At 44.2% G+C, this 72,089-nt stretch overlaps 1 protein-coding gene across 2 annotated transcripts; it reads left to right on the top strand.

Moving 5' to 3' along the window:
• The first annotated feature begins 42,717 nt into the window (after positions 1-42,717).
• Positions 42,718-66,331, top strand: LOC137363995 (solute carrier family 35 member G1-like). Of its 2 annotated transcripts, XR_010972870.1 has the most exons (4): positions 42,718-42,810; positions 48,856-49,036; positions 53,854-56,691; positions 66,002-66,331. XR_010972870.1 is itself a non-coding variant. In XM_068027490.1 (3 exons), exons 1-3 carry the CDS (start codon positions 42,750-42,752, stop codon positions 54,611-54,613), a joined length of 1,002 nt encoding a protein of 333 aa, XP_067883591.1. In that variant the 5' UTR covers positions 42,718-42,749; the 3' UTR covers positions 54,614-57,372. The 2 variants fall into 2 exon arrangements, 1 of the variants encoding a protein (XP_067883591.1); XM_068027490.1 differs by lacking the exon at positions 66,002-66,331 and having other exon boundaries at positions 53,854-57,372.
• The last annotated feature ends 5,758 nt before the right edge of the window (positions 66,332-72,089 follow it).

Genomic DNA, 72,089 nt, shown 5'->3' with positions numbered 1-72,089 from the left:
CCTCGCTCTTCCTCTTCCCCCCCGCTCTTCCTCTTCCTCCCCCGCTCTTCCTCTTCCCCCCGCTCGTCCTCTTCCCTCCTTCCCCCCCGCTCTTCCTCTTCCCCCCCGCTCTTCCTCTTCCTCTCCCGCTCTTCCTCTTCCCCCCCGCTCTTCCTCTTCCCCCCCCCGCTCTTCCTCTTCCCCCCCGCTCTTCCTCTTCCCCCCCCGCTCTCTCCTCTCCCCCCGCTCTTCCTCTTCCCCCCCTCTCTCTCAGCTCTTCCTCTTCCCCCCCGCTCTTCCTCTTCCCCCCGCTCTTCCTCTTCCCCCCGCTCTTCCTCTTCCCCCCGCTCTTCCTCTTCCCCCCCGCTCTTCCTCTTCCCCCCGCTCTTCCTCTTCCTCCCCCCCGCTCTCTCTCCTCGCTCTTCCTCTTCCCCCCCGCTCTTCCTCTTCCCCCCCGCTCTTCCTCTTCCCCCCTCGCTCTTCCTCTTCCCCCCTCGCTCTTCCTCTTCCCCCTCGCTCTTCCTCTTCCCCCCCGCTCTTCCTCTTCCCCCTCCGCTCTTCCTCTTCCCCCTCGCTCTTCCTCTTCCCCCCTCGCTCTTCCTCTTCCCCCTCGCTCTTCCTCTTCCCCCTCGCTCTTCCTCTTCCCCCCTCGCTCTTCCTCTTCCCCCTCGCTCTTCCTCTTCCCCCCTCGCTCTCCTCTTCCCCCTCGCTCTTCCTCTTCCCCCCTCGCTCTTCCTCTTCCCCCTCGCTCTTCCTCTTCCCCCTCGCTCTTCCTCTTCCCCCCTCGCTCCTTCCTCTTCCCCCCTCGCTCTTCCTCTTCCCCCTCGCTCTTCCTCTTCCCCCCTCGCTCTTCCTCTTCCCCCCTCGCTCTTCCTCTTCCCCCTCGCTCTTCCTCTTCCCCTCGCTCTTCCTCTTCCCCCCTCGCTCTTCCTCTTCCCCCCTCGCTCTTCCTCTTCCCCCCTCGCTCTTCCTCTTCCCCCCCTCGCCTCTTCCTCTTCCCCCCTCGCTCTTCCTCTCCTCCCCCCTCGCTCTTCCTCTTCCCCCCTCGCTCTTCCTCTTCCCCCTCGCTCTTCCTCTTCCCCCCTCGCTCTTCCTCTTCCCCCCTCGCTCTTCCTCTTCCCCCGCTCGCTCTTCTCTTCCCCTCGCTCTTCCTCTTCCCCCTCGCTCTTCCTCTTCCCCCTCGCTCTTCCTCTTCCCCCTCGCTCTTCCTCCTTTTCCCCCCCCGCTCTTCCTCTTCCCCCTCGCTCTTCCTCCTCCTCTTCCTCCCCCCCCGCTCTCTCGCTCTTCCTCCTCTTCTCCCCCCCCCCGCTCTCTCGCTCTTCCTCCTCTTCTCCCCCCCCCCCGCTCTCTCGCTCTTCCTCCTCTTCTCCCCCCCCCGCGCTCTCTCGCTCTTCCTCCTCTTCTCCCCCCCCCCCGCTCTCTCGCTCTTCCTCCTCTTCCCCCTCCCCCCCCCCCCGCTCTCTTGCTCTTCCTCCTCCCCCCCCCCTCTTGTGGAAGTGAGCAGAAAGGCATGGCACTATGCTAGATGGGAAATATAGCCAAGTTAGGAGTAGTCACTTTGCTGAGCTCTGATGAAATGATTTAAAGCTTGAGAAACTGCAATGAAATAGTTAAAAGTAAAGGCTGAGAGTGTGAGATCGTATAAACTTACAGGCACTGGTAATTGCAAGGACATTTCTTCATTCATGACTTGATTGTGTAACTCCTTGTGGTTTGGAACAAATGGATTCCTGTGAGAGATGCTGGCCATCCCTGTGTGAGTGATGATAAGGAATGAAAGGCCACACTATCACTGTATACTGTTGCTGCTTGGTGTTACTTCATGATGTGACTTGATAGAGATTACAGGATCCCAGGACTTATGACAATTGTGGGAAGCAAAAGCAGTCTAACTCCTCTTCCTTTGCTAATTGTCTTAATGTCTGTTTTCTTTTAATCTTGCTGATACAAAACAATATTTTATTAGTAACAAGTATGTATTGAGAATGGAGTGTATTGTAACCTCAGTAACAGATGTACTGCATGTCACCACGTGGGTGAAGTCGAATTGTACCGCACTGATTGGTTAAACAAGGAGGTGTAGCATGAATCTTAATGTATAAACAGTAGTACCTGTATCACAAACTTTACTTACTCTGGGGGGGGACCCGACAGACTCTGGTGGAGTCAGTGCCGCTGTTCTCAGAGTAAGTCCGCTGGCGACTGCGCAAATAAAGTAATTGATTTTACCTACACATCCGACTCGGTATATTTACTGAACCAGACTGAAGGCAAAAAGAACTCATGTTTTGGTTGTGAATTAGTTAACCTGTGTGTGTTCTTTGACATCGGGACAAGGGAACTTTGAAAGAGATTTGGTATTTTGAATTCGTAACCCATTACAGAAATCAATTTTCAAAGTTGTTTGGAATTGAATGAGTGTGAAAAGTGATTGTTGAGTGTGTTCATTTCGATTTAGTGTTGTGCACCCAGGAATGGGATATAAAATTGAAATTTATTTTAAGTTAAAATTTTATTTTGATTTTAAAAGCTGGTTTTGCAACTGTGAAAAGGCAATGAACAATTTTCTAAGAGATAAGCTTCAGCCTTGAAGGTCTGAAGATGTTTGGCAGAAATCCAATTTGAAGTTTACAAGTCCTGCTGTAATTTGAGTTCTAGTTTTTTTTTGGAGTTTAAATTAAAGACATGTTTTACTGACTGTTTTAAGTAGCAAATGTTAGGAATTGGATATTGGTCTAATGGAGAGAAGGATAAACAAAGGAGATATCGGAAAGAAGAAGCTGGTGTTAAATATTTTGTGTTAAGAATGTTAAATAACTTTTACTTTAGTTTTTGGTTTTATTACAGTCATTTGAAAAGGCGCCTGATGAACAAGAAAATGACGTAATTTACCTATCTTTTAAAATAAGCACATGCTATTCTGTTCTGTGTGTAGTTAATAAGTAGTATAAGTTAATAAGTCTGAATTGAATTAATACTATTAAGGTTAATTGACCTGTTTAAGTTGAAGAACTGGAAATTTCATTTGTTGCCACAATGAACTTTCAAGTTTATTATTTCATGTTTTGGAGGAGTCTTCGGTTCCGGACAGAGGACTCACTCATATAACATTGGCAGTTTTGATTTTAAATATTATTGCAGTGAAATTGGAATTTGGAATCACCTTTGTTAAAAAAATAATCATCCTTGGATTAGAAACCTCTTATAAAAGATGCAAAAAAATAAGTTTGGAAACAATTGGAGTTTAATCTAAAATGCTGTCTTTCCTGATGGAGATGGTTTCCTTTGAAGTTGATAATGTTACTAAAGATTTTGTTGTTTGAAAATCCTAAGGATAAAAAAACATTTAAAAAGGAGTTTCGTTCTTTTCCATTTTAAAAAAAGGTTACGTAAAGCGACGCAGCGGAGAATGCTTTGCTCCGCCCCCTTGGAGACAAGCAAGAAATTAACCCTGCTGCAACCATCCTTATCAATGAGACAAAGTGCTTGAGAAGGAGAGATAGTTGCAAGCACTTCTGTCTTTAACGTACAAAAAGTACAACCAAGTCTGGGCATAAGAAATTGGAATCGATAAACAAAAATAAAATTGATATGAGTGGTTATTTAAAGGGAAATTTACTGAATTTGAATTTGGAATAATCTGAGATGTCAAAAATCCAGTTTAATTTGGCAAGTTATTTAAGGAATTAAAATGTCATCGAAGGTAAAAAAAAAACATAAACAATATACACTAATGTCTGGAATCAAATGGAAATGTTTGACTTCTGTTTTAAGGAATTATTAATATTAATTGTAAAGGTTCTCCAGGGCTCAAAATGAAATAGAATTATAATTAATGGGAATTGGCAATCAGATCTGGCTGATGCAAGCGCTAATAAAGGAATTCTGGGGATAAACAAATAGTGAAATAAACAGCTAATTTCCAAGAAGCCTCGAATTTTCCAGTGAATGTCAGGAAAGTGTAGATAAGACTAGCAATTGATATAGCTCCAAGAGAAAACTGAGTTTTTAAAAGAGCTACATTTGAAAGTCTGGCCATAACCAGAGACATCAGGACCCTGCAGGGGGAGGTAAGCAAAGATCTCAGATAGATACCACCAGCCCCCCCCCCTTTTTCATCACCGCTGATATTTGATCTTTTGATAACATCACCTGAGAGTTCAGAATCTGTGGCATGACAGTGGAATACCAGTGCAAGTGTGCAGATGTGATTTGTTATTTTGAAAGCAGCGGAAGCATTTGTGGCATTTTCAACTTCAAAGGCGAGCAACCCTAAGGATACCAAAAGGATTGAAAAAAAAATAGATTAAAATGGAGTGTGGGTTTTTTCCGATCAGAGAAGGAAAAGGTTTTGTAACGTGATGCAGCTGAGACGATTTTGCTCCGCCCCTTGGAAAAAAAAAACCCCGCTGCAGCTGCTGTTTTTCCATTTAACCCACCACACAATTTTGCATTGCTGAGAGTAAAATTTATACATATTGGACATTGTTAAATTTTAAATTTCTAAATTGACAGAATTGGACAAATTAACCCATTGGGCTCAGAGGCAGAGCCACAGTGGATTCTTTGTGGGTTGTTTTTCAGCAGGTGACGGCAGGCCATGTGAGAATTGATGCCACGGCAAAAGATCCAGCAGCTTTGAGAATTTAAGACCTTAATTGCAGACATCAAATATCACAGCATCTTTATCAATGAGACAATTTTCAGCATCTGCAGTATTTTGCTTTTATTTTAGTAGACAATTTAATCTACCAGGTGTGTCAGATTTTGACAGCAAAGGCCCTCAAGGGACCTTTTGTGTCAAAATCATTGGGGGGGGGGGGGGTGTACAAGGGAAAGAGCCAACAATCAAACCAGCATTCAAAATTTATCAACGGACAAACAAGCTCCAATCACCACAATTACCCCCACATTTTAATTACTAACAAGTAAGGTTACGACCCAACAGCCACAAGTGACTGGTCTCCCTTGCCCAGCCTTGACTACAGAAAATGGACTTGCGATAATAAAAACTAATAAAATTGTATATGATAACATAAAACTTGAGTTGGTACCGGTAATATTGAATATCTCAGATATCCAGCTACCTGGCTGGTGCCCTAAGAACCGAGAGTTGTACAAGGTTACTGTAACAATTGCTGAGACAGGAATTTGGTAATGAGGGAATAATAAAGGGAAAGAGACATAAACATAGTTTAGTGAATGACGCAGCCACAGTCCTTAATACGGGAACTTCAATTGTCAATACTATAGATTTGGAAAATGTGGACCAGAATGTTAGAACATTTAGTCAGCTAGTAAAGGATATTTAAAAAGGAACAAAAAGGACAGAGTGGTGTAGCTAAAGTAGGAAAGTACTTGATGAATATGGTGACAGGAAGGGTGATGAGACTGCCAAGGTATGACGTAGGTGATGAGACTGCCAAGGTATGACGTAGCAGGTAGTGAGGAAATAGGACCCGCAAGAGAAAGAGTTAAAGATTCGTGAAGGAGCTGTGCAGACAACTGCATAAGGTGAGGCAGGAGGTTCTATAGAAACATGATAGAGGAACAGACAAAGGTGCCTGTTGTTGAAGACAAAGTAACTGGTAAAGGGAAGGGCCGATAGAAATACATGGTACCAACTAAAAAAAATATAATCAAGGGAATAATGGTAGTATTAATAGGCATTTGGACTATTATTAGATGGGTACTAACTGGGCAAGGATTGTGGGGAACGAAAACCAGAGTACAACGGGACCATATAGATAATTTCAAAAGAGTAGAGATGATAAGAATATAAATTACTCCTGGATTCCCCAGGACATGTTGGTCCCCACAGGTAGACATGTATCCCTCGTTGGGGGATACTCACAACATGGACAAGTACTAACACCTGGTGACCACCAGGACAGTGTGTTTAAATTACAGATATAACCACTAGTGGCGAATGGGAAAGAACCGGACTGCAGTGCTGTGGGGCCTGATGCTAATATCCGGAGAGGAGAACAAAGACCCGGTAATGGATGCACAACGGATTAATGAAAGGAGTATTAATATGGACTATATGGACTATGGGGCATTGCACAACATGTTGGATGGGAAGTGTGTACGGTGTTCCACAGATGACCGTGCTAACTGCGTGACCAGACAGAAAGGGGAAGGGGTAACTGAGAGCTGTGTCTTTGGAATTATTTGTGCCCCTCCCATTGGGCAACAGATCATAAGGAAAGTTGAAAGGAACATGGATGTGTGTGGGTACATCGAGCCCAGGGGAAGCGTTGTATGATATGTTAAACATGAGATTGTGCCTGCCCTGGTCAATATCTCAAATGCTGGGATATTGTACGGAACAGGCAAGAAATATGTATAGTGTATTAAGTAAGATTGGTAATGCAGCAGGCTGCTGATGCCATGGGTGCCACCAGATTTAGAGGCAGGATCAGCTTATAGAACAAAGAGTGGGATAGTTAATGACGCTGCTACCAGATTCAATACCGGTGCCTCCATAGTAAAATACAGTAATTTCTTTTGGGCCTCCTTATCTCGAGAGACAATGGATACGTGCCTGGAGGTGGTCAGTGGTTGTGAAGCAGCGCCTGGAGTGGCCTATAAAGGCCAATTCTGGAGTGACAGGCTCTTCACAGGTGCTGCAGAGAAATTTGTTTGTTGGGGCTGTTGCACAGTTGGCTCTCCCCTTGCGCCTCTGTCTTTTTCCTGCCAACTACTAAGTCTCTTCGACTCGCCACAATTTAGCCCTGTCTTTATGTACTGGCCATAATATGGGGCATACTAGCTTGCCATTCATACAGGCGCTATGTGCAGCGAAGGAGGATGAAAACCAGAGCAAAGGCAAGGGAGACAATTTGTCAATCTAGAAATATTATTTTAGTAACCAGTAACATATAATATTAGTGAACAGTGACATTTCAATAATGAGAGTGTTTGTAGTACATACAGTTCGTGAATGTTAGAACAAATTCGAGAAAATTCGAGCAAATTGATGCAAGACAGGTGCCAGTTTGGATCAATGACACCCAGTTGGAATACTTAACTAGTCACACAAATGATAAAATTACCAGGTGCCAAATCAGAAAATTTAAAGTATGGAAAGATCAGGAATGTGTAAATACAGGATCTATGAGTATTGGAGTAGAGTTGGGAATACCTGTAATTCTGAGAGATAAGTTAGTGATGCAATTATACAAAGTAGAAAATACAGGAGTGATAAGGGGAAAGATTACATAAAATACAATGATATTTTACCCTATGTTATGAAATTGGAAAGAGGTAATTGGAACAATATTGTCCATTGTCTGAGTGTAGTCTGGAAAACCAGGTGATTCATACGTCCTCATCCTAAATATAAAACGGCAGAATCAAATGTGGGTTAATGCCACTGTAGATTACACCATGGAGACTAGGAAAGCATTGTCAGAGCTAACCCATGTGGCCTATATGGGAAAGGGGAGATATCGCTTAACCACCACAGCGAAGGAGTACCAGTATGGACATAAATGGACTTGTCCGGTGGGCAACAGTACATTTTAGTTCAACCCACAAATACCAACCCGAGTAGGGAAGATGGAGTTGGTACAGATACATAAGCAAAAGACAGAAACAATAACTGTGACAGAAAGTATTAAGGAGGATTTGACCTATTCAGCATTGCCCACACGCTTGGGTAAAGAGAGACAGCAGCTAGAAGTCATTGCTGTAGTGTAATACAATTGGAACAACAGTCGAAGATGCAACAAGATGAGATTGATGAGATAAATGATTCTACCTGGCAGGAGGACTTATGGAACTGGGGGGTCAGACGTGCAGATACACCCCTGGTTTAGAATGATCTCCCATGTCCTGATAGTGGTTTTGGGTATCATGGTGTTATATGTGACCTACTTAATTTGGCAACTTTAGAAATTAATTAGGCGATGTAAGAGGATATATGAACACAGGTTGGACAGCTACCCGAAAAAGCAATCTGTATTCAAACTTACTCTATAAATGGATAGGCAATTAGTTATGCCACACAAGGGTAAATGTATAACTTATTCATATATTGTTAAAATGAATTAGTTGAAAGATCAGTATACTCTAAGAATGAAATTGCGACTGTATTATGTTCGCAACAATTGATTGATTATGTAATAGTGATGTTTAAATTGTGCTTTCTTCAATATTACACTGCTTATGCTTTGCTTTGCAATGAAAATTGTAATTGTACAAGTGTACCACCTTTATGTTGTAAGAAAGTAGTTGAAGCCCCTGCAAAACTTATGCCTTTACAGAGTTCCGCAGGCCCCTCTTATGGCACAAGCAGGCAACGTATTGAGTGCGACCCCTCTGGGTGTTGAAGGCTGTTTCTAGACAAATAGAGACCATTAAAGGCACCTAGGTGGGATCAAGGGATTGACTTTTAAAAATGTTTTGAAGAATCGAAGGGGGGGACTGAGAACAGAATTTAGATTTTAGATTTTAGAATTTTAAGAACAGAATTACATGGGAACATTTAAGATGAAACAATTAATCAGTCATGTACTGCTAACAAGCTAGCTTCAGTGCTGTAGGAGGGACAGCTTATCAGAAATGACTTCATAACTTCAGGGCTGCAGAGGCAACTTGGCCTTGCAGCTGGTACAGCGAGAGAGAGAGACATTGTACTTCAACAGCACTCTTCTTATCACCCAGACATGACAATCCTAGGGAAAGGCTAGATGAAAAACATACCGACCAGGCTAATACACGCCCCCTTGTTAGAGGGTGGCTCAGCCTACCCTTCAGATTCAGCAGTTGCTGAGTTTTTTATATTGCTTTTATATTATACTGTTTAAATGTTATTTGAGTAAATAGATCCATATAATCCTAGTGTGTGTGTGTGTATATCTATATCTATATCTATACCTATATATATATCATATAATAAGTTGATCAGTAGAGAGAAGGTTATCATAGAATGATAAAAGGGGGGAATGTGGAAGTGAGCAGAAAGGCATGGCACTATGCTAGATGGGAAATATAGCCAAGTTAGGAGTAGTCACTTTGCTGAGCTCTGATGAAATGATTTAAAGCTTGAGAAACTGCAATGAAATAGTTAAAAGTAAGGCTGAGAGTGTGAGATCGTATAAACTTACAGGCACTGGTAATTGCAAGGACATTTCTTCATTCATGACTTGATTGTGTAACTCCTTGTGGTTTGGAACAAATGGATTCTGTGAGAGATGCTGGCCATCCCTGTGTGAGTGATGATAAGGAATGAAAGGCCACACTATCACTGTATACTGTTGCTGCTTGGTGTTACTTCATGAGTGACTTGATAGAGATTACAGGATCCCAGGACTTATGACAATTGTGGGAAGCAAAAGCAGTCTAACTCCTCTTCCTTTGCTAATTGTCTTAATGTCTGTTTTCTTTTAATCTTGCTGATACAAAACAATATTTTATTAGTAACAAGTATGTATTGAGAAGGAGTGTATTGTAACCTCAGTAACAGATGTACTGCATGTCACCACGTGGGTGAAGTCGAATTGTACCGCACTGATTGTTAAACAAGGAGTGTAGCATGAATCTTAATGTATAAACAGTAGTACCTGTATCACAAACTTTACTTACTCTGGGGGGGGGACCCGACAGACTGGTGGAGTCAGTGCCGCTGTTCTCAGAGTAAGTCCGCTGGCGACTGCGCAAATAAAGTAATTGATTTTACCTACACATCGACTCGGTATATTTACTGAACCAGACTGAAGGCAAAAAGAACTCAGATTTACATTTGGTGTCAGAAGTGGATCTCACAGACGACCGCCGATCATCAGCGAAATCAGAATCAGACTAGTAGAGGACGGAGAGAGAGGAAATGGGCCCCCGACGTGAGTAGTTGATGTGTGACCACGCCGGTTTTCCCCTGTCTCATAGTCCGATAAAAGTTTGATCACTCGCTTATGGTCAGGTAAGATCGTCTGGACGAGATCAATAATCAGTCTGGCGGATTAGAAAAGATAAGGGTCAGGGGTCGAAGTAGGTACGACTGAGGTTAAGGTTAAAGTAGGTTGTATTAAGCTACGACTGAAGGGTGATTAAAGTCAGTGTCGTTTTAGAACAGCTGACACTCAGGTTCAGTCTGTTTCTTTAGAGGACGGCTGATGGGGACTGAGGTAGAATTAAAGTAGGTCGTATTGACTACGACTGAAGGTTAAAGTAGTCGCGACTGAAGGTTATGCGAGGTTGTTTTAGAACGACTGAGATTAAGGTTTTATTTTTTATTGTGAGTAACTGTTTAGATAATTTGTAAGTAATAGTTTGTAATAATAGTTGTAATTATAGTTTGTGATAATAGTTGTGAATATGGGAAACTGTTTAGATAATACAAGTGATCCATCCTGCCCATTACAAGTACTGTGTGATAAATATCCGGATAAAGGGAAAGACTTCAGACAATTATCGGCAGCCTTAAATAAGAAATTAATAGACCAATGGCCCTTGGGGGGGACAAAAGATTTGGAAGTGACTTAAAAAAAAAAACCCAAGAAAAAATCTGGAAACAAAATAACTCAGATTTACACTCTCTCTCGCTCTTCCTCCTCTCCTCCCCCCCTCTCTCTCGCTCTTCCTCCTCTCCCCCCCCTCTCTCTCGCTCTTCCTCCTCTTCCCCCCCCCCCTCTCTCTCGCTCTTCCTCCTCCCCCCTCTCTCTCGCTCTCTCCTCTCCCCCCTCTCTCTCGCTCTTCCTCCTCTCCCCCCCTCTCTCTCGCTCTTCCTCCTCCCCCCCCTCTCTCTCGCTCTTCCTCCTCCCCCCCCTCTCTCTCGCTCTTCCTCCTCCCCCCCCTCTCTCTCGCTCTTCCTCCTCCCCCCCTCTCTCTCGCTCTTCCTCCTCCCCCCCCTCTCTCTCGCTCTTCCTCCTCCCCCCCCTCTCTCTCGCTCTTCCTCCTCCCCCCCCTCTCTCTCGCTCTTCCTCCTCCCCCCCCTCTCTCTCCGCTCTTCCTCCTCCCCCCCCTCTCTCTCGCTCTTCTCCTCCCCCCCCTCTCTCTCGCTCTTCCTCCTCCCCCCCCCTCTCTCTCGCTCTTCCTCCTCCCCCCCCTCTCTCTCGCTCTTCCTCCTCCCCCCCCTCTCTCTCGCTCTTCCTCCTCCCCCCCCTCTCTCTCGCTCTTCCTCCTCCCCCCCCTCTCTCTCGCTCTTCCTCCTCCCCCCCCTCTCTCTCGCTCTTCCTCCTCCCCCCCCTCTCTCTCGCTCTTCCTCCTCCCCCCCCTCTCTCTCGCTCTTCCTCCTCCCCCCCTCTCTCTCGCTCTTCCTCCCCCCCCTCTCTCGCTCTTCCTCCTCCCCCCCTCTCTCTCGCTCTTCCTCCTCCCCCCCCTCTCTCTCGCTCTTCCTCCTCCCCCCCTCTCTCTCGCTCTTCCTCCTCCCCCCCCCTCTCTCTCGCTCTTCCTCCTCCCCCCCCTCTCTCTCGCTCTTCCTCCTCCCCCCCCCTCTCTCTCGCTCTTCCTCCTCCCCCCCCTCTCTCTCGCTCTTCCTCCTCCCCCCCCTCTCTCTCGCTCTTCCTCCTCCCCCCCCTCTCTCTCGCTCTTCCTCCTCCCCCCCCTCTCTCTCGCTCTTCCTCCTCCCCCCCTCTCTCTCGCTCTTCCTCCTCCCCCCCCTCCCTCTCTCTCGCTCTTCCTCCTCCCCCCCCCTCCCTCTCTCTCGCTCTTCCTCCTCCCCCCCTCCCTCTCTCTCGCTCTTCCTCCTCCCCCCCCTCCTCTCTCTCGCTCTTCCTCCTCCCCCCCCCTCCCTCTCTCTCGCTCTTCCTCCTCCCCCCCTCCCTCTCTCTCGCTCTTCCTCCTCCCCCCCCTCCTCTCTCTCGCTCTTCCTCCTCCCCCCCCTCCCTCTCTCTCGCTCTTCCTCCTCCCCCCCTCCCTCTCTCTCGCTCTTCCTCCTCTCCCCCCCTCCCTCTCTCTCGCTCTTCCTCCTCTCCCCCCCTCCCTCTCTCTCGCTCTTCCTCCTCTCCCCCCCTCCCTCTCTCTCGCTCTTCCTCCTCCCCCCCCCTCCCTCTCTCTCGCTCTTCCTCCTCCCCCCCCTCCCTCTCTCTCGCTCTTCCTCCTCCCCCCCCCTCCCTCTCTCTCGCTCTTCCTCCTCCCCCCCCCTCCCTCTCTCTCGCTCTTCCTCCTCCCCCCCCCTCCCTCTCTCTCGCTCTTCCTCCTCCCCCCCCTCCCTCTCTCTCGCTCTTCTCCTCCCCCCCCTCCCTCTCTCTCGCTCTTCCTCCTCCCCCCCCTCCCTCTCTCTCGCTCTTCCTCCTCCCCCCCCCTCTCTCTCTCTCGCTCTTCCTCCTCCCGCAGATGGGCCAAATGGTCGCCTTCTGTGCTGTAACCATTCTGTGATTCTCTATATGCATCTTGTCATGTTCGGATGTAAACTCCCAGTTACTAGCTAAATAACATAACCACTGAGCTGCTGAGCTCATTTGACAATGTTTGTAGCCCAAGTGATTTTTATTAGCAAACATTGTAAAATGCTGACAGTACGTGACTCTGCCATAGTCTGCCATGTAACAAAAACAAAATTAAAACTGGAGGTTGGAATTCTTCCCGGGCGCTTCCAATTCATAATATAGCATCTTACCCAAATTTCTTCCTCTTTAAGGAGTATTAAATACAAACTTTAGCCTTCCCATATTGAGCAACATTTTATATTTGATTTGGAGTAGAATCACTAGAATAGATGCTGGGAGTGAGTGTCTGACTATGCAGTGTCAAGCCACTGATATTGCCACTTACAGCAAAGACCAAGGGCTTTATGCTTGTGAATGGTAGACTGATATATTTCTGCTAACTCTGAGATACCAAGAGAGTATTGGAAATCCACAAGTATTGCTTAAATTGGACTATGTATGAATGCTTTCAAAATATTAACATAATAGGTACAACATTGTAACCATCATTGGTTAAATTTGAGTTTTGTTCAGGAGAACCAAAATCCTTAGACATACAGGACCTTTTTGAAATGGAAATTTAAAATTCAAATTGAGGTCTGGAAGTTGGAATGTGCTTCCACTGTCACTTTGGATATTGCGTTCTACTCTAAATTCTGTTTCGAAGTTTAAGAATTTCTCTCCTTAACAGGTTCCCAGTGATATTGTATCGAAACAAGGAAAACTAACTCCAAGTACTTTATAAATTTAATAATCATACCATGTGCAGTGATATTGTTGCTGATGCTCATTCCTAACCCTTGAGTACAATGTGAAGCCTGGCAAATTAAAACCAAATTGTTCAGCCTATCACTAAAATTCATTAATTTTAAAATAAATAATGCTTAAAACTGAATATAGAATATTGCTGTGGTAATTAAGTGTACCATTAGTCCTTTTGTCACTGTGTAAAACTCCCATGTCACCATCACTACAGGTAAGATTGATTAGCTGATCATTTACACAGCTTGAAATTGATAGAATGATCTGTTTTATTTTGTGTCTCAACTTTGAAAGTTAGTTCCTGTTTTCTTGCTTTGCACTCTAGATGCTGTCTTGGGGAGCGGGTGGGGGGGTGGGGGGGACAGATGGTAGGTGAGCTCTTTGCAATCCTCTGGCAAATCTGTTCTTGAGCCAACCGTGAGTGACTGATCTGTCCCTCCCATTCAGGAAATATTCAGCTTTCTGTTGCTTCCTCCCAGGGTGATTGAGATAAGAATCATAGAAAGTTTACAGCACAGAAAGAGGCCACTTGGCCCATTGTGTCTATGTTGGTTGAAAAGTGATCCACCCATTCTAATCTTGCCTTCCAGCATTTGGTCCGTAGCCCTGAAGATTATGGCACTTGAGATGCATATCCAGACTCCTTTTTGAATGAGTTCAGGGTTTCTGCCTGAGTTCCAGACCCCCACCAACCTCTGGATGAAAAAGTTTTTCCCTCATCTCCCCTCTAATTATTCGACCAATCACTTTAAATCTATGCCCCCTAGTCACTGATCTCTCTGCTAAGGTAAATAGGCCCTTTATCTCTGCTCTATCCAGGCCCCTCAAAATTTTGTACATTTCAATCTGATCTCCCCTCAGCCTTCTCTGTTCCAAGGAGAACAACCCCAGCCTATCCAATCTTTCCTCATAGCTGCATTTTTCCAGTTGTGGCAACATCCTTGTAAATCTCCTGTATACTCACTCCCTCTAGTGCAATTACATCCTAAGGGGCAGGTGTTACTGTGAAATTGGTCTTTGCTCACTTGGAAGCATACTGGAGCTCTTAAGTTCCACGGTTCGTACCTGTGCCTAAATGGAATGTATGTGGCATTTTGGGATATATGAACCAAGGGACGACTTTTACCTAAACTGGATGCATACAGTTCACAGAATTAACATACATTATTGAGGGGCTAAACATGTCCTAATCTACAGTAACAAAGTCAGCAGATCAGGAACTTGCTGCACCAGTACACTGCAGGTCAATTAAAAATGAATTTCTCCAATAAACAAACCTACCTTTGTTGATTTTTGATAGTTGTTCCTGGTCATTCACCGCAAGAATGCCAATACAGTTTGTTTTGATCTATTTTTAATAAGTAGTTGTGTGGATCGAGCCCAGTCCTGAATTTTGAATAGACATGAGATGACCACCACCAGCACATGGGTAAGTTGCTAGGCACACATTTCATTCGTGATTGAAGACTTGAACAAAGAAGTATGTCCATTAAATCGAATCAAAGTATTTTGGCAGAGTACTTTGCCCTGCAGTCGGTTACTGGTTTAACTTCAGTTTAGTTGTGAATTGAAAAAGAAGTTAGTGAAACGGTTTATTGAATTGAAGTCAGCAAAGCAAATTGCATTAAGAGACTAGACCAAAAAGCAGGCAGTGTGCTGATGGTTGAATATGCATCCCCTACTGATTAACTGAAAAGATGTTCAATAGACAGGCAGCTAAGTGCAGTTTTGGTTACTTGGAAGATGAGAAATTAGTCCTGTTTATCGTCAAAGGCCTTCGAGAAATTTGGGGCTTAAATTCAATAGTGCTCAAAACCACTGTAGAGATCACAATGTGCAGTTAATCCTCATTGGTCGATTGTGATGCAGACAATGCGCTAAATTCATGCTGGCTGGTCATTTCAATGATTTCAGTATCTAGCCAGTACTAAACGCACTGCAGATTGACTGGACTAATCAGCAAGGGCCAATGTTGTGAGTGGCACCACTTAAAACTAGCCTGTGCTGCTTAAAGTTTGCCTGCACCCCTTAAAGGGGTGGTGTGTTGTGGCTGGAGCAGGTGCTAGCAGTCGTGTAGGAAGTGAATCTGATCTGGGAAACAGTGAAAAATGGCACAAAAATGGGAGAAAGCAAGCTCCAAAGTTTTCAGATGCTGTGCTGGAGGCCTTGGTGGAGAAGGTGGAAAGGAGGAGAGATATATATCTCTCCAGGTAACTGCTCAGAAGATGCTGAGATAGATGTGGAGGTCAGTGCCAGGAATCAAGCCCTGAGGACCTGGATGCAGTGCTGCAGGAAGCTCAATGATCTCAGGATCAGTGAATTCATCTTTAAATCCTATATCCTTGCCCACTGCACTACTGGCCTCGAACACTGCTCAATTCACCACAACCCCATCATCCACCTACCAACACTCTCAATCAAACATGACTCATACCAAACATTCACAGCTTTACCTAACCCTCACACATAGTACTATTGCAAGCCAGACGCTCACATCTCATAGGTTGTTCACACTGCCAACTAGTCAACCATAACAACCACATCAGCCAAGCAGATTGTGCGACACTCACTGACCAGCTTCCCTTTCTCTTACAGGACAGCCGTAGGCAGCAGGAGTTAACTGGAAGGGCACAGATATAACTGCATGTCCTAACTTTCATAGAGGAAACAGTGCTCACCATTATTGTGATGCCCATTGTTCAGGCCATGGCCAGCTTTGGAGCTGGAACCATTGAAGACCATAGTATCCTCTGATCCTCCTTTTCATATCCCAACTCCCGTTCATCTCACAAAGGCTTCTGATTTACAAGCTGCAGATGGTGTAAGCATGCACCTCTTACTTTCCCCCAACTGCTCCCCATGTCACAACCTTACCCTTGTGTCTTTCTCCTTTCAAATACCCGATGAGTGCAACCTGGCCAGGCAGTGGAGGAAAAGCAAGAAGACAGTGCATCTTCATCACTGTCACTCGATTTTCACACTCTCAGCCGCCACCAGGTCAGATACTGACATTGCATGTAATTTTAGACGATCGCTTAGAGGCAGGATCTGCACGCGGTGAGATGGGCAGGGGGTAAGGATAGGGTAGGTGCCTGCTTGCTAGAGGGTGAGGTTGCAGACAGGTTCCCTGCAGAGGACTCAGATGAGCACTTTGGGGAAGCCAACAGAAGGCCACTGATGGTATTCACAACAATATGGTTGGTGCATTGGGAATCCTGCCAGATAATATGGTTGATGTCGAAGAGCATGGAGGGTTCCAGTACTAACTTAACAGATGGTTTTGCAGAGAACTTGGAGCACATCCTACCCAGCAGGAAGTGATGGCCAACTCCATTCACATACTTGTGGACCCGACCATGATGCTGCATCTGAAGGCCGATGTAACTTTCATTGCAGCGCAAACACTCAACGTCTCCATGCTGCAGTGAAGTATTAGATTGCTATCTTGAAAGGCCAGCTTGCTGCCATACAAGCTCAGACTGCTGCCTGTGGATTACAGTGTGCAAAGTGAATTGTAGGTTGCCGCAGCAATCAGTTCTCTAGATTGTTAGGATTGCTGAGACGTAGCTCTGGGGGAGTGGCAGTGACTGCAGGGAGCATGAACCTGCTATCCTCTCTCAGGGAGTTGGCATTCATCTTCCCAACACTGCCACTCTACCAGTGTCCTTGCTGTAGCCTGTCAGCCAGCCACCCCAGACTGTTGGTGCCTATCACTTCTACACCTTCTAGGGCCAGAGCTGCTTGAGGTCATTCTCCCAGGCAATCTGAAATCTCCCCAATGAAAGTCAGCAACCTTCCACCAGCTATACTGCAGCCACTGGGGTAGCATTGTGTGGGTGCACTAAAATACGCAAAAGTACATGGAAGATAGACACTAAGGGAATGCAGAAGGGAGGTTAGTTGACTTTTGTATGTAAAAATAAATTTGGCTTGGAATGTTTATTTTGTGGTGGCTTTTATTTTTGCATGGTGGCTAAGAGGATGCTGTGATGGTCAGTAACAGAGGCAAGGTAAACTGTGGGACTGTTGTTGAATGGGAAATTGTGTTTTCGGTTACTGATATTGCAGTCAGATGCGTACTGCATGGACAGCCCAGTCAGAAAGAGGCTACCTGGATTGTCTCCTCTCTTCCTTCACTTTCTCATGCTCCTGCTCCTCAGCTGCTTGCCGTAGAGCTGGTGGCAAGGGCTGTGTCCTCGTGATGGCGAGATTGTGTAGCATGTGGCTGCCCACCACGAATCTTGACAGCGCTCTGCCAAGTACTGTAGGGCTCCTCCAGAGTGGTCCAGGTGGTGAAAGTGTTTCAGCATGCCAATGGTCTGCTCAGTCAATTTCAGATGGCAGCATAGCTCTCATTGTATGCATGCCACACATGTGTGGGTTGCACACTGGAGTCATCAGTGGATGGTCCTTGTTACCCACTAGCCACTTTTTTGGTTTGTCGTAGTGGCTCAAATGTAGCTGGCACAGCTGACTGTCGTGGATTGAAGGCATCATGACTGTTGCCAGGATACAGGGCATTGACCTGCATAAGTTCACAGAATTATTACAGCACAAAAGGAGGCCTTTCAGCCCATCGTGTCTGTGCTGGCAGTCCAAAAGAACAATTTACCTAGTGCCACTCCACCACCTTTTTCCCTGTAGCCCTGCACTTGCTTCCTTTTGAGATAATGATCCAATTCCTTCTTGACTGCCTCTGTTGAACCTGCCTTCACCACACACTCTCAGGTAGTGCATTCCAGATCCGAACGACTCGTTGTATTTAAAAAAAAAAGTTTTTCCTCATGTCGCTATGTGGCAAATAACATTAAATTTGTGCCCTCCCTATACACCAGCTGGACGTTGAGGGAGTGGAATCCATTTGATTCCAGTATAGGGCAGAGTTGATGTGCGGCGTCCACAAAGCGATGTGCATGCAGTCTATGGCCCTCAGCAAGGGGAAGCCTTCCGTCATATGAACATACGAATTAAGAGCAGGAGTAGGCCACTTTGCCTCTCGAGCCTGCTCCGCCATTCGATAAGGTTATGGCTCATCTGATTGTAACCTTGACTCTACATTCCTGCTTATCCCCAATAACCTTTCACCCCCTTGCTAAGCAATAATCTATCTACCTCAGTCTTAAAAATATTTAACGACTCTGCTTCCACTGCCTTTTGAGGAAGAGAATTCCAAAGACTCACGACTTGGAGAAAAAATTTCTCCCCATCTGTCCAGAATGGGCGACCCCTCACTTTTAAACAGTGACCCCGCGTTCTAGATTCTCCCACAAGAGGAAATATCCTTTCCACATCCGCCATGTCAAGACCCCTCAGGATCTTGTATGTTTCAATCAAGTTGCCTCTTACTTTTCTAAACTCCAGCAGATACAAGCCTAGCCTGTCCAGTCTTTCCTCCTAAGACGCCCGCTCTTTCCGTGTATTAGTCTAGTAAACCTGCTCTGAACTGCTTCCAACACATTTACATCCTTCCTTAAATAAGGAGACCAATACTGTACAGAGTACTCCAGATGTGTCTCACCAATGTATTATATAACTAGCACAACCTCCCTACTTTTTGTATTCAATTCCATTTGCAATAAACAATAACTTTCTATTAACTTAATTACTGGCTGTACCTGCATACTAACTTTTTGCAATTCATGCACTGGTTCACCCAAATCCCTCTGCATCTCAGAGCTCTGCAATCTCTCACCATTTAGATAATATGCTTTTTTAATTCTTCCTGCCAAAATTGACAATTTCACATTTTCCCACATTATACTCCATTTTCCAGATTTTTGCCCACTCACTTAACCTATTTATAACCCTTTGTCACCCCCTTATGTCCTCTTCACCACTTACTATCCTATCTGTCTTTGTGTCATCAGAAAATTTAGCAATCATGCCTTCGGTCCCTTTGTCCAAGTCATTTATATAAATTGTAAAATGTGGAAGCCCCAGCACTGATCCTGTGGCACATCATTCGTTACATCTTGCCAACCAGACAATGACCCATTTATGCCTACGCTGTCTCCTGTTAGCTAGCCAATCTTCTATCCCTGCCAAAATGTTACCCCCTATGCCAGGGATGTCCAACATGTGGCCTGCCGGCCAGGATCCGGCCCGCCAAAGGTTTCTATTCGGCCAGTAGATGTAAACTGTACCCGAGCCATTCCTCATTCCACCAGGGCTCCATAACTGGAGATGGGAAATTTCCCATTGTCGTCGTCGTCGTCATCGTGTTACAGACTGGCTTTTAAAAACTTTGCAAGTCAGTTTCACAGCTGACAGTTGGTGACAGCAGGTACAGCCGTTCGCCAACTTCGGATGGATTTGGGGTTTTTTAAAAGTCTGCCAGAAAACTCTAAATCTGTCCAAAGTTGGGGAACTGCTGTTCCCAATGCCAACAACTGCCAGTGAAACTGACTTGCGATGTTTTGTTTAAAAAAAAAATCAACCATCAGCTAAGTGTTCCTGCTCTCTCCAACTGTTGGGTGGGGGGGGGGAGGGAAAGAGAACTGGGGGAGAGAGGGAAGAGAAAGTGGGACAGAAACAGAGAGGGAGGGGGCAGAGAGAGAGAGTGATCAAGAAAGTAAGTCAATAAATTAGTCTTCTCATTTAAAGCTTCACAAAATGTACATTTGTTGCTGTTTTGATAGCAAGATAAATTGTAATGCCTTTATATTTCCAAAATTGTCTCTCTGGCACCCCCCCCCCCCCATGCAAAAAGGTATAAATTGTAATGTGCCCCCCCCACCCCCACCCCCACCCCCACCCCCACCCCCACCCCATGCAAAAAGGTTGGACAACCCTGTCCTACACCATGAGCTTTTACTTTCCGCAGTAATCTTTTGATATAGCGCCTTCTCAAATGCCTGCTGGAAATCTAAGTACAGTCTGTCTACTGGCTCCCCTTTAACCACAGCACTTATTACTACTTCAAAGAACTCCAATAAATTAGTTAAACATGATTTCCTTTTCACCAAACCATGTTGACCTCTGCCTGATTACCTTGAATTTTGTTAAGTGCCCTGCTTTAACATCTTAATAGCTTCTAACATTTTCCCTAAGACACATGTGAAGCTAACTGCCCTGTAGTTTCCTTCTTTCTGTTTCCATCCCTTTTTGAATAAAGGAGTTATAGTCACTATTTTCCAATCTAATGGGACTTTCCAAAATCTAGGGAATTTCGGAAAATTAAAACCAACGCATCAATTATCTCACTGGTCACTTCTTTTAGGACCCTAGGATGAAGTCCATCTGGACCTGGGGATTTGTCAGTCTGCAACTCCATCAATTTGCTCAGTACCACTTCCCTGGTGATTGTAATTATCTTTAATTCCTCCCTCCCTTCCATTTTCTGATCTACAGCTAATACTGGGATGTTAGTTGTATCCTCTATAGTGAAGATCGATGCAAAATGCCTGTTCAATTCATCTACCATCCCCTTATTTTCTCTTTTTATAATTCTTCAGATTCACTTTCCAATGCTCACTTTAACTCTTCAAAAATGTACATTTGTTGCTGTTTTGATTAATAGTACGATAAATTTTAATGCTTTAACTCAAGGTAATCGGGAATAGCATGGTTTTGTGAAAGGGAAATCCTGTTTAACCAATTTATTGGAGTTCTTTGAAGGAGAACATGTGCTGTGGATAAAGGGGAGCCCGTTGACATACTGCACTTGGATTTCCAGAAAGCATTTGACAAGGTGCCACATAAAAGGTTATTGCGCAAAGTAGGAGCTCATGGTGTAGGGGGTAACATATTAGCATGGATAGAAGATTGGCTGGCTGGCAGAAAACAGTATGCATAAATGGGTCCTTTTCTGATTGGCAGGACGTGATGAGTAGAGTCCCACAAGGGTCTGTGCTGGGGCCTCAGCTTTTTACAATTTATATCAATCACTTAGATGAGGGGAGCAATGGCAAAGTAGATAAATTAGCAAAAAACACAAAGATGGGTAGGAAACTATGTTGTGAAGAGGACCTAAGGAGGTTGCAGACTGATAGAGATAGGTTGAGTGAGTGGACAAATATCTGGCAGATTCAGTATAATGTGGGAAAATATGAAGTTGTTCACTTTTTGGCAGGAAGAATAAAAAAGCAGAGTATTAGTTAAACAGAGGACAACTGCAGAATTCCAAGGTGCAGAGGGATCTAGGTGTTCTATTGCATGAGTCACAAATTAGTATGCAGGTACAGCAAGTAATAAAGAAAACTAATGGAATGCTATCCTTTATTACAAAAAGAATTGAAAATAAAAGTAAGGATGTTATGCTTCAGATATACAGGGCATTGGTGAGACTATATCTCGAATACTGTGTGCAGTTTTGGTCTCCTTATTTAAGGAAGGATGTAAGTGCGTTGGAGATGGTTCAGAGGAGGTTTACTAGATTGATAGCTGGAATGAGCGGGTTGTCTTATGAGGAAAGATTGGACAGACTTGGCTTGTTTTCACTGGGGTTTAGAAGAGTGAGGGGCGACTTGTTTGAAGTTTATAAGATCCTGAACAGTCTTGACAAGGTGGATGTGGAAAGGATGTTTCCTCTTGTGGGTGAGTCCAGAACTAGGGGACACTGTTTAAAAATAAGGGGTCACCCTTTTCGGACAGAGATGAGGAGAATTTTTTTTTCTCTGAGGGTTGTGTGACTTTGGAACTCTGCCTCAGAAGGTGGTGGAGGTGGTGCCATTGAATATTTTTAAGGCGGAGGTAGATAGATTCTTGTTAGGCAAGGGAAACAAAGGTAGAGGGGAGTGTGGAATTTGAGACATGATCTTATTGAATGGCTGAGCAGGCTAGGGTGTGGAATGGCCTACTTCTCTCCGAGTCCATATGTATTTTTTTTTAAATATAGAAACTCTTACTATCTTAATATTTCTAGCTAGTTTTTTCCCATACTTCCCTCCTTTATCAATCTTTTAGTCATTCTTTGGTTTTCTTTGTATTCTGTCCAATCGTCTAACCTGCCACCCATCTTTGTGCAATTATATGCTTTTTCTTTGATACTATCTTTAATTATTTTAGTGGGCTCTCCCCTTGGAATTTTTCTTTCTCGTTGGAATGTTTGTATTTTGTGTATTCTGCGCAGTGGTTAGCACCGCAGCCTTACAGCTCCAGCGACCCAGGTTCAATTCTGGGTACTGCCTGTGTGGAGTTTGCAAGTTCTCCCTGTGTCTGCGTGGGTTTTCTCCGGGTGCTCCGGTTTCCTCCCACAGCCAAAAGACTTGCAGGTTGATAGGTAAATTGGCCATTATAAATTGCCCCTAGTATAGGTAAGTGGTAGGGGAATATAGGGACAGGTATGGATGTGGTAGGAATATGGGATTCGTGTAGGATTAGTATAAATGGGTGGTTAATAGTCAGCACAGACTCGGTGGGCTGAAGGGCCTGTTTCAGTGCTGTATCTCTAAATCTAAATCTAAAAAAACTAAATGTCTGCCACTGCACCTCTGTTAACCTATCCTTAACCTAATTTGCCAGTTCAATTTAGCTAGCTCTGCTTTCATGCCCTCATAATTGCCCTTATTTAAGTTTAAAATACTAGTCTTGGACCCATTCTTCTCTCCCTCAAACTGAATGCAAAATTCATTATATTACAATTGCTGCTACCTAGGAGTGTCTTCATTCTCTTTGCACAATACCAGGTAGAGTGTGGCGACCCGACTGGACCCGATGACGTGTCTGATTCAGGTCGGGTCGGGTCGCTCTTCTGGGTCCGGCATTCGGGCTCGGGTCAGGTCAGGCTGGGTCGGACACACTCTAACACTTTAACAGCGTTGCGTTAGAGCTGTGTTAGTGAAACACTGGAAACCGCAGATCTTTTGAAGTGTGCTTCCTACGCTGCTTGGTATTTCAACTTACTGTGTACTAATCAATAAACGGTTCTTGTGTACATTGTAGCCGAACTCCGCCCCAGGCTCATAATTATCCGGTTAGCCCTTTCTTGCCCTTTCCTGATTTTAGGGGTGTTGAAGGTCTTTGCCGTTTTAATCTTAATGAAATATTTACAATGTAATCAGTTGCTGCACTCTTATGTAATATGTTTTTAATGAGTTTTATTTTTCATTGACACAAATTTAATCTTTTTTGTATTTTGGTTTATCGTTTAGTTTTTCTTCGTGCTTTGTATTCTTGGTGACAAAAGCAGTTTAACAGCTTCAAACTGCATTAATAGGAACTTGGCCCTTTCCTTTAATTGCACAGTTTTCAAATGAATTGACTGCATCCCGTTAGGGGGTTGGCAAGACTTCTCGTACCTGCCTCAAAACATATTGTATTGAACAAGGAATGTAAATTAAAGGATTTCTGTAAGGTAAATTAAGAGATTTAAAGGGGAAAGACAACGAATTATGCTCTGAATTTGGAATATACTTAATTAAGTGTCAGACCTGATAAATCGCTGCTTTTAGTTTAATGCGGCCTGAGTGTTTATGGATAATTAATGAAATTAGAGGCATTTTTTATATACAAAGCTGGGCATTAGTACTTTAATAATTGTATAATTTTGAATAGATTTTAATTTCTTAATTCATATGACACGATTAAATCCGAAGCAGTCTTAAATCAGTTAATATTTTTGTTTGTAAAATCTGACCTACCGGATTAAAATATTAAATCAAGGAGAAACAATTTAAAGATTATTGGACTAGTAATCCAGAGGCCTGGACTGGTGATCCAGTGACAGCCAGGACGTCAAGGTGGGAAACACTCTGCACTAGTCTGCAGTGAGTGATTCCATCAAAGGTAGAGCACAACCTCTTAAATATAGGAATGTATATTATTTTATAATAATCAATCACTCAGGACCTTCCTGGTCTCTGCATCTCAGCTGCTCACTGGATAAACTTGCGACAAATATTTCAACCTGTAAAGCAGAAGGCCTAGGTAATGTATAATATTTTCTGAGCCTTCGGGCAATACAGTGTTTATCTTAAGCAATACCGATACTGGTACAGGTGTGTCACAGGTTTCTGACCAAACAGGTTCTAACTTCTATGGTAACAATCTTTGACTCACCACCTCTGGTACGTGGCTCCAATATTAATGTACTTTTTAAACAACCTTTCAAGTCCAGTTATAGTTTTTGTTGCTTATCTGCACAAGCTTAAAAAGTGAAAAACGGAAGCTAGGTTAATTGAGCATTCCGGTAGTTGGGTCAAGTCAGGCGGGACAAAATGAAAGGACTCTGGTCGGGCTCGGATCGGATGTGGTTCCGTCAGGCTCCGGTCGGGTTTCATTGCAGACCCGAGCAGGCATTTAATACCAATATAGCCTGCTCTCTGGTTGACTCCAGAACGTGCTATTCTAAGAAACTATCCCAAAAACATTCTTTGAATTCCTCATCTAGACTAGCTTTGCCCATTTGATTTTTCCAGACTATATGTAGATTAAAATCCCCCATGATTATTGCTGTACCTTTCTGATAAGCTCCCATTATTTCTTCCTTTTATACTCTGTCCTACCATGTGGTTACTTTTAGGGGGCCTTTACACTATTCCCACGAGTGACTTCTTGCCTTTATGATTTCTCATCTTGACCCAAACTGCTTCTACATCCTGGTTTCCTGAACTTCGATCATCCCTCTGTAATGTGCTAATACCATCATTAATTAACAGAGCCACACCTCCACCTTTTTTCCTAGCTTCCTGGCATGCACCCTTCAATATTCAGGTCCCGATCCATGTCATCCTGCAGCCATGTCTATCAGATCGTATTTTATTTGTTTCTATTTGTGCTCTCAATTCATCTGTTTCGTGTCGAATGCTACGTGCATTCAGATCCAGAGCCTTTAGTTTTATCCTTTTTTAAAAATATTTTTGTAATGTCTAGCCTTGACTGCTGATTTACTCTTAGATTTGTACTCTCTATCCCTTCCGGCATGGTCTGGTCATCATTTTCCATATTAATACCTTTCTCTCTTGCCTTGTCTCTACTCTTTGATTTACCACATCTTCCCAAATTTGATCCCTTGCCCCCACAATTCAATTTAAAACCCTCTCTACTTCCCTAGTTATATGGCTCGCTAGAATACCATCCCCAGCAGGGGCTTCAGGTGTAGACTGTCCCAAAGGTACAGCCCCCACTTTTCCCAGTACTGGTGCCAGTATCCCATGAACCAGAATCCACTTCTACCACACCAGCTGTGAGCCACACATTCATTTCTCTACTCTTATTTGCCCTTCTCCAATTTGCATGTGTATCAGGTAATAATCCAGAGATAATGCCCATTGAGGTTCTGCTTCTTAATTTGGTGCCTAGCTTCTCATACTGACTATGCAAAACCTCCTTCCTTGTCCTGCCTTTGTCATTGGTACCTACATGAACCATGACGACTGGATCCTCCCCCTCCCACTAAGTTCCTCTCCAGCTCTGAGCAGATATCCCAAACCCTGGCATCGGGCAGGCAACACAGCCTCTGGACTCTTGTTCTTTGTTTCAGAGAACAATGTTAATCCCCCTCACTGTACTGTCCCCTACGACCACTACATTCCTTTTTGCTCCCCCACTTGAATGGCTTCCTGCACCATGGTGCCATGGTCAGTTATCTCATCCACCCTGCAGCCCCCACTCTTATCCAGACAAGCTGAAAGAACCTCAAACCTGTTGGACAGTCGCAAAGGCTGAGGCTCCTGCACTCTTGCCCTCTGGGTCTCCTTAACTGTCTCAGCTGCAACCACACTCTCCTGTCCCTGACTACTGACCAAATCAGAAGACCCTATCCTAAGGGGTGTGACTGCCTTCCATTACAAAGTGTCCAGGTAACATTCCCCCTCCCTGATGAGTTGCAGTGTCTGCAGCTCAACCTGCAGTTCAATGACTCTGAGCCGAAGCTCTTCGAGCCGCAAATGCTTACTGCTGACGTGTTTACCCTGGATCACACTGACATCCAGGAGCTCCCACCTGCTGCAGCCATGACACATCACCTTTCTTGCTATGCTTAATGTATTTTAGTTAACTAATTATTTTCAATTTTCCTTTTTTTATATATTCACCTTACCACCAGTTCCTGTACTATTTTAAACCTTAGAAATAAAATAGACCTTAACAACTAAAATAAAAGCAAAATACTGCAGATGCTGGAAATCTGAAATAAAAACAAGAAATGCTGGGAATACTCCAGGTCTGGTAGCATCTTTGGAGAGACCATCAGCGTTAACGTTTCAGGTCAGTGACCATTCATCAACTAGCCAGTTCTGATGAAAGGTCGCTGACCTGAAATGTGAACTCCGCTTCTCTCTCCACAGATGCTGCCAGACCTGCTGAGTATTTCCAGCATTTCTTGTTTTTATTTTAGACCTTAACCACTTACCAGATACACACCAAACGGTTAACTTCTCCAAACTCCCAGCACTCTGTTCAAGTCACATTCTAAATCCTCTGCTTCTCTCCAAATCTCTGAGCTTTTGGCGTGCTTTTTAAATGCTGTCCTCTCCTGCTGCTTCTTTCCATCCTAGCGAAGCCACGTGGCAAGAGAGAATGAAATGCAGTTAACTCTCATTGCATACGTTCTCTGTGACCTCCAATGTTTACTGTAAGCCACGCAGCAATCCAAAAGTCCCTGCGCAGGCCAAACACCAGTTGGCCTCTTTAAGTTATCGTTTGTGGGCGACTGTGCACATAAACTAAATCACCACAGTCCAAAAAAAAAGATTAAGTTTGGATCTTGGTGACCTCCTTTTACGTGACACTGGACAGCAAACAATGAGATGTTGCAAATCTTTCCAGTTCCAGCTTGGAAGGAGCCAGACATATCAAAATTCTTCACCACTGTCACCTCCAGTCCTTGCCCTGCCCTAAGTTTTCAGTTGTGAGTATAGCAAGTGACCAATTTCAATGAGTATGTGTTTACTGAAGCGCAGACATCTTGTATATTCCTTGCTGAGGTTCAGGTAGGAGAATTGCTTTCTGAACACCTTTTTTTATATATGGCCTCTTGCTGAGATGAGAGCACTTCTTCCCCTTCCTCATTCTCCACCTCCCTCTTCCAGCAGCTGTGCTTCTCTATGTGTCCTCTGTTCATTCTCCAAGTCATATTGTATTCCAAGGGGAATACCTACTAGTGCATCCATATCTGTGAGCAACTGGTTTGTGCAGTAGTCTTGAAGTCAACAAAAACTCCTTCGGCATCCGCCACACTGCTCCCTATACTCCTTTAGACTAGGAATTTATCTACTTTGATTTCTGGATGTGGGGGCTGATTTGCAGCGTGCCCGCGCCTGTTCAGATCGAGATGGGGAAAACACAAAATTGGTTTACTGACGTCCTCTGAATGATATCAGCGCGGGAACCTACACATGTCTGCACATACTTTCAGCTATAGCAGGCACATCATAAGAACACAAGAATTAGGAGCAGGAATAGGCCACTCGGCCCCTTGAGCCTGCTCTGCCATTCAGTAAGATCGTGGCTGATCTGATTGTGGCCTCAACTCTGCTTTCCTGACTGTCCTCCATCACCCTTGACTCCCTTGTTGATCAAAAATCAATCTAACTCAGCCTTGAATATATTCAATGACCCAGCCTCCACTGCTCTCTGGGGAAGAGAATTTCACAGACTAATGACCCTCAGAGAAAAGCTTCTCCTCATCTCCAGTCTTAAATGGGAGACCCCTACTTTTGAAACTGTATTCCCTATTTGTAGTCTCCCCCACAAGGGGAAAAATCCTCTCGGCATCCACCCTGTCAAAACCCCTCAGAATTTTGTATGTTTCAATAAGATCACCTCTCATTCTTGTAAACTCCAATGAGTAAAGGCATAACCTGCTCAATCTTTCCTCATAAGATAACCCCTTCATCCCAGGAATCAGTCAAGTGAAACTTCCCCATACTGCTTCTAATGCAATTATCTTCTTAAGTACATAGCACTCCCAATACAGTCTAACTAAGGCCTTGTACAGTTGTAGCAACACTTACCTACTTTTATACTCCCTTTTCCCTTATGGTAAATTCAAATATTCCATTTGCCGCCTTAATCGCTTTTTGTACCTGCATAGCAACTTTTTGTGATTCATGTACCAGGACACCCAGATCCCTCTGTACCATAGAGTTCTGCAGTCTCTCTCTATTCAAATAATATGCTGTTTTTCTATTCTTCCTGCCAAAGTAGACAAGTTCACATTTTCCCACATTGTACTCCATCTGCCAAAGTTTTTGCCCACTCAGTTTTTTAAAAATTCATTCATGGGATGTAGGCGTTACAGGCCAGGCCAGCATTTATTGCCCATCCCTAATTGCCCTTAAGGAGGTGGTGGTGAGCTGCCTCCTTGAACCGCTGCAGTCCATTTGGGGTAGGTATACCCACAGTGCTGTTAGGAAGGGAGTTCCAGGATTTTGACCCAGCGACAGTGAAGGAACAGCGATATAGTTCCAAGTCGGGATGGTGTGTGACTTGGAGGGGAACTTGCAGGTGGTGGTGTTCCCATGTATTTGCTGCCCTTGTCCTTCTCGTTGGTAGAGGTCGCGGGTTTAGAAGGTGCTGTCTAAGGAGCCTTGGTGCATTGCTGCAGTGCATCTTGTAGATGGTACACACTGCTGCCACTGTGCGTCGGTGGTGGAGGGAGTGAATGTTTGTAGATGGGGTGCCAATCAAGTGGGCTGCTTTGTCCTGGATGGTGTCGAGCTTCTTGAGTGTTGTTGGAGCTGCACCCATCCAGGAAAGTGGAGAGTATTCCATCACACTCCTGACTTGTGCCTTGTAGATGGTGGACAGGCTTTGGGGAGTCAGGAGGTGAGTTACTCGCCTCAGGATTCCCAGCCTCTGACCTGCTCTTGTAGCCACGGTATTTATATGGCTACTCCAGTTCAGTTTCTGGTCAATGGTAGCCCCCAGGGTGTAGATTGGTGGGGGTTCAGCGATGGTAATGCCGTTGAATGTCAAGGGGAGATGGTTAGATTCTCTATTGTTGGAGATGGTCATTGCCCGGCACTTGTGTGGCGCGAATGTTACTTGCCACTTATCAGCCCAAGCCTGGATATTGTCCAGGTCTTGCTGCATTTCTACACGGACTGCTTCAGTATCTGAGGAGTCACGAATGTGCTGAACATTGTGCAATCATCAGCGAACATCCCCACTTTCTGACCTTATGATTGAAGGAAGGTCATTGATGAAGCAGCTGAAGATGGTTGAGCCTAGGACACTGCCCTGAGGAAGTCCTGTAGTGATGCCCTGGAGCTCAGATGATTGACCTCCAACAACCACAACCTTTGCACTAGGTATGACTCCAGCCAGCGGAGGGTTTTCCCCCTGATTCCCATTGACCTCAGTTTTGCTAGGGCTCCTTGATGCCATACTTGGTCAAATGCTGCCTTGGTGTCAAGGGCATTCACTCTCCCCTCACCTCTTGAGTTCAGCTCTTTTGTTCATGTTTGAACCAAGGCTGTAATGAGGTCAGGAGCTGAGTGGCCCAGGCGGAACCCAAACTGAGTGTCACTGAGCAGGTTATTGCTAAGCAAGTGCCGCTTGATGGCGCTGTTGATGACACCTTCCATCACTTTACTAATTGAGAGTAGGCTGATGGGGCAGTAATTGGCCTGGTTGGACCTTTCCTGCTTTTTGTGTACAGGACATACCTGGGCAATGTGGAAAATTGCCAAGTAGATGCCAGTGTTGTAGCTGTACTGGAACAGCTTGGCTAGGGGCGCAGAAAGTTCTGGAGCACAGGTCTTCAGTAATATTGTCAGGCCCCATAGCTTTTGCAGTATCCAGTGCCTTCAGTCGTTTCTTGATATCACGCGGAGTGAATCGAATTGGCTGAAGTCTGGCATCTGTGATGCTGGGGACTTCAGGAGGAGGCCGAGATGGATCATCAATTCGGTACTTCTGGCTGAAGATTGTTGCAAATGCTTCAGCCTTATCTTTCGCACTGATGTGCTGGGCTCCCCCATCATTGAGGATGGGGATATTTGTGGAGCCACCTCCTCCAGTTAGTTGTTTAATTGTCCACCACCATTCACGGCTTAATGTGGCAGGACTGCAGAGCTTGGATCTGATCTGTTGGTTATGGGATCGCTTAGCCCTGTTTATCGCATGCTGCTTACGCAGTTTGGCATGCAAGTAGTCCTGGGTTGTAGCTTCACCAGGTTGACACCTCATTTTGAGGTATGCCCTCCTGCACTCTTCATTGAACCTGGCTTGATGGTAATGGTAGAGTGGGGGATATGCCGGGCCATGAGGTTACAGATTGTGGTTGAGTACAATTCTGCTGCTGATAGCCCACAGTGCCTCATGGATGCCCAGTTTTGCATTGCTAGATCTGTTCGAAATCTATCCCATTTAACACTGTGATAGTGCCACACAACACGATGGAAGGTATCCTCAATGTGAAGGCGGGATTTCGTCTCCACAAGGACTGTGCGGTGGTCACTCCTACCAATACTATCATGGACAGAAGCATCTGTGGCAGGCAGATTGGTGAGGAGGGGGTCGAGTATGTTTTTCCCTCGTGTTGGTTCCCCCACCACCTGCCACAGACCCAGTCTCGCAGCTATGTCCTTTAGGACTTGGTCAGTAGTGGTGCTAACGAGCCACTCTTGGTGATGGACATTGAAGTCCCCCACCCAGAATACTTTTTGTGCCCTTGCCACCCTCGGTGCTTCCTCCAAGTGGTGTTCAACACCTATAAATCCCTTTTGTAGACTTTTTTATGTCCTTTTTGACAGCTTACTTTCCTACCTCTCTTTGTATTATCTGCAAACTTAGCTACCATACAGTCAGTCCCTTCATCCAAGTGATTGATATAGATTCTAAATAGTTGAGGCCCCAGCACTGACCCCTGTGGCAGTCCACTAGTAATGGCTTGCCAACCCGAAAATGACCCATTTATCCCTACTGTTTCCTTCCTGTTAGCTAACCAATTCTTCTAGCCATGCTAATATGTTACCCCCTACACCATGAGCTCTTTTTTTTTTTTATATATTCATTCGTGGGATGTGGGCATCGCTGGCTAGGCCAGCATTTATTGCCCATCCCTAATTGCCCTTGAGAAGATGGTGGTGAGCTGCTGCCTTGAACCGCTGCAGTCCATGTGAGGTAGGTACACCCACAGTGCTGTTAGGAAGGGAGCTCCAGGATTTTGATCCAGCGACAGTGAAGGAACGGCGATATAGTTCCAAGTCAGGATGGTGTGTGACTTGGAGGGAACTTGCAGGTGGTGGTGTTTCCATGCATCTGCTGCCCTTGTCCTTCTAGGTGGTCGAGTTTGTAGGTTTGGAAGGTGCTGTCAAAGGAGCCTTGGTGTGTTACTGCAGTGCATCTTGTAGATGGTACACACTGCTGCCACTGTGCATCGGTGGTGGAGGGAGTGAATGTTTGTGGATGGGGTGCCAATCAAGTGGGCTGCTTTGTCCTGGATGGTGTCGAGCCTCTTGAGTATTGTTGGAGCTACACCCATCCAGGCAAGTGGAGAGTATTCCATCACACTCCTGACTTGTGCCTTGTGGATGGTGGACAAGCTTTGGGGAATCAGGAGGTGATTTACTCGCCGGTAACCCCAAGGATGTTCGTGGGGGATTCAGCAATCGTAATGTCATTGAATGCCATGGGGAGATGGTTAGATTCTCTCTTGTTGGAGATGGGCATTGCCTGCCACTTGTGTGGCACAAATGTTACTTGCCACTTATCAGCCCAAGCCTGAATGTTGTGCAGGTCTTGCTGCATTTCTGCACAGACTGCTTCAGTATCTGAGGAGTCACGAATGTGCTGAACATTGTGCAATCATCAGCGAACATCCCCACTTCTGACCTTCTGATTGATCAAGCAGCTGAAGATGGTTGGGCCTCGGACACTACCTAAGGAACTCCTGCAGTGATGTCCTGGAGCTGACATGATTGACCTCCAACAACCACAACCATCTTCCTTTGCGCTAGGTATGACTCCAACCAGTGGAGAGTACCCCCCACTGATTCCCATTGACTTCAGTTTTGCTAGGGCTGCTTGATGCCATACTCTGTCAAATGCTGCCTTGATTTCAAGGGCAGTAACTCTCACCTTTGTAACCTTTGTGTGGCACCTTATTGAATGCCTTTTGGAAATCCAGATACAATGCATCTACAGGTTCCTTTTTATCCACCTTGCTTGTTCCTTCCTCAAAGAACTCTAATAAACTTGTCAAACACTATTTCCCTTTCACAAAACCATGTTGGCTCTGCCTGATTGTATTATGATTTTCTAAATATCCTGCTATTACCTCCTTAATAATAGATTCTAGCATTTTCCCAATGACCGATGTTAGGCTAACTGGCCTATAGTTTCCTGCTTTCTGTCTCCTTCCTTTGTTGAAATAGAGGTGATACATTTGCGATTTGCCAATCCGCTGGGACTTTTCCAGAATCGAGGGAATTTTGGGAGATCACAACGAGGGCATCTACTGTCTCTGCAGTCACTTCTTTTAAAACCCTAGGATGTAAGCCATTAATTTTAATTCTAATAGTTTTCCCAGTACCTTTTCCCCAGTGATTGTGATTGTTTTAAGTTCCTCCCTCTCTTTACCTTTTGATTTTCAAGTATTTTTTTCCTGTCTTCTACAGTGAGGACACAAAATACCTGTTCAACGCTTCTGCCATTTCCTTGTTTCCCACTATTAACTCCCCAGTCTCACCCTCTGAGGGACCGCCATTCACTTTAGTTACTCTTTTACTTTTTAAATACTTGTAGAAACTCTTAAATATCTGTTTTTATATTTCTAGCCAGCTTTTTCTCATCTAATTTTTCCCTTTATTTTGTCATTCTTTGGACAGATTTTAGAAACCAGCAATCTTCTGACCTACTACTAATCTTCACAATATTGTACACTTTTTTTTTCCTTTCAGTTTGCTATTATCCTTAACTTTCTTAGTTAGCCATGGATCGTGCATCCTTCTCCTGGAGTCTTTCTTTCTCAAAGGAACATACATTTGCTGAGAGTTATGAGATATGAAATATCTCCTTAAATGTCTGCCACTGCTTCTCTACTGTTCTACCTTTTGATCAATTTTTTCCCAGTTAACTTTAACCAACTCTGCCCTGATACCCTTGTAATTGCCGCCTCTGTTTAAGACACCAGTCTCAGACCCACACTTCTCGCCCTCAAACTGAATGTGAAATTCATCATGTTATGATCATTCTTGCCAAGAGGGTCCTTTACCATGAAGTCATTAATTAATCCTGATTCATTGCACGTTACCAGGTCTAAAATAGCCTCCTGCTTGATTGGCACTGGAACGTACTGCTCTCAGTAATTGTCCTAAATGTACTCTATGAACTCCTGTTCCGGGATACCTTTGCCAATCTGATTCATGCAATCTATATAAAGATTAAAATCACCCATGATTATTGCAGTACCTGTCTTACAAGCCACCATTATCTCTTCCTTTTGTACTCTGACCTACAGTGTAGCTACTCTTAGGGAGTGTGGGGGAGGCCTATAAACTACTCTCTCAAGTGACTTCTTACCTTTGCAGTTTCTTATCTCTACCCAAACCTATTCCACATCTTGATCTTCTGAACTAAGGTCAGCTTTCACTACTTGTACTAATATCATCTTTAATTAAGAGCTATCCCACCACCTTTTCCTAGCTTCCTGTACTTCCAAAATGTGTAATACCCTTGAATATTTAGGTCCCAGCGTTGGTCACCTTGCAACCACATCTCTGAAATGGCTATCAGATCATACATATATATTTCTATTTGTGCTATTAATTCATCTGTTTTGCTACGAATGCTGCGTGCATTCAGATAGAGACTTTAATTCTGTCTTTTTACCATTCTTGCAAACTGGCCTTATCTGCTGGCGAACTCTTTAGTTTATACATTCTGTCCCTTCCTGCCACACTCTAGTTATCATCACCCGTATTGCTACCCTGCTCTATTGTCTTGTCCTTTCCCTTTAACTTACCACATCTCCCCTCATGTGATCCCTCCCTGCCACTATTTAGTTTACAGCCCTTTCTAATGCCCTAGTTATATGACTCACCAGAACACTGGTCCCAGCACAGTTCAGGTGAAGACTGTCCTAACAGTACAGCTCTCTTTCCCCGGTACTTATGCCTGTGCCCCATGAATCGAAGCCCATTTCTCCCACACCAATCTTTGAGCCACACATTCAACACTCTAATCTTATTTACCCTATGCTTATTTGTTCGTGGCTCAGGTAGAAATCCAGAGATTATTATCTTTTGCCGTTCTGCTTTCTAGTTTGGTCCCTAGCTGCTCATAATTCCTAAGCAGAACCTCTTTCCGAGTCTTATCTATGTTGATGGTACCTATGTAGACCATGACAACTGGATCCTCCCCCTGCCACTGCAAATTCCTCTCCTGCCCCGAGCAGATGTCCCGAACCCTGGCACCGGGCAGCTAACAGAGCCTCTGGACTCTTGCTCTTGGCTGCAGAAAGTGGTATATGTCCCATACTACCACTACATTTCTATTTACTCCCCCCATTTGAATGGCTCCCTGTACCATGATACGATGCCATGGTCAGTTTGCTCATCCACCCTGCTGCCCCCACTCTCTTCCAGACAAGCTGCAAGAACCTTGAACGTGTTGGACAATTGCAAAGGCTGAGGCTACTCCACTTCTACCTTATCACTCCCCATACCTGCCTCACTTGTAGTCACACCCTCCTGTCTCTGGCCACAGACCAAACCAGAAGGCCCTAGCCTAAGGGATGTGACTGCTTTCTGAAACAAAGTGTTCAGGTAACATTCCCCCTCCTCAATGCACAGTGTCTGAAGCTTGTCCTCCAGCTCATTAACTCTGAGCCAAAGTTCCTCGAGCTGCAGACACTTACTGCAAATGTGGTTGCCGTGGATTACACTGGCATGCACCAGCTCCCATGTACTATAGTTGTAACATGTCCCTTGCCATGCCATCCTTATTGTGTTTTAATTAATTAGTTCAGATTCTTATTTAAATTTTAATTAATGTCTCTACTCCTGCTTGTGCTTATTATTTCAATTAATGATATACTTACCCCGATTGAAATTCCCTAGTTTTAGATAAGAGGAAAATATTCACCAACCACTCACTTACCTTCTTTCCTGGTATGTTATACTTCAATTTTCTTTAGAATGCTCTGAATCCACAGACTCAGCACCAGCTTTTCAAACTCTCGCCACTATCTCTAGGTTGCCCCCTATTTCTGGTATGCTCTCACCTGCTTGCCCACCTACTTAATGCTTCTGGGCTTCAGCTGTGTCAGAGCGGCACCTCCTCTCACTGCACTGAATTCACACACTTACCAAGTTCCCAAGCTCACACTCTGTTTCGAGCTGGACTCAGTCGCAAGCTGCTAGCTTCATGCCTGCTGTGCTACACAACCACTGACATTCTGCTTTCTCTCTTGCCAGACATAAAACCTAAAAATGCTGGAAACATTCAGCAGGTCCAGCAGCATCTTTTGGAAAGAGAAACTGAGTTCTGATGAAAGGTCATTGCCCTGAAACATTAACTCTGTTTCGCTCTCCACAGATGCTACCTGAGCCTTTCCATAATTATTCAGCAAATAAATTCCCATTGTCTGCACAGGTATTGGGAAGAGTTAAATCGACTCGCAGGAAGATGAGCTACTTGATTTTGAGTCCACCAGTGGGTACAGCTCCATGGCAGCATATCATCTCTGTGTTTCTAATCCTACAGATAGTTGGCAGTGTGATTTATTGATGAAAGGAACAGCTGTATTAATTTTCTGACACTTGTATGTGATTAATGGCATAAGTCGCACAGACTGATTATGTTTATTATATGCTAGGAGAATCCAAGAGGTCTCTGGTTAATGCCGGTGAGCTAATTACAGAAATAACACTTTCTGTTCACCTGAGTAACACTACGTTTTCCAGATATTGTACATGAAGTACCCTCTGACTCGGAAGGTTGCGAGTTCAAGTCCAACTCTCAATACTTGAGCACATAGTCTAGGTTGACACCGCAGAGTAGTATTGTGCCATCTTTTGGACAAGGCTAAAGTGAGGCTCTGTCTGCCCCCTCAATGATCCCATGACAGTATTTGAAGAAGAGTAGGGAAGCTCTCCCTGGTGTTCTGGGCAATTTCAATCTCTCAACCAATATTACTAAAACAAATTATCTGGTCATTATCTCTGCTGTTTGTGGGATCTTGCTGTATGTAAATTGACTGTCACGTTTTCTACTTTATACTAGTGACTACACTTCAAACGTATTGGCCATAAAGGGGCTACAGTGACATAGTGATTGTTACTAAACAAATAATCCAGGCACCTGGACGAATGATCCAGGGACATTAGTTCGGATCTCCTCATTTCTTTCAAAATTCTGTAGATTCTAGAAAGGTTCCTGCAGACTGGAAAGCAGCAAATGTTTACGGAAGGAGGGAGAGGGAAAACTAGGAACTACAGACCTGTTAGTTTGATGTCAGTAGTAGGGGAAATGTTAGAATCTGTTATCAAAGATGTGATAACTAGACACTTAGAAAATATGATTGAGCAGAATCGACATGGATTTATGAAAAGGAAATCATGTTTGACAAATCTGTAGGAGTTTTTTGAGGATGTTACTTGTAGATTAGATAAAGGGGGACCAGTGGATGTGGTGTATCTGGATTTTTAGAATGCTTTTGATAAGGTCCCACACAGGAGGCTAGTAAACAAAATTGGAGCGCACGGGATTGGGGGTAATATACTAGTATGGATTGAGAATTTGTTAATGGACAGAAAACAGAGTAGGAATAAACTGTTAATTTTCAGGATGGCAGTCTGTTACTAGTGGGGTACCACAAGGATCAGTGTTGGGACCAGAGCTGTTCACAATCTATATAAATAATTTGGATGTGGGGACCAAATATAATATTTCCAAATTTGCTGAAGACACAAAACGAGGTGGGAATGTAAGTTGTGAGGAGGATGCAAAGAAACTTCAAGGGTACTTGGACAGGCTGAGTGAATAGACAAGGACATGGCAGATGGAATATAATATGAATAAGTGTGAAGTTATCTACTTTGGTAGAAAAAAACAGACGAGTATTTCTTAAATGGTGAGAGGTTGGGAAGTGTCAATGTCCAAAGGGACCTGGGTGTCCTTGTTCATGAGTCACAAAAAGCTAGCATGCAGGTGCAGCAAGCAATTAGGAAGGCAAATGATATGTTGGCCTTCATCGCAAGTTTGAGTACATGAGTAAAGAAGTCTTGCTGCAATTGTAGAGGGAGTGCAACGGAGGTTCACCATAGTAATCCCTGGGATGGCGGGATTGTCTTCTGGGGAGAGATTGAGGAATCTGGGCTTGTATTCTCTGGAGTTTAGAAGAATGAGAGATGATCTTATTGGAAGGTCCAAAATTCTTACAGGACGTGAGAGGATGGATGTAGCTGGGATGTTTTCCCTGATTGGGGAGTCTAGAACCAGGGGACATGGTCTCAAAATAAGCGGTAGGCCATTTAAGACTGATATGAGGAGGAATTTCTTCACTCAGAAGGTGGTGAATCTTTGGAATTCTGTACCCCTGAAGGCGGTGGAAGCTCAATTATTGAACATGTTCAAGACAGAAATCGATAGATAGCTGGAACTTCTAACATTCAGGGAAATGGGGATAGTGCGGGAAAGTGATGTTGAGCTAGATTATCAGCTGTGATCTAATTGAATGGCGGAGCAGGCTTGATGGGCTGAATGACCAACTCCTGCTCCTATGTTCCTGTCAGAACAGCTGGGGAATTTAAATTATTGTTTAAATAAATCTAGAATTAAAAAGCTAATCTCAGTAATGGTGACCAGGACTTTACTGGATTGTCATTAAAAGCGTATCTGGTTCAGTAGTGTCTTTTTTAGGGAAGGAAATCTGCCATCCTTCCCTGGTCTGGCCTATATGTGACTCCAAGCCCACAGTAAGGTGGTTGACTCTTAACTGCCCTCTGAAATGGCCTTGCAAGCCATGTAGTTGCATCAAACCACAGTGAAAAAGTCTAATGAGAATAAAACCAGACAGATCACCTGATATCAACCAAGGCACCAAACATGATGGCATCCCCAGACCAGCCAAGCCCTAGTAAAATTGACATCAGTGGGAATCCGGGGGAGCTGTCCACTGGATGGAGTCATACCTAGCACAAAGGCATCATTGCAGGAGTTCCTCAGGGTAGTGTCCTAGGAACAACCATCTTCAGTTGCTTCATCAATGCCCTCTATCATAAAAGTCAGAAGTCAGGATGCTCACTGATGATTGCACAGTATTCAGTACCATTCACGACTCCTCAGCATATGAAGCATTCCATGCCCTTCTGCAAACACGTTTAGGCTTGAACTGCTAAGTGGCAAGTAACATTAGTGCCATACAATTGCTAGGTAATGACCATCTCCAACAAAGAATCTAATCATCTCCCCATGACGTTCAACAGCATTACCATTGCTGAATCCCTCACCATCAACATCCTTTGGGTTTCCATTGAACAGAAACTTAACTGGATGACAAGTGCACAAATACTTTGGCTACAAGAACAGGTCAGAGCTTAGGAATTCCACAGGGAGTAACTTGTCGCCTGACTCTCGAAAGCCTGTCTATCAACTACAAGGCACAAGTCAGAAGTGTGATGGAATACTCCCCACTTGCCTGGATGAGTGCGGCTCCAACAACACTCAAGAAACACGACACCATCCAGGACAAAGTAGCTTGCTTGATCGGCACCCTAGTCACCACCTTAAACATTCACTCCCTCCACCATTGGCGCACAGTGGCTGCAGTGTGTACCATCTACAAGATGCACAGCAGCAACTTGCCAAAGTTTCTTCAACAGAACTTTCTAAACCCACAACCTGTACCACCTAGAAGAACACAGGCAGCAGGGCCATGGGAATACCAGAAACCTGGAAGCTTCCCTCCAAGTCACGCATATAGGAACAGGGGAGTAAGCCATTTAGCTCATCAAGCCTGTTCTACTAACCAATGCTTTGCCCCATATCCTCTAATACCTTTGGCTAACAGAATCTGTCAGATCAATTGTTATTAAAACTGAAATTAACATCAATTGCCATTTGCAGAAGAGAGTTCCAAACTTTTACCACCCTTTGTGTGAAGAAGTGTTTCCTAATTTCATTCCTGAAAAGTCTAGCCCTAATCTTTAGTCCATGCTTCTAGTCTTAAACTCCTCAGCTAGCAGAAATAGGGTATATTGGGAGAAACTAAATGTTTAGTTCAATATAGAATCATAGAAAGTTTACAGCACAGAAAGAGGCAGCTTAGCCCATCGTGTCTGCGACGGCCAAAAAAAGAGCCTTCCAACCTAATTCCACTTTCCAGCAAATGCTACATAGCCCTGCAGATTATGGCAGTTCAGGTGCACATGCAGGCACCTTTTGAATGATATGAGGTTTTCTGCCTCAATCACCTTTTCAGGCAGTGAATTCCAGACCCCCACCACCCTCTGGGTGAAAAACATTTTCCTCCTCTCCCCTTTTAATCCTTCTACCAATCACTAAATCTATGCCCCCTGGTCACTGACCTCTCGGCTAAGGTAAATAGGCCCTTCCCATCCCCACACTCCAGGCCCCTCACAATTTTATATATCCCAATCAAAACTCCCCTCAGCCTCCTCCATTCCAAGAAGAACAACCCCAGCCTATCCAATCTTTCCTCGTAGTTGCAATTTTTTCAGTCCTGACAACATCCTCGTAAATCTCCTCTGTACCCTCTGTTCAATTACATCCTTTCTGTAATGAGGTGACCAGAATTGCACGCCGTATTCCAGTTGCAGCCTAACTAATGTTTCATATAGTTCCAGCATAACCTCCATAATCTTGTATTCTGTGCTTCGGCTAATAAAGGAAAGGCTTCAATATGCCACCTTAACCAGTTTATTGACCTGTCCTGCTACCTTCAGGGTTTGTGGACAGACACTGCAAGGTCCCTCACTTCCTCAACACTTCTCAGTATCCTCCCATTTATTGTGTATTCCTTTGCCTTGTTTGACTTCCCCAGATGAAAACACACTGATTACGGACAGAAAATGGAAGGGAACTGGGGTTTCAGTTCTCTCTCAATTCTGTCCGTACCATGAACCCTTCTCTAGACTCCAAAAGGGAAACTGCAGATCACTGCTATTATCTCTCAAGTGATGTTCTCCGGAAAACTTCAGTGCAGTGCTGCAGGAACACTGAGGGAGTATTTCCGATGAGATGTTAAACCAAGATCCCAGCTGCCTTCCCTGGTAGCTGTTAAAGATTCCATGGCATCCTTCAGAGAAGAGCAGGAGAGTTCTCCTCATAGTTTGGCCAACAATTATCTCTTAATCAACATCACTAAAGCAGATTACTCATTCATTCATTTCATTGCATTGTTGGACCTTGCTCATAGAGTTATACATCACAGAAACAGGCCCTTCGGCCCATCGTGTCTGTGCCGGCCATCAAGCACCTAACTATTCTAGTCCCATTTTCCAGTACTTGGCCCGTAGCCTTGTATGTTATGGTGTTTCAAGTGCTCATCTAAATACTTCTTAAATGTTGAGGGTTCCTGCCTCTACCACCCCTTCAGGTAGTGTGTTCCAGATTCCAACCACCCTCTGAGTGAAATTTCTTTTCCTCAAATCCCCTCTAAACCTCCTGCCCCTTACCTTAAATCTATGCCCCCCGGTTACTGACCCCTCCGCTAAGGGAAAAAGTCTCTTTCTATCTACCCTATCTATGCCCGTCATAATTTCGTATACCCCTATCATGTCCCCCCTCATCCTTCTCTTCGAAGGAAAACAATCCTAGCCTTTTCAGTTTCTCTTCATAGCTGAAATGCTCCAGCCCAAGCAACATCCTGGTGAATCTCCTCTGCACCCTCTCCAGTGCAATCACATCGTTCCTATAGTGTGGTGCCCAGAACTGTACACAGTACTGCAGCTGTGGCCTAACTAACTAACTTTGCTGTGTGCAAATTGGCTGCTGCATTTCAACAGTGGTTATAATCCAAAAGTACCCGCAATGGCTGTAAAGTGCTTTGAGGTGTCCTCGAATCATGAAAAGCTCTTCACATCTTCCTTTCCTTCATTCCATCCATCCCTTTCTTCCCTCTATTCCTCCCTCCTAAAATGATTGAAGGTATTGTGTTCTTTTCCGTGCACCATACAACCCAAGATCCTATTTGGCTAATTTATCACTCTCATGCACTGTGTAGACAATTTCAACAATACGACGCCCCCAAAACATTTGACTGTTGAATGTTGCAGACAAAAACCACTTGGGTTAAAGCTGTAAATGAGTTCAACGGACACACAATTGAACGGCTGCCTGAAATTCTCTTGGGATTTCTTTTTAAAATTATTGTTTGGTTCAGGATCGTTCACTGGTATTTCAGATATAACAACTCTTCAGTGTACACTACTTGATCAATTTTGTAGTAGTTATTGTGCAGTAGGCTTTAGAAAGGAATGTATTAAGCCAAACTGGTAAATAGAATCATAGAAACATACAGCACTGAATAAGGCCATTCAGCCAACCATGTCTGTGCTAGCTCTTTGAAAAAGCAGTTGTGCTTAGTCCCACATCCCTGCTCCTTGTCCATAAATCCACAAGTTCCTCATTCTCATGCACCTTTTCAACTCCCTTTTAAAATGATACATGAAAATCGGCTTCCACCACCTTTTCAGGTAGAATGTTCCAGATCCTGACAACTGACAATTATTTTGAATCTGTGACCACCCCCCCCCCCCCCCCCACTTGTCAGTTATTGACCTACTCACCAGAGGGAATAGTTTTTCCCTGTCAGCTCTATGAAAACCACTTATCATCTTGAAAACCTCAATAGGTCACCTCTTAACCTTCTCTGTTATAAGGAGAACAGACCTTTCCCCATGACTGATGTCCTTCATCCCTGGTAACTCCTGGTAGACCTCCTCTGTACTGTTTCTGGGTCCTCAGCCCAACCATCTTCAGCTGCTTCATCAATGACCTTTTCTCCCCACCCCCCCCCACCCAATCATATGGTCAGACGTGGGGATGTTCGTTGATGATTTCACAATGTTCAGCACCCATTCGAGACTCCTCAGATACTGAAGCAGCCCATGTCCAGATGCAGCAAGACCTGGACAATATCCAGGCTAGTAACAGTTGTGCCACTCAAGTGCCAGGCCATGACCATCTCAAACAAGAGAGAATCATACCATCTCCCTTTGACATTCAATGGCATTACCATCGCTGAATCTTCCACTATCAACATCCTAGGGATTACCATTGACCAGAAACTGAATTGGACCAGCCACATAAATGCTTTGGCTACAAGAGCAAGTCAGAGGCTGGGAACTCTGTGGCGAGTAACTCACCTTCTGACTCCCCAATGCCTGTCCACCATCTACAAGGCACAAGTCAGGAGTCTGTTGGAATACTTTCTACTTTCCTGGATGGGTGCAGCTCCAACAACACTCCAGAAGCTCAACACCATCCAGGAAAAGGCAGCCTTTTTGATTGGCACCCCATCCAGCACCTTCAACATTCACTTCCTTCATCACCGATTCACAGTGACAGCAGTGTGTGCCATCTACAAGATGCACTGCAGCAACTCACCAAGGCTTCTTTGACAGCACCTTCCAAACCCGCGACCTCTACCACCTAGAAAGATGTGTGGGAACATCACCACCTGCAAGTTCCCCTCCAAGTCACGCGCCATCCTGACTTGGAACTATATCACCGTTCCTTCACTTTCGCTGGGTCAAAATCCTGGAACTCCCTTCCGTCAGCACCATGGGTGGGTGTACGCCCCGAGCATCAAGGGAGAAGACTCGAAGGGTGGAGTTCCAGACCTGTAAGTATAAAAAATTTACCTCGGGGATTCGTGGCCTTTATCCAGGGCGAAGACTGGGAGGGCGGAGTTCCAGACCAGATTTTTTTAAAAAAACTGGAATAAAAACCTAAAAAAAACTGAAAAAGTGACGTCACAGGAAAGCTGTGACCAGATTGGCTGGTAGGGAATTTGTACTGAATTTTAAAATAAAACATTGATAAAAATTGATTAAAACCCTAATTAACTAATTTAATAAGTAGAGTAACTAAAGCAGAGGGAGGAGATTACTGCATGTAGTTAGCATTTAATATTTATAGTAGAAATCTAGCACTAGGGACCATATAGTTAATTGTAACATAATTTAGTAAGAATTTAAGTATTTTAAATTAATTTATTAATTAGTGCTAGAAATGTCAGTTAGAGGGGTGAAGTGCTTCACCTGTGAGATGTGGGAGGCCCGTGATGCTTCCAGCGTTCCGGACAACTACATCTGCAGGAAGTGAACCCAGTTGCAGCTCCTCACAGACCGCATGGATCAGTTGGAGCAGCAACTGGATGCATTTAGGAGCATGCAGGTGGCAGAAAGCGTCATAGACAGGAGTTTTAGAGAAGTGGTTACACCCAAAGAGCAGGCAGATAGATGGGTGACTGCTAGAAGGGGCAAGCAGTCAATGCAGGAATCCCTTGTGGCTATCCCCCTCTCTAACAAGTATACCATTTTGGATACTGTTGGGGGGGTGGGGTGGGGGGGGGGGGGTGGTGCGGGAGGGGATGGCCTATCGGGAAAACAACAGCAGCAGCCAGAGCAGTGGCACCACGGCTAGCACTGTTGTTCAGGGAGGGACAAAGCGCAGAAGAGCATTAGTTATAGGGGACTCCATAGTCACGGGCACAGATAGGCGCTTCTGTGGATGTGAAAGAGACTCCAGGATGGTATGTTGCCTCCCTGGTGCCAGGGTCAAGGATGTCTCTGAAGGGGGAGGGTGAACAGCCAGAGGTTGTGGTACACATCGGTACCAATGACATAGGCAGGAAGAGTGACTAGGTCCTGTAGGGGGAGTTCAGGGAGTTAGGTAGAAAGTTAAAAGACAGGATCTCTAGGGTTGTAATCTCGGGATTACTCCCTGTGCCACGTGCCAGTGAGGCTAAACACATGGCTGAACAGCTGGTGTAGAAGGGAGGGTTTCAGATATCTGGATCATTGGGATCTCTTCAGGGACAGATGGGACCTGTACAAGAAGGACGGGTTACATCTAAACTGGAGGGGCACACATATTCTGGCTGCGAGGTTTGTTAGCGTCACTCGGGAGGGTTTAAACTAGTGTGGCAGGGGGGTGAGAACCAGAGCAGTAGGACAGCAGGTGAAATAAATGAGGGGGAGCTAGTAAATAAGGCCAGTAAGACTGAGAGGAAGAGCAGGCAGGGAGATGTTGCTGAGCACATTGGGACTGGTGGTCTGAAGTGCATTTGTTTCAATGCGAGAAGTATAACAGGTAAGGCAGATGAACTTCAAGCTTGGATTAGTACTTGGAACTATGATGTTGCTATTACAAAGACTTGGTTGAGGGAAGGACAGGATTGGCAGCTAAATGTTCTGGGATTTAGAAGCTTCAGGCGGGATAGAGGGGGATGTAAAAGGGTTGGGGGAGCTGCATTACTGGTTAAGGAGAATATCACAGCTGTACTGAGGGAGGACACCTCGGAGGGGTCATACAGTGAGGCAATATGGGTGGAGCTCAGGAATAGGAAGGGTGCAGTCACGATGTTGTCAGGCCTCCCAACAGCCAGCGGGAGGTAGAGGAGCAGATATGTAGACAGATTTTTGGAAAGATGTAAAGGTAACAGGGTTGTAGTGGTTTGTGATTTTTAACTTCCACCTATATTGACTGGGACTCACTTCGTGCTAGGGGCTTGGATGGGGCAGAATTTGTAAGGAGCATCCAGGAGGGCTTCTTGAAACAATATGTAGATAGTCCAACTAGGGATGGGGCCGTACTGGACCTGGTATTGGGGAATGAGCCCGGCCAGGTGGTCGAAGTTTCAGTACAGGAGCATTTATGGAACAGTGACCGTAATTCCGTAAGTTTTAAGGTACTTGTGGATAAGGATAAGAGTAGTCCTCAGGTGAAGGTGCTAAATTGGGGGAAGGCTAATTATAACAATATTAGGCAGGAACTGAAGAATTTAGATTGGGGGAGGCTGTTTGAGGGTAAATCAACATCTGACACGTCTTTCAAACGTCAGTTGATTAGTATCCAGGACCAGCATGTTCCTGTGAGGAAGAAGGATAAGTTTGGCAGGTTTTGGGAACCTTGGATAACGCAGGATATTGTGAGCCTAGTCAAAAAGAGAAAGGAAGCATTCGGAAGGGCTGGAAAGCTGGGAACAGACGAAGCCCTTGAGGAATATAAAGACAGTAGGAAGGAACTTGAGCAAGGAGTCAGGAGGGCTAAAAGGGGTCATGAAAAGTCATTGGCAAACAGGGTTAAGGAAAATCCCAAGGCTTTTTATACGTATATAAAGAGCAAGAGGGTAACCAGGGAAAGGGTTGGCCCACTCAAGGACAGAGGAGGGAATCTATGTGTGGAGCCAGAGGATATGGGCAAGGTACTAAATGAGTACTTTAGTATTTACCAAAGAGAAGGACTTGGTGGTTGATGAGTCTATGGAAGGGAGTGTAGATAGTCTGGGTCATGTCGTTATCAAAAAGGAGGAGATGTTGGGCATCTTGCAAAGCATTAAGGTAGATAAGTCCCCAGGGCCTGATGGGATCTACCCCAGAATACTGAGGGAGGCAAGGGAAGAAATTGCTGGGGCCTTGACAGAAATCTTTATATCCTTATTGGCTACAGGTGAGGTCCTTTGTTTAAGAAGAGTAGCAAGGATAATCCGGGAAATTATAGGCCGGTGAGCCTTACATCTGTGGTAGGGAAATTATTAGAGAGGATTCTTCGGGACAGGATTTACTCCCATTTGGAAACAAACAATCTTATTAGCAAGAGGCAGCATGGTTTTGTGAAGGGAAGGTCGTGTCTCACTAACTTGATTGAGTTTTTTGAGGAAGTGACGAAAATGATTGATGAAGGAAGGGCAGTGGATGTTGTCCATATGCACTTCAGTAAAGCCTTTGACAAGGTCCCTCATGGCAGACTGGTACAAACGATGAAGTCACATGGGATCAGAGGTGAGCTGGCAAGATGGATACAGAACTGGCTCGGTCATAGAAGACAGAGGGTAGCAGTGGAAGGGTGCTTTTCTGAATGGAGGGATGTGACTAGTGGTGTTCCGCAGGGATCAGTGCTGGGACCTTTGCTGTTTTTAGTGTATATATAAATGATTTGGAGGAAAATGTAGCTGGTCTGATTAGTAAGTTTGTGGACGACACCAAGATTGGTGGAGTTGTGGATAGTGATGAGGATTGTCAGAGGATACAGCAGGATATAGATTGGTTGGAGACTTGGACGGAGAAATGGCAGATGGAGTTTAATCCGGACAAATGTGAGATAATGCATTATGGAAGGTCTAATGCAGGTGGGAAGTATACAGTAAATGGCAGAACCCTTAGGAGTATTGACAGGCAGAGAGATCTAGGCGTACAGGTCCACAGGTCACTGAAAGTGGCAACGCAAGTGGATAAGGTAGTCAAGAAGGCATATGGCATGCTTGCCTTCATCGGTCGGGGCATAGAGTATAAAAATTGGCAAGTCATGCTGCAGCTGTACAGAACTTTAGTTAGGCCACACTTAGAATATTGCATGCAATTCTGGTCGCCACACTACCAGAAGGACGTGGAGGCTTTGGAGAGGTTACAGAAGAGGTTTACCAGGATGTTTCCTGGTCTGGAAGGCATTAGCTATGAGGAGAGGTTGTATAAACTCTGATTGTTTTCACTGGAACGACGGAGGTGGAGGGGCGACATGATAGAGGTTTACAAAGTTATGACCGGCATGGACAGAGTGGATAGTCAGAAGTTTTTTTCCTTGGTGGAAGAGTCAGTTACTAGGGGACATAGGTTTAAGGTGAGAGGGGCAAAGTTTAGAGGGGATGTGCGAGGCAAGTTCTTTAGCCAGAGGGTGCTGAGTGCTTGGAACTTTCTGCCGGGGGAGGTGGTGGAAGCAGGTACGATAGCGACGCTTAAGAGGCATCTTGATAAATACATGAATAGGCTGGGAATAGAGGGATACGGATTCCGGAAGTGCAGAAGGTTTTAGTTTAGACAGGCATCAAGATTGACGCAGGCTTGGAGGGCCGAATGGCCTATTCCTGTGCTGTACTGTACTTTTGTTCTTTTGTTTCAAGCAGTTCAAGAAGGCAGCTCTCCACCACCTTCTCAAGGGCAATTAGGGATGGGCAACAAATGCTGGCCTAGCCAGCGACGCCCACATCCCACGAACGAATGAAAAACAGGCCTTTATGTCTTTCCTGAAGTGTGATGCCCACAATTGTCCACAATACTCAAGCTGAGGCCTAACCAGTGATTTATAAAGTTCTAGCATGCGCACTTTGCTTTTATATTCTATTCCTCTATTTATTATCCCAGATATGGAGGACTAATGTGTTGAAATGTTTTATCTTATTTAAATGTAAAATTTTTGCATAGACGAAAAGGTAGCAGGAAAGTCATAGCCCCTCAACTTGATTTAACAAAGTATGGATTTATAATGCAACTTTAGTGGCACTGTTAAGTGGTTTCAGTGTAGCTTAGAGACCAGAATGAAACCAGAGAGAAGCCAAGAGACACACCCACTGGATTTTACCCCACATCGAATGCAAGTCAGTACAGATTGAGTTCATTGAGCACTTTTTAAAACTTATCTTGGAGTTGATTTAAATGTTGAGTGTGGGTGGGCCTGTCTATGCTCTCATACATTTAAGCTTTACTAAGAGAGGAATTTGGGCAGGAGAACTGGAATTTGAGTCGGGCCTGACTGGAACCATCGTTGTATAAATTTCAGTGTAAAGTTACTGTTTACAATGCATATGTTGATTATGCAGATAGGGTTAAATGGAGTAGACTGTGGGGAGGCTGGTGTGGAACATTATCAGCAGCATAGTCCAGTTTGACCTGTCATGCTAGGCCCCCACCTGCTGAGAACGAGGCACATTAATTTTTTCATGAACATTGATTTTAAACTGTTACTATAGTGAAGAAAGGGTTGTTAAACAGATCAGCCGTGGTTGGAAAAGACATTTGCATATTAACAGATGGTGATTGGTAGGAAAAAGGACCATTCCTGACCCATTCAACCCACAATGGACCTTTGATCACCGGGTATTGTAAGAGGAGCAGTCTCTGGAATGCTCCAAGGTGATACAATCCAAGACGTGGTCAGACCAGTTAGTCACATGACTAACCTTCTTGGCAACCTGGGCTTTACTGAATTGTACGGACAATTTGAACTCTGTCTATTTACTCTTGGACTGAGAAGCTCTCTCCTGTCTGCTCCCATCTCTTTCTTACAAGCCTCTGAATTCACTGAAGACACATGAACTCCAAGAGAGAGTCTCCTACAGCGAACAAGGTTTAAGAAGAATACTGGGCCCCAACGAACAGCAAGGTCTACCTACAATCAAGGACTGTACAGTGAGCTTGAAGAACCGTTGCAAAAACTCTTCCGATATTGTCTCAAACTTTTCTACTTTATTTTTATTCTCTTTTCTGTCTCTGTTTGCATGTGTGTATCACATATGCATGCGAGCTTGGGCGCATCTTGTATCTGTAGGCATCAACCGAATTAGAGTTTAAGTTGAATAAATTTCAACTTTTCTTCTTTAAACCCAAGAAAGCCTGTTTGTGCTGGTTTCTTTGCCTTATAATTGGGAAGTGGTGAACAAGGATTCACCAAGGGGGAGCTAAAAACACGGTGTGTTTAAAATTAAACCCTGTTATGGTAAGACCAGGTGAAAGCTGAGAGGGACCCCTAGACACCTTTCTCACCTGGTCATAACAGACTAAATGGCCTGTTCCTTTGCTGTTAATTCTATGATACTCCTATATTGTAGATATTATATATCTATTATTAAAACATTTTTGGTAAATTAGTTTTCTTTTTTTTTTCCTTTCAGCAACAGAGAAGAAGCCCAAATGGGTGGGGCTTGGATTATGTTATGTCTTGCTATCCTGTTTGTTCTTTTCAGTCACTTCACTCTTGGTGAAGAAGATTGAAGGCATTCATGCTCTGGAAATCAGTGGGATTCGATGTTTATTTCAATGCTTGTTTACATGGCCCATCATTGTATATAATGAGTAAGTACAAAAAAAGCATCGCGTGGCTTGCTATATGATGCAAGTATTATGTTTGGAGTTACCATTAGCATAATGAAATACATATATCATATTTAGGATTTGTAAAACTGTGTAATTTGTGGAACAATTCTAAGGGGCGTGTTATAAATTTTACAGCCCTCAAGATTCGATAAATTACCAAGCTGTCCCTTTAACAGTGATGTAAAGCTTGTTAATATTTGTTTACTGTAGGCATACAGTGTAGGTAAACAAATTTGACCAGTTTGGTTCGCTGAGAACTGAGACTTTAGCTGCAAAAGCATAAATTGTTTTTGAACTGTTGCCACCTTTGTGTAATGTTCCTGTGGATATCATGGTTAGGGTTACAAACAAGTAAAAAATCATTTTCTTTCTATCTTGTATGTAAGCTAAAGCTTTCCTGATGCATTAATGGGGTAATTGTACTTTAATCTGTGGTACTGAGCGATACAACAGGGTGCATTGCCGTTTGTGGGAAAAATACATTGGCTTAAATATCCCAGACAAACTCATTTACCAAGTACTTACTGCTAGGCCTACAATGGGAGACTGGCAACTCACTGGAATATCATATTGAGTGATTTGGCCTCAGTGGTTTGTCCATCTTTAAATATATTTATTCTCTTGTCAGTTCAATGCTGATGATATGGACTAAACATAATCCTGATTTTAAATACTGAAATTACCTCCTGGTTGTTTGAGACATTCAAACTTAAAGATCATGGCAAGAAGTAAATATATTCAAGATTGCTTTTAGAGTTGCTTATTTTGTTACTTGAAAAGACAACAGCAAGACATATCAGATCAAGGATCGATGTCAGGGGAGAATTTAGTTTTTAATATGGTTAAACTGAAGTAGTTTAATATAATACAAATTAAGTTAATATCTTAATTAAACGCAAGACATATCTGATCCTTTCCAGACCTCCAGACAGGCTTCTAGTGTTCCCAACTCTGGATTTTCATCATCCAGGATCAGATTTTCACTTTCTCAATGGACTGCATCTCCAACTTTCCTAAAAGGCCTTGAATCTTTGACCTTCAGGCCAATGCTGGACTTGTGAACTTCCCATTGGGTCCTGATGTTGATTGCAGACTAGCTCAAATGAACCACTGTTCTGACCACGGCGCCCTTTATATTCATCCAACAGTGATAATGGAAGTCATTAAAAATGTAGTTTTATACATATGGAAAATGCTGGAAATATTGGCAGGCCTGTAAGCATCTGTGAAGAGTGAAACAGTTAACATTTCAGGACTGTGACCTTTCATCATAACTGGAAATCGTTACAGGTTTAACAAGTTTTAAGCAAGTACAGAGGCAAGGAAAGGTGGGAGAGGAGGAAAGAACAAAGTGGAAGGTCTGTGGTAGGGGGGAATGCAGGAGTAATTTAATGAAGAGCAGGATCATTACCAGCACTTGCTGTCTGAAAAATTGGAAGCAGTGGTTAGGATTCAAGATTGTTGAACTCGATGTTGCGTCTAGAAGACTATAAAATGCCTAATCGAAAAATGAGATGCTGTTCCTTGAGCTTTCGTTGAGTTCCATAAGAACATTGTAGGAGGCTGAGGACAGAGGTCAGAGTGGGAGTGGAGAACTAAAATGGTAAGCAACTGGAAGCTCAGCATCACACTTGAGGGCTGAATGGAGGAGTTCAGCAAATTGGTCCCCAATCTGCATTTGATCTCCCCAATGTTGGGGAGGTTGCATTTTGAGAAGCAAATACAATATACTAAATTGAAAGAAATACAAATAAATCGCTGTTACACCTGGAAGGAGTATTTGGGGCCCTGCACAGATGGGAAGGCAGGAAGTAAAAGAGTAGGTGTTGCATCTCCTGTGCTTGCATGGAAGGTGGAATGGGAAGGGCAGCGGGGTATTGGTGGTGAGGGAAGAGTGGACAAGGGTGTCATGGAGGGAATGATCTCTTCAGAATACTGAAATGAGAGGGGATGGAAAGATGTATTTGGTGGCATTGCGCTGGACATGGCAGAGGATAATCCTTTGCATAAGCTACTGGAGTTGTATTGAAATGCTCTTGCGATGAGATTTATGGTTTGACTTGCCAATGGAATTCTAATTTATTTTTAAAAAAAAAAAGAACTCTCCAAGAAAGCTGATCCTTGAACTCAAAATAAAAATGCACAGTTCAATGCCAATCTCCTGCAACCAATTTTCTAGAGAGAAAGAAAGAGAGTTGGACATTGCAGTGCAGTACTGAGGGAGTGTTGCACTGTTGGATGTGGCATTGTTCAGTTGAGATGTTAAATAGAGACCCTGTCTGCACTCTGAGGTGGACATAAAAGATCTCATGATACTATTTCAAGGAGTTCTCCCCAATGTCCTGGCCAATAATTTTTCTTCAATCAATATCACTTTTTTAAAAAAGACGTATGATCATGATCTCTTTACTGATTGTGGGATCTTCCTGTGCACACTTTGGTTGCTGTACTTCCTACAACAGTGACTACACTTGAAAAGTACCGCATTGGCTGTAAAGTGATCTGGGATGTCCTGAGGTCATGAAAGCCACGTGCAAATATTTTTCTTTCTTTTGCTCTTTCTCTTGTTTTCGTTTTCTTGCTGTCTTTCTCAATGAAATAGTTGAATCTGGAAGTAGCAAAGACATTGCTGAGAGTTTCATCAGCACATGGGCTGAAGTAGGAGAGAATTGAGAGTAAAGGGCCAAAGACAACAGCTTTTGTCTTTCCGTTATTTAACTGGAGGAAATTACGGCTCATCCAAGACTGGATTTTGGACAACACCAAATTAATGGAAGGGATGAGAGAGGTGATGCATTTGTAGAGCTGGGTGCCGTCGACATATATGTGGAAGCTGACCCTATGATATTGGAAAAGGGCAGCATGTAAATGAGGAATTGGAGGGGCCCACAGACAGATCCTTGGGGACTCCAGTGGTAATGGTACAATAATTGCCATTCATAATCTTGCAGTAAACCCACATTACTGCTCCTTAGAGTTTCTGGAAAATACTCTTCTTCTTAGGCAGTCCCTTGTGATCGAGGGTGACTTGTTTCCACTCTAGTTCGATGGGTTCTGAGTTAAGGCCTACTCGGGTGTGTAATTGCAACCCGACCCGAGCCCGACAGAGCCACATCCGACCCGGCTCAAGTCCTTTGATTTTTTTTTTTCCCGCGCCCAACCCGACCACCAGAATGAAGTTGATTATATTAAAGAGGTTGTGCTCTACCTTGGATGGAATCGCTCATTACAGGCTAGTGCGGAGTCCGGATGCACATTTCCCACCTTGACGCCTGGCTGTCACTGTGTCCGACCCAGCCCGATGCGCCCCGAGCCCGAATGCCGGACCCGGAAAAGTGACCCGACCCGACCCGAACCCGACACATGTCGTCTGGTTCAGGTCGGGTAGCCATGCTCTAGTTCTGAGATGGCTGATAAATACAATGTATGATCTGCAGACACTGCCGCATGAGGGGCAGATGGTGCTTAAGGGTCAGGTAGATGAGTAGCTTGGAGGTTTGTGCGCTCCCTTCAACGCCTCGACTTCACCTCCGAATGTTCCTGACAAAGTCCCACGAGTTGTACGATGCCTTTCCGAATGAGCTTTCTCCATCTAGGATGGTCACGAACCAGGGACTCCCACGAGTTGACGGGATGTTTGATCTCTTCCGGGATGCTTTGAGGACATCTCAAGTGTTTCCGTTCTCCTCCTGGGAGTCTGCTGCTGCGACCAAGTTCTGAGTAGAACAGCTGCTTCGGGAATCTGGTGTCAGGCACACAAACGTTATTGTTTGTGGCTTTTGCTGTCTGCTTTGGTCTGTCATACTCTACAAAATTGGCCCATTGAAAGGTTGTGAAATTCCTAGGGGGAGATTTTCATTGGATGTACAAGTGTAACCAAAGCAGAGGTGCCTCCAAATTTGCAAGGGAAAACTCAGTGCCTTGTACTGCTCACCATCCAGCTGACACCATCCTGAAAGGGGCTTATTATTAGGCAGCTGGAATGCTTGCTTGCTTCAGGCGGTAGAACCCTTTTAATATGCAAACTGGGGTCCTATGATGGGCACAGGACCTCAATTGCCATTTTGGGAGATAGGAGAATGTACTGTGCAAACTGTGCCCGATTTTACACAGCAGCACAAAAACAGTAACTTTAAAACGGCTATTGCTGGGCCAGTACTAACGGAAGTGCTTCTCTGGGCTGCACAAATAATGTGGGACACTGCCTCCCTGTGCTCCCATGCTATCACCCCACACCATTATTTATGCATTTGCCTTCCCCCGGGCCTATCATTCTCCTGGGTCAAAGCCCAAGCCATGGTAGATGCCCGTTTTTCCCCCACCCATAAACCACGGATGGCATGGTTGTGAGGTTTTAGATGGACTTTCCCTCCTTCCAGCCCCATCAGGTGGGCAACTGGTGTGGTCCAGCAGTCAAACCTCCCATCCCCACCCCAACAGTTAAAATTTCTCCCTATTGTTCGCTACTGTTATCCTGCAGTACTCTGCAGCACCACATGGTGGCTGATTCCTTCTTGCACAAGGGTAGGATTTTAGTGATCTCCAGAGTGCGAGACTGTGATATCAGTTATGTGAGACGTTCAGAACTAACATGTAATTTGTTCCAACCGTTGGCAGGAGCAATTTGAAAATGAATGGGGAAAATCAGTACTTGTAAATAAAGCTAAGCCAAGAAATAGTTCCCATTTAATCTCCAACCAAATCAAGAAACTGAAGGTAAAAAAAAAATGTATGACGGTTAAGAGAAACGCTTGCACTACATTTTAATGCTTTAAAAATCTGTCGTTGTTTTGCAGACTAGACTTGCTGGGACCAAAGGGATTACGAATTTTGATTTTCATGCGAGGGATCCTTGGTGCTACTGCTATGATGCTGCTCTTCTATGCCATTCAACAGCTGCCTTTGGCCGATGCGACGGTCATTATGTTTAGTAACCCGGTCTTTGTTACCTTATTTGCATGCATTTTTCTGAAGGAAAAATGCACTTTGTGGGATCCTGTCTTCACTGCCTTTACTTTAACTGGGGTAATCCTCATCGCCAAGCCTCCATTTCTCTTTGGCTCACAGGTTTCTGGAATTGAAATCGACTACAAGAGTCGCATCAAGGGGACTGCCGCTGCTTTCGGAAGTGCAGTCTGTGCGGCAATGACGCTGACAGTGATTCGGAAAATGGGCAAATCCGTTAATTATGTCCTTTCCATCTGGTACTACTCAGTGATTGGATTAGTTCTATCCGTGATTGTGGTCTCAGTCATTCAGGAATGGCGCCTGCCCTTCTGTGGGATCGATCGAGCATTTCTTATCCTGATTGGCGTCTGTGGATTGGGAGGTCAGATCTTTCTCACAAAAGCCTTGCAGATTGAGAAGGCTGCATCCGTGGCTCTTGTGAAGACCACGGAAGTGGTGCTGGCCTTTATACTTCAGTACTTATTCATCAATTATTCCCCCACCTGGTGGAGTTTGGGAGGAGCACTTTGTGTGACAGTTGGCACCACTGGAGTTGCTATCCGGAAATGGTACACCAGCACCAGAAAGACCAAGAAAAGCCAAAATTAACCGTGGCTTATTATGTTTTGTAATGAAGTAGAAGATCTGCTCGGGAAGATAGGCAAAATTTGAATGTAGTTGTTGGTGGAACGCTGAAGCAACTTGTTAAGAAAGGCAAGGGTAACTGATTATCTGCTTCCTGAATACAATAATTGAATACTCATACCCTTAACTGTTATTTTCTCAGGATGATACAGGAATAAGAGCAATTATTTAAATTGTTAATCTTTAAAAATTATTTTTAAAGAATCAAAATTAAATTTTTTGTAATATTGTATACTTTTGACGAAGCACAGTTGTGACAAGATAGTTCAAAATCTCATACTTTGTTATTTAGACAAACATACTCTTTCAGAGTTCAGCAGACTGTCCTTGACCTATATGGGTGTCGGTTATGGCTCTATGGTAACTCTGCTACTTCTGAGTCAGAGGGTCATGGGATTTAGCATCCCTCTAGAGACTTGAACACATAATCTGAGCTGATACTTTAGTGCAGCACAGAGGGCATGTTGCTTGTTGGAGGTGCCGCCTTGTGGGTGAGATGATAAAACAAGGCCCTGTCTTCCCCTTCACGTGGCTGTAAAAGATCCCACGGCACTGCTCAAAGAAGAGCAGGTGGGTTTTCTGGTGTCCTGGTCAACGTATGTCTCTCAACAATGACACATTATCTGGTAATTTATCTCCTTGTTCTTTGTGAGACCTAACTGTCCGCAAATTGGCTGCCACCAAGGACTACACTTCAAAAGTATATCATTGGTTGTGAAGCACTTTGGGACTTCCTGAGGTCAGTAAAGATGCTCTATAAATGCAAGCTCTTTCTTTTTTAGTATTCTGATGGGGCTCCAGCACTATAGATGTGTGATTTTCTGAAATTATAAATTAACTACAGAATTATTTAACCTGCAAACTGTTTGATAAAAGTAGATCCTTCAGAATGTTCTCACTTTAAGAACAGATAAAACTTCAATGCTGCATATGTAAGAAGAAATATGATTACAGTTTAGTGTAGAGTAACCAAGTTAATTTTGTTCACTCAATACACCATTCTACAGTTATCCAGCAGCCTGTAGTATATATGTACTGATTATGAAGCTAACGATTAAAGGTGCTAACTGACCAGCCTTCTGCAGCATGTTCCAAACGGTAACCAGAACTGCTGAGTACACGTTAAGTTCCAGTTTTCTACATATAGAACACAGTGTCATCACAACAATACAGCATACAGTGCATTCAGAATAATCAATCAGGCCACTGTGCCCACATAGAAAAGGACTGTTGAATTTGCAGAAGAGTATTTCACTAGTTTTGGCCACTTCTGCAACTACCTTTTGTAGCAAACATCAGAATGTGCACATGGAGGATCAACTCTTAATATTGAATTATATTTATACTTAAATACTTGCACTAAGTTGCGAGGTTATTTATTTTGTCTGGTGTTAAACAACCTCACTTCATAAAGCATGAAACAAATGTTTTGTGTAAATAGCAATAATATAGGCTGAATTTTATCAGCACGCGTGCGTGCTCGCGGCCAAGCGCTGTGAAAGCAGTGGCCTTTTGACAGATGTGCCGTGGGGACTCATTTAAATGGAGGGGGCAGAGTGGCCACCCCCGATGACATGGGGCGGCCGCCACGTCTCTGACAACAGTGTCGGCACCAGCTCCATTTTTAAGGGGCTTCCAGCCCTAAGATTAAATTTGACATTTTTAAAGGTATCTGGTCAGTGAAACTTTATATTAAGATTTGTGCACACCTGCAATCCCCTGTCCAACTACCCCAATGCACATAGTAATTTTTTGGTCTTTCCTCCCCCCCCCACCCCCCCACCCCCCAAAAAAAAATTAGTTAGCAGTAATCACCTTCTCCCCCCATCACCCCTATGAAATTTATTCCCTTTGACCCTAAACCCCTTCCCACCATCCCCACACCCAATGAAAAAGGTTTTCCACCCTGCCCCCACCCTGATAATTTTACTCCTCACCCCTGTCTTTCCCGCCCCCGCCCCCCCCCCCAGTGTGGTGTTCCGAAGGTGCGCGGGTTTTGATCGGCGGCAGTAAAATCGACGTGGGACAGCTACCAGCGGCAGGTAAGTTAAATTGCGTTTCATTACTGCTCATTTGAATATTTAGCTGACGGCCCTGCCGCTTGGCGGCGGGGAGTCGCGCCTAGGTCCCACCGCCACCGGAAATATGCAGCGAGCCCTTCTCGACATTGGGAGTCAAGGCAGGCCTATCCCCGTAGAATTTTATGGGCCCCCCTGCTGCGACCCACGGCATCGAGGGGCTGTTTAAATTCAGCCCTATATGAAGGTTTCGATGGACAAAAGAACTTAAAAGTATTGCACAATTGTTTTGCCTTTTTTCCAATTTGAAATGATCCTACCAATGAGCTAGCAATGACTGGGAGTGATATTGTACAGATGTTTAACACATTAGATATCAAATTTCCCCCCTCCACTATTTTTAATGGAAGTGTTAATCCATTTAAATAAACAGTTAGTTCCTCCATTTAAAATAGCAGCGAGAGGAATTTGATACGAGTTTAAGTTGTTCCATGATAACATTGCTCCCAGTAATTTCCAGGCTTTGGTGTCTGTCTTTCTCTTGTCTGTTATAAACTAATTCATTTATAGGTTAGACTAGAAAAGAGTTCCCATATTTTGGAGATAGAGGAGAGGGGTATGAAGAACTTGTTAAGAGGAACAAGGTTATAGGATTCTTTATTCACCAAAGATCATAGACATGCTGTCAAATATCCAGCCATATAGAGCAGTTTACAGGTCTTACAAGACTTTGATTTTCCACAATTACATTTTTAAAAAGCCATCAGTAATCTCAAATTCTACAAGAGATTTTCTCCAAGTCAGTTTTGTATTTTGTTTCTCTTTTTCTCTCATTTTCTTTTATCCTCCAGTCTTTATTTTATGTTTCTCTCCTCCATTCCCTGCCTTGTATACCATTGCTGTTTTTCATTGTTGTTTACCCACCAGTTTTTATTTGTTTCTGTTGTCTCTGTTTGCTGCTTGCCTGACTGCCTTTTCCATTTTCTCTGCCTCGCCGTTTCTGCAAAGCTTCATGTTGCCTGTTGGTTCAAACGCTGTGCTCCTCCAATTCTGACCTCTTGTGCATCTCCAATTTTGATTGCTTCACCAATGGCACCCTTGCTGTTAGTTATCTAGACCCTAAGTTCTGGAACTCCCTCCCTAAACCCCTCCACCTCTGTCTCCTCCCTTAAGTCATTCCTTAAAACCTACCTCTTAAGCTTTTGGCCAATAGTTCCTAATGTGGCTCGGTGTCAGATTTTGTCTGACAATGCTCCTATGAAGAGCCTTGAGACATTATTACATTAAATGCACTATATAAATGCATTTTGTTGTTATTGCCTGCCTCTCTTTCACAGTCTGGTCCATACACAGGTGGCCTTAGAGAGGGAACATGTAGGCTTGGGGACTTCCAATACTGTTGGGCACTGCAGGGAATAGCTTCTATTGATATCGATTAGTACTGTGACTGAAATTATGAGTTTATTTTTGCTTGTTTAAATTTTATGGTTAATTATGGGTGGTTCCTCCTTAATCTGAGGGACCGTTTGTGCAGTTGCCTTTCTGGGGCAACCCTTTGTCAATCCTATTGGATGTTTCATTTAAAATAGGCACCCGCCCACACCCCCCCCCGACCCCCCCCCCCCCCCCCCCCCCCTCACCCCCCCCCCCCCCCCCCCCCCCCCCCCCCCCCCCGCCCCGCCCCCCTCTCTGCAAATTCCACATTTAAAATCGCAACAAGAAAGGATAAAGAGTTTGCTGCACCAGCTGCTGTCACTTCCAGCCCATGATTCTGCATCCGCTAACTTGGTAGAAAACTAGGAAATGGGATTATGTAGTTTCCAGTTTTATTTTGTGTTCCCTGTTTGCGCCAGGTAGCTGATGCATTGAAAATTTTACCTCCCTCTATCTCTGTCTTCTGTATCTGTCCTGCAACAATGATTTAACTTGACGTAAGGCAGTTGCGTTTTTATCCATTTATTTAATCTTTCATCGCAACATCTTTCATAAGACCATGAATTGGGAGCAGGAGTATTGGTATGGTAGAGTACAAAAGGGCGGAAACAAAAAGGGGATCTTGGAGTAATGACTGACTCACTGCTGTCTTAATGAACTGTATATCACCAAATCTTGTTTATCTCCAGTGTAAAATTAGTTAATGTGAAATATAAACAAATATGTAGCTACATTTTGTTACATTTGTTAATTGAGGCAACATAAGGCCTTCTGTGAGCAGCCCCTAGTAAAAGGTGTGCCCAGTGATATGGATTTACTGTGGTAGGATATCATATGGCAGTTGGGGAGTTCACTGTAGATGAAGCTGGGCTGAATGATGTGTACAGTTTGTACTAGCTGAACACAGTGGGTGGCATGTTCATGTTTGTTTTTATTATATACTAACAGTAATTATTAGGGAATAGCTTTAGCAAAGACGACACAACTGACATAAAATGTTGGTGTGAGAGGGAGAAGAGTTCAAAGGCTGTCATGATTGGGTCTGCATGTGAATACATTGCCAGATTTCAGGAGTCATAAAGTACCAGTGTCCACCACAAATAAACAGTCAATATTCAGTCCAAATGTATGGAAGAAATACTTTAAGTCATCAGTTTGTATTTTGGAGTGAATTGTTCTCCCATTGCTCCTGACCTATAATTTGAGCTCTCGTTACTACCCGCTGCTGCTAAACAATGCTTAGTTTGTCGTTCGAAGAAGCCAGCCCTTTCTGTCTCCCAGCGTGCTTTCCCCTCTCTCAAAGTCTTCTCCCTTTTATGAGCTCATTGCCATAGACACGGTTGCTTCTTTTCATGTTTTACTTACTAGTTCCTCCTTGATGCTCCACAGCTGCGATAAACCTCTGCTCTGCTTTCTGGCCTTCTCTCCTTTCTGTTTGTTTTTCTCAAGGGCTCCTTTCAAAAAATAAATTAGTTAACTTGGAGATTCAATGACACTCTCTGCTTTAGACAAAATTATCGAACTCTTGATCTTATTTAAATATTTTCCCCATTGAATAATCTGCCAAAATCCAACATGGCGACAGTGTATGGCTGATTTTTACCTTCAGTGGTGGTGGGAGACCGGCCACCTGTTATACAATCAGTCGGACTTTCCTTTCCACTTAGTTCAATGGAGAGGCAATTCAGGCTGGGTCTAGAATGGGTGACTGGTCTGTGTGGATTCTGTGATCTGATTTGCCCTTGCTAACCACATGATACTGTTTGCATAGCCTGCACAGAGCAACCAGTAATAGAAAAAGATGCTACAGTCACATATCTGTAGGGGGTCATTAAATATAAGGTAGTCATTAATAAATCCACCAAAGAATTCAAGAGAAACTTCTTTACCCAAAGAGTGGTTAGAATATGGAGTTGTTGAGAGGGATCGCCTGGAAGCATTTAAAGGGAAACTGATAAACGTATGAGGGAGAAAGAAATGGAAGGTTATGCAGATAGGGCTAAATGAAGTCGGGTCGGGAGAGGCTCAGTTGGAACATAAACACCAGCATAGACCAGTTGGGCCAAATGACCTACTTCTGTGCTATAAATTCTGTTTAATACCTGCAATCATATAATCAGACGATCTTACAGATACAAAGTTTTTATAATGTCCTAAATTTCAGTCATGACAATGAATGCTATTTTAAGGTATTTCCAACTGCTTTTTAAAATATATTTTTTAAATTTTTTGAGAAAAATGTGATGTATTTTCACTTAATAGACTTTGTTGGAAGACTATATATTTAAATTAAATTTTTCAGTATGAGTAACTTTTTTCTAATTACTGGGCATAAATACCTGCAATGAAATGTCCTGTGTGTATTTTTCTCAATAAATATGAAACATTTATGGCAGACATTATGTGGTTGATTTGGCTGTGTTTGTGTTATCACATGATTAAATGTTCCTTCTCCTGATCTGTAATATAACATTTCCTTGCTATTGTAGCATTTGTATTCTGCTCCTCCCCCGAGTCACTTCCTTTGTTTTAGCTTTGTGAGCTTAGAAATGAAATCTCTCTGGATGGTTCAGCAGCAGCTAATATGTGCCCTACAAAATTAAGGCTGCAACCCTTTCAAATGTTTTCTGCTTTCCCCTCTTCAAAACAAAACACTAGACTCGGGAGTCTATTCCAACTCAAGTCATACTTTTACATTATTTAACTCATGCCTTTTAATGCTCGGATTCACTAGATTGTGTCTGAACCACACCAGATATTTGATTAACGTTTTCCAATGTACTCATAGCAGATACACTGCAGCCGAAACTCTGCGACCCTTCTGGCACACTCTTACGGTAACTTCAGGCTGCAGATTAGGTGAGGGCCAGGCCCGAGCCTTTTCCCTGTGGGGTCAGCCCAAACGAGACCTGTGACACAGAGGCAGGGACCCCCTATGTTGGGTATTAACTTCACCCTGGCCCTCGGAGGGACCCCATGTGGCACTGGGCAGTACAGCCCATCCTAAAGATGCAAGTGGCCCCACTTCCCTTTATAAATGGGGCTAGAGGATTTATCAGGGAGGACCTGGTGCCCCACCCCTATGCTGCCTGGAGTTCGCAACCTCCCCTGGGTTTTCCAGACTGTGAGTCAAGGTAAGCACAATGGATCTGTCGCAGTGTTGCAGGTTCCCTAGCATTGGTATTAAAATTAATGACCTCTCCAACCCCACACAAGTTCATGGCAATCCCAGAGAGTACATTCTAGCATTTACTCCATACTCACCCCATTACAACAATAGCCCCAACCCCACTTTGGGACAGGGCCTATGGTATTGGCTGCAGGCAGATGGGACTCCTGCTCTTCTGCACTTATTTATTTACGGTACAGAAGGCGGCTAGGCAGAATAGGAATTCCAGATGTTCGGCCCCGTTTCATTTAATGAATGGAAAATCTCAGAAACATGCTTCCAACATCTCTCTAGATGGTGCTGTTAGGCAGAATGTTATCAAGACTGCCATTCATTCAGAAAACTCTTGTATCAGAGATGCTAACTGGCAGTGGTTAATGTGGAGGCTGTAAAATGGGAATGCTGAAGATTTCTTGCAACTTCCCTACATTACAACAGTGACTGCTATTAAAGTACTTGATTGTCTGTAAATTGTTTTAGGATGTCCTAAGGTGGTGAAAGGTGCTCTATTAATTTTTAATTTTTCAAAGCTCCTGTCCAGCTGAATTTTTAAAAAAAAATCAAAACCCTCCAGTAAGTTGTCAAACTGAACGCAGTGCACTTAATTTCTTTTGATTCTTTGTTTCATTTCACTTCAGTATTAATTTCTGAAATTATGATTCTACCTTTTAATAATACATGAAAAAGCAGTAAGAAATTATTAGATGGACAGGGCTGGGGCCTGGGCTGTTGCTGAAGCACTTTGACCAATACTTGTGTGATGGTTTGAATGGCTGCAAGGGTAGCTGAACACTTTCCAACTGTTTTCTGCTGTTTTTGATCACTTTTTGTAAAGTTTCTGAAAAGCTCTTGGCTCGAGAGAGAGAGAGAGAGAGGAACCATCCTGACTTTCTGATGAGGAAAGCCATTGAGTTCCCACTTGTGTTTAGAATTACCCTGATATTTAGGCCAGAAAGCCTGGGATTTTCCTGAGCACCTGCAACAGGAGAAGGCTGTTGGACATGCACATAGAGATGCTTGGCACATTAGCAGGCCTGCCACAGAACCTGTCGTTGCCTGTTGAGGAGCATGGAGACCAGCTTCAACTTGTTACAGGGCTTGGTGAAGAGCTTGGAACCCAACCTTTCCAGCGTGGAAGTGGTGGTCAGCTCCATGACAGCACTTGCAGACCCAGTTGATGTGCAGTGTCTTACAGCTGATGTTTCAGTTTCCATTGCAGCACAGGCAGAAGCGACTCAATGTCGGTACAGTGGCGCAGTGGTTAGCACCGCAGCCTCACAGCTCCAGGGACCCGGGTTCGATTCCGGGTACTGCCTGTGTGGAGTTTGCAAGTTCTCCCTGTGTCTGCGTGGGTTTTCTCCGGGTGCTCCGGTTTCCTCCCACAAGCCAAAAGACTTGCAGGTTAATAGGTAAATTGGCCATTATAAATTGTCACTAGTATAGGTAGGTGGTAGGGAAATATAGGGATAGGTGGGGATGTTTGTTGGGAATATGGGATTAGTGTAGGATTAGTATAAAAAATGGGTGGTTGATGTTCGGCACAGACTCGGTGGGCCGAAGGGCCTGTTTCAGTGCTGTATCTCTAATCTAATCTCTAATCTAATCTAATGTCTCATTGCTGCAGTGGAAAATCCGACTGAGGTCATGTGTTCCTTGCTTGTTGCCATCCAGGCTCAGACTGCTGCCATCATGGCTGTGGATACCAATACTCAGGGACTTCGAGGGTCGCACAGCAGTCCAGCATCACCCTTCAACATTACTAGGATTGCTGAGGTGTCACCCTGGGGGTGCAGCAGTGGCTCTATGGAGCATGAACCTATTGTTCTCTCTCAAGATGACAGTATTCATGCTCCCATCCCTGTCACTCCACCAGTGCCCCTGTTGATGCCCCTCAGCCAGCCAGCCCAGACTGCTGCGGCCCATGTCCAAGTGGTACAGTCTGAAGCCAGGCCCTCGAGGCCGAGAGCTTGGGGGCATCCTGCAAGGCCATCTGAAGTCACCCTCACTGAAAGTCAGTAGCCTTCAATTAGCCATGCTGTAGCCAAAGGGCTAACACTGCGTAGGAGCACTAGGCCAGGCAAAGGCACCCACAAGACTGGCACTAAGTGAATGCACAAGGGTGAAGAATAGTTCAGTTTGTGTATATTATTGGAAGTGTTGGATAAAGTTGTTATGGAATGGTTATTTTTGTAGTGTCTTTTATTTCAGGATTTTGGCTGTGATGATCCTTAGCAGAGGGATGGAAAGGTGGGGAATTGTGGAGCAGTAGTGACATGGGACTGTTTTTAGGGAAACTGGAGTCTGATGAGGTACTCATGGACAGGCCATCCAGAACGATGTCCTGGATGTGTCCTCCCTCTTCCTCCTCCTCACCCTTCTTCTGAGGTGCTCACCGAAGGCCTAGTTCCATGGGCCATGCCCTCATGAGAGCCAGGTTGTGTAGCATGCAGCAGACCACCATGCATTTGGAGACACAATCTGACGAGTACTGTAAGGTACCCCACGTCGGACGGTGCAGGCAGCAAAACTGTTATTTCAGGACGCTGATGGTTTGCTCTACGATGTTCCTGGTCACAGCATGGCTGCCATTGTATGTGCACTGTCCACGCGTGGTCAGGTGGTGGAGAGGAGTCATGAGCCACATGTAGAGTGGATAGTCCTCATCACAGAGCTGCCACCTTTGGTTCATTGTGGTGGCTCGAATATGGTGGGAATGGCCTACTTTTCATGGACTGCCAAGATAATGGGAGTTCATCAACATAATGCTCTGTGCTTGGCCACACACCAACTGCATATTAAGGGAACGGAATCTTGGGAGGTTCTGGAACATCTTCCTGTTGAGATGCAGCGCCCGCAGAGCCACCTTTGTGCAGTGGATGGCTCCCTGCTCCATTGGGAATCCTGCTACTGTGGCAAAGACACATGCCTGCTCTTCCTGCTTCTCTCTGGTTAGAGAGAAGGTTATGAAGTCCCCTCTCCTTCTGTAAAGGGTCTCTGTGTCTTCCTGATGCAGTGATGTACGGCAAACTGTGAAATGTTTGCAATGTTGGCTCCAGCTCGGAAGTATCCTGAGGTGTAGATTTTGAGGTTCAGAATGATCTTGACGGCCACTGGCAGTGCTATGCTCGCTCTGCTGTGCTGCTGCAGGCCCGGGTGGTGCAGATGGAACCGTTCTGCATCCTCCTCCTTTGGTGAAGCATGACTGAATACCCCAGGCAGGTACAGCCTTCAATTGAGAGCACTCTTCCTCGTCCCTCTGTGCACAGCTTCCCCTCTCTCCTGTCTGTGCTCCATGTCCTTTTCATACTGAAGCCCAAGAGGGACTGCAACTATAGCCCCAATAAATGATGGGAGGCTTTCTGCTGACGTGTCTTCAAATTCCGCTGATCTCCTTAGAAAAGTCAAGCACCACTTCCTTCTGACTGACGTAGTACTTCCACTCACTCTGCAACAGCAAAATAGAGTCAATAGAGGGATCCCTCATGCAGCTGAACAGATGTTTCGCTGAGTGTTTAAGAGAAGCTGTTAACTTGTGAGGTCCAAAATGTTAGGTTGGGTGCAAAATCAGCATAATATGCTTACTCTACGTGCTTCTGGTGCACAGGTGCCATGCTCGCCCTACTCCCCTTCCAAACATGGCGATCAGCACGAGCTGCACCGTAAGCAAATCGGCCACCTTTTTTGGAACCCCATTCTCCTATAGCACTGAGGCTAGAAGTGATACGGAGCCCAATTTTGTGGCCAATGTGTAACAAACTCAAAGAGGTGGAGAAAAACAAATGTAATAATGTGGAATAGACAATATGGATTTTCCTTCATGTGGATTTCAGCCTTCGTGATAGCATTTAAAAAGATTAAATACAAGGCATATGAAAGCAGCCATGGAAAATCAATCCTCTTGAATACTGCCAGAAAAATACAGCATTTATACACAAGGATTCACTGTGTGCATATGTGTGATGATGCCTGGATATCACTGGTGCCATCACACTGCTGTTTGAACAAAGCAGTTTTCCTGGGCCCAGTTATTGCAAACAGTCAGGAAGAGCTAGTCAAAAATGGATCTTCCAGCTGTTGATCTTGAGAAATATGTGTTCAGTTGGCTGCACAAGACCCAGGCAATAATGATATTAAATCCGCTATTAATATAAACTATAATGCAAGAGTAGCTCATTCTGAACAGCCACTTCCACTATTTTAATAATCTACAACAATTTCCTTCCACCTTCAAAGTAGGAAAAAAATTAATGAGTTTATGTGGCTGCTGTTTATAGATTTGGTTTAAATGAGGCCCATTGTATGAATCAACAATAGATATTCATGGAATTTTATGCAGTACGTAGTATAGCACTGCAGCGTTATGATGGTTGTTTCCCTCCTGGGTTAAACCTACCAGAAAATAAAGCTTGATGTCTCGAGCCTTCAAGGTGTACCATGCAAACTTGTGTCTTTATGTGATTTGAAATGGTCACTGTGAACCCAAATTTTACGAATGGTCTCAGCAGCTGTGACTCTGGGATGTCTGTTAGACCTTTGTTCTGTGGCAAAGTTCGTCTGTAGGTGACCATTGCCCATAACAGGCTATATACAAGCAGACCTTGTCAACATATACAATAAGACTGTCTTTCCATGTTAGAATACACAAAATACAATCCAGGCTAGTATGCACTGCTACTCTGCCCATTGTTCTTGCTGGTTGCTTTCCCAAAATATAATTTCCTCTTTTACCAGGTGTCATTAGGCTGAGTGGGAAGGTGAGAACATGATGGAGAGGAGAGAACCCTTCTGGACCATGAACGTTTTTTATTGTGATGGGTATCTGCTTGGATACTGTTCAGAAAAGTTCTCAAAGGGACTGCTTTTATATCAAAGTAAATGGACTTCCTTATAATCGAGGGACCCACTTATGATCTCTAGTCTTTTAATTACTCAATATCCATATAGGAACTCCATGAGCAACTATTTCATTTAAAACAACCTCTGAGATTGTGCGGACAAGACTTTGAACAAGAAATCTGAACTCTTCCTTTCTGTTATTTAAATGCTCAAACCATATAGTGATTTGTGCAGGTTTGTTTATTGTATGAATTGGTATTCTATGTTGTTTTGCTTTGATGCATTTTTTTAACTTTTAATAAATCTGGACAAGTACTCTACACAGCCTAGTAGTATGTTTTATTTCCACATTCTAACATGATATGGTGATATATATTAATGATTTGGGCTTAAATGTAGGGGGAATGATCAAGAAGTTTTTAGACGACACAAAAGTTGGTGGCATGTTTGATGAAGAGGAGGATAGCTGTAGATTGCAGGAAGATATCAATGGACTGGTCAGATGGGCAGAAAATTGGCAAATGGAATTTAACCTGGAGAGGTGTGAGGTGATGCATTTGGGGAGATCAAACAAGGCAAAGGAATACACATTAAATAGGAGGATACGGAGAGGTGTTGAGGAAGCGAGGGACCTTGGAGTGCATGTCCAGAGATCCCTGAAGGTCGCAGGACAGGTTGATAGGAACATAGCAGTAGGAGTAGGCCATTCAGCCCATCAAGCCTGCTCCACCATTCAGTTAGATCATGGCTGATCATCTACCTCAATGCCACTTTCCCATGCTATCCCCATATCCATTGATGGGATCAATGAATGAGCTTCCACAGCCATCTAGGGTAGTGAATTCCAAAGATTCACCACCCTCTGAGTGAAGAAATTCCTCCTCATCTCAGTCTTAAATGGCTTACCCCTTATTTTGAGACTATGTCCCTTGTTCAGACTCATCAGCCAGGGGAAACTTCCTATCTACATCCACCCTGTCACGCCCGGTAAGTATTTATTTTGTAATTTCAATGAGATCACCTCTCAGTTTTCTAAACTCCAGAGAATACAAGCCCAGTTTCCTCAATTTCTCCTCATAAGACAATCCTGCCATCCCAGGGATTAGTCTGGTGAACCTCCATTGCACTTCCTTTTGTGGCAAGTATAACCTTCCTTAGATGAGGAGACCAAAACTGTACACAATACTCCAGGTGCAGTCTCACCAAGGCTCTATACAATTGCAGCAAGACTCCTTTACTCCTGTACTCAAAACTCTTTGTGATGAAGGCCAACATAACATTTGCCTTCCTAATTGCTTGCTGCACCTGCATTTTAGCATTCAGTGACTCATGAACAAGGACACCCAGGTCCCTTTGGACATCAACATTTCCCAAACTCTCACCATTTAAGAAATACTCTTGTCTTTCTGTTTTATCTACTAAAGTAGATAACTTCACATTTATTCACATTATATTCCATCTGCCATGTTCTTACCCATTCACTTAGCCTGTCCAAGTCCCCTGAAGCCTCCTTGCATCCTCCTCACAACTTACATTCCCACCTAGCTTTGTGTCATAAGCAAATTTGGAAATGTTACAATTGGTCACCACATCCAAGTCATTTATTTATATATATATATATATATATATATATATATTGTAAACAGTTGTGACCCAAACACTGATCCTCGCAGTATCACACTAGTAACAGCCTGCCATCCTGAGAATAACCCATTTATTCCTACTCTGTTTTCTGTCCATTAACCAATTCTCAATCCATACCAGTATATTACCCCCAATCCCATGTGCTCCAATTTTGTTTACTAACCTGCTGTGTGTGACCTTATCAAAAGCCTTCTGAAAATCCAAATACACCACATCCACTGGTTCTCCTTTATCTATGCTGCAAGTAACATTCTCAAAAAAACTCCCAACAGGTTTGTCAAACATGATTTCCCTTTCATAAATCCATGTTGACTTTGGCCAATCACATCATTATTTTCTAGGTGTCTAGTTATCACATCCTTTATAATAGGTTCTAACATTTTTCCTACTACTGACCTCAAATTAACAAGTCTGTAGTTCCCTGTTTTCTCTCTCCCTCCTTTCTTAAATAATGGGGTTACATTTGCCACTTTCCAGTCTGTAGGAACCTTTCCAGAATCTATAGAATTTTGAAAGATAACCACCAATGCATCCATTGAGCTGGATTTTATGCACCTGCCACCAGGAGCAGTGGCGGGTGGAAGGAGCTTACACGCCGCCATGCCACCACGATAATGTGCCGGTCAGGCTGCCCCCTCCCCCCAATCACGTGGGAGGGGCGGGCTGTCCAACACTGGCAATGGCATCAGCTGCCTGTGCACAGGCGCTGGTGCCATTTTTAAAGGCAGCCAGCCCTGCCACCTAATTTACATTTTTAATTATTACTACCCACCCCATTGTAATGATCCAATGTCTGTCACCCCTTTCCCACCCCCAATAACAATTAGATTCAATATTTGTCCTATGTGTCTGCAACACTTGACCTTCCCCCCCCCCCACCAAACCGAACAATGTGCAGATGTCACCCCTTCCCACCATCCCCTACATTAATACTGTAAATCTAATCTCGTTGCCCCTACCCCAGCACTAAAAATCAAAAGCTACTCCTTCCCCACCACTGTGGCGCCTGCTTTCCCTGCACGGGAAAGTGAAGGTGCGTGAGTGCCGGCCGCCACTCAGATGATCGTGGCCTGAAGGTAAGATTGGAGTGAATTTTATTTAAATCCATTCATGTGCTTCATTTAAATATTCAAAGCTGGGTCCCATCACCCAGTGGTGGGGGGCGGGGGGTGTGCTGCTACGGAGCCTCACTGCCACTGGGAAGATCGAGCCCAACACTCCTAGCATTTGACTCTGTTGCGGGCCGCTGCCAGAGCAATCTTCCACCACCCCCGCCTCCCCCCCCCCCCCCACCCCCCACCCCCCGCCCCGCCCCACCGGCCATAGAGCCAAACATCGGGAGCTCAGTAAAATCCTGGCTATTATCTCTGTAGCCATCTCCTTCAACACTCTGGGATATAGCTCATCTGGTCCAGGGGATTTATCAATCTTCAATCCAATTAATTTTTCGAGTACTACCACTTTATATCACAAGAGCTTTGTTTTTTCTTTAAAAAACTAAGAGGGTCTATGTGCCTTTAAGACTGAGAAACAAGGACTTCCTGTGAACACTGAATGCTGACTTGGTGTTTGAAGTACCTGTATCCAAGCAACAGGAAGATTTATGACTGTCTTGTGACTTTGTTGTTGAAAGCTTTTAGTTTCAGTTTTGCAGAGTGAAATAGACCAGGGAGCTGGGAGAAGCTAGCAGTGAGCTGGCTGGGACCAGTGATTTGCTGATAGACCAGATAAAAGACCTACTCTCTCTGAAAAATAAGCATTGCCTCTCTTAGAAAGAAATTCTACAATTAAAGTGTGGTTTTGACCTGCCTGAAGAGAGAGAAAAGACCCAGGAAAAGAAGAGTTGCTACACTCTGTGTTTTAGTCTCTCCACAATTTCCCTATTCTCCATTATAATTTCTCCTGTCTCCTCCTGTATTGGACCCACATTTGTCCTGGCTAATCTTTTCCTTATCACATACCTAAAGAAGATTTTACAGTCTGCCTTTATGTTTGTCGCTAGCTTGCATTCATATTCTCTTTTCCTTTTCTTTATTAGTTTCTTGGTCATCCTTTGCTGGATTCTAAATTGCCCCCAATCCTCGGGCTTACCACTTTTCCTAGCAACCTTATAAGCCACTTCCTTTGACCTAATGCAATCTTTAACTTCTTTTGTTAGTCACGGTTGATTCATCTTTCCTGTTGGGTTTTTGTGTCTTAGAGGAAAGTATATTTGTTTTAGACCATGTAATACTTCTTTAAATACTAGCCATTGCCCATCTACCATCAAATCTTTTGGTGTATTTTTCCAATCCCCCATAGCCAACTTGCCCTTCATACCTTCACAGTTTCCTTTGTTCAGATTTAAGACCCTAGTTTCAGAATGAACCCTATCACTTTCAAAATTAATTTAAAATTCTATCCTATTATGGTCACTATTTTCCAAAGGCTCCTTTACAGTAAGGTTGTTAATTAACCCTTTCTCATTACATAATACTAAATCTAAAATAGCCCGATCCCTCATTTGTTCTTCAACATACTGCTCCAGAAACCCATCTCGCACACACTCCAGGAATTCATCCTTCATAGCATTAGAGATGATTAGGTTTACCCAGTCTATATGTAAATTGAAGTCACCCATTATTACTGTATTGTTACATGCACCTCTAATTTCCTGATTTATACCATGTCCAACATTACCACCACTGTTTGGTGGCCTATAAACATCTCCCACCAATGTTTGTTGCCCCTTGCTGTTTCTTAGCTCCATCCAAATTGATTCTACATCTTGATCCTTCGATCTAAGATCCTTTCTCACTAATGTACTGATCTGATCCCTTAATAAGAGCGCTACCCTACCTCCTTTTCCTTTTTGCCTATCCTTCCTAAATGACAAATATCTTTGAATATACAGTTCCCAGTCTTGGTCACCCTGTAACTACGTCTCTGTAATGGCAATTAAATCATATCCATTTAACTTTACCTTTATTTGTGCCTTCAAATCATCTACCTTGTTGTGAATGCTGCATGCGTTCAGATAGAGTGCCCTTAACTTTATCTTTTTAACATTATTCCGCATTCTGATTCTATTTGATGTTTGCCTTCGCTTCGTTTGTCTTTTAATTTTGCTTACTACTTTTCTACTTTCTCTCACCAGTTTTGCTTCCCTCCAATCTTCCCTTCCTGTCACACTCAGATTATTAATTCCCTTATTGCTACCTTGGTCTCTTGCCTTCTCCTCTCTTTCTAAATTATGAGATCTTCCCCCATTTGATCCTTCGCCCTACTATGTAGTTTAAATCCCTCTCTACTGCCCTAGTTACACGACTCACCAGAATATTGGTCCCAGCACGGTTCAGGTGAAGACCGTCCCAATGGTACAATGCTCCCACTTTCCTCTGTACTGGTGCCAGTGCCCCATGAATTGAAACCCATTTCTCCCACACTAATCTTTGAGCCATGCATTTAACTCTCTAATCTTATTTAGCCGACATGAGTTTGCTCGTGGTTCTAGAGATTATTACCTTTGAGGTTCTGCTTTTTAATTTAGCCCCTAGCTGCTCATACTCCCTTTACAGAACCTCTTTCCTAGTCCTATGCTGTGGACCACGACAACTGGATCCTCCCCCCGCCCCTGCCCCACTGCAAGCTCCTCTCCAGCCCTGAGCAGATGTTCCGAACCTTGGCAGCAGGCAAGAAACACAGCCTTCTGGACTCACTCTTGACTGCAGAGAACGGTATCTATCCCCCTGACTTTACTATCTCCTACTACCACTACATTCCTATTTACTCACCTCATTTGAATGGCTTCCTGTACCACAGTGCCAAGGTCAGTTTGCTCATCCACCCTGCAGCCCTCACACTCATCCATACAAGTTGAAAGAACCTCAAACCTGTTGGACAATTACAGAGGCTGAGGTTCCTCCACTTCTGCCTTCTCGATCCCCTTACCTCCCTTACTCGCAGTCACATCCTCCTGTCCCTGACCACTGACCAAATCCGAAGACCCTATCCTAAGGGGTATGACAGCCTCTGGAACAAAGTGTTCAGGTAACTTTATCCCTCCCTGATGCATCACAGTGTTTGTAGCTCAGCCTCTAGCTCATTAGCTCTGAGCCGAAACTCCTCGAGCTGTAGACACTTACCGCAGTCCTGGTTGCCGATGATCACACTGGTGTCCACGAGCTCCCAGATACTGCAGCTGCAACACATCACCTGCCCTGCTATCCTTATTACATTTTAATTACCTAATTAATTAATTTTTTAAAAAATTAATGCCTCTCCTCCCCACCACTTACTGTACTAATTTAAACTTGAGTAATACAATAAACCTTACTACTTAAAAAAAAAGTAGATTCAC

Source organism: Heterodontus francisci, unplaced genomic scaffold, assembly GCF_036365525.1.
Source record: "Heterodontus francisci isolate sHetFra1 unplaced genomic scaffold, sHetFra1.hap1 HAP1_SCAFFOLD_1497, whole genome shotgun sequence".
Lineage (NCBI taxonomy): Eukaryota > Metazoa > Chordata > Chondrichthyes > Heterodontiformes > Heterodontidae > Heterodontus > Heterodontus francisci.
Note: the sequence above shows the minus strand (reverse complement) of the source record. Positions and strands in the feature narration are given on the sequence as shown.

Coding starts and splice junctions, on each gene's coding strand:
- LOC137363995 (XM_068027490.1), top strand. CDS start 42,750: ATGGGTGGGTGTACGCCCCGAGCATCAAGGGAGAAGACTCGAAGGGTG. Junction 42,811..48,855: donor AAGGGTGGAGTTCCAGACCT/GTAAGTATAAAA, acceptor TTTTCCTTTCAG/CAACAGAGAAGAAGCCCAAA. Junction 49,037..53,853: donor CCCATCATTGTATATAATGA/GTAAGTACAAAA, acceptor GTTGTTTTGCAG/ACTAGACTTGCTGGGACCAA.